Source organism: Polypterus senegalus, chromosome 2, assembly GCF_016835505.1.
Source record: "Polypterus senegalus isolate Bchr_013 chromosome 2, ASM1683550v1, whole genome shotgun sequence".
Classification (NCBI taxonomy): domain Eukaryota; kingdom Metazoa; phylum Chordata; class Cladistia; order Polypteriformes; family Polypteridae; genus Polypterus; species Polypterus senegalus.
The window spans coordinates 61,327,640-61,396,938 of NC_053155.1; the positions used below are offsets into that span (position 1 = coordinate 61,327,640).

At 38.3% G+C, this 69,299-nt stretch overlaps 1 protein-coding gene across 1 annotated transcript; it reads right to left on the reverse strand.

Annotated features, from left to right (window-relative positions):
• Positions 1–387: 387 nt before the first annotated feature.
• On the reverse strand, positions 388–46,050 carry casq2 (calsequestrin 2). The gene is made up of 11 exons (XM_039743820.1): positions 45,604–46,050; positions 31,778–31,862; positions 30,462–30,562; positions 24,221–24,332; positions 22,673–22,746; positions 20,202–20,332; positions 10,872–10,917; positions 8,472–8,526; positions 4,911–5,011; positions 4,741–4,815; positions 388–1,690 (listed from the first exon to the last, which is right to left on the reverse strand). Exons 1-11 carry the CDS (start codon positions 45,838–45,840, stop codon positions 1,442–1,444), a joined length of 1,266 nt encoding a protein of 421 aa, XP_039599754.1. The 5' UTR covers positions 45,841–46,050; the 3' UTR covers positions 388–1,441.
• Between the last annotated feature and the right edge of the window lie 23,249 nt (positions 46,051–69,299).

The following is a 69,299-nucleotide window of genomic DNA, read 5'->3' on the forward strand; positions in this document are numbered from 1 at the left end:
ACAGTGCATATACAAAAGAGTCAGTTATATTGTCTAGTTTGAGGAACTGAAATTTTACCCAACACTCCCACTTATCTTGTTGGCGGTGGTCCTCAATGAAGATCTACACAGCTTCTCTTAGCTCTTCCAACCTCTAGACATACAGCACGTGTAGGCCGGGCTCCAGTATTCCTGGTATGGTTTATTTTATTCGGTTTATTCTTATTTGCGTGAGTCTATTTTTGGATTGCAGTTTATCTTGCTCCTCCTTTAACATCAGTATCCTTGTATGTGAAATATGAAGTGCTCAACATTTGCAGTGACATAACTCTAAGGATCACTGGGACACACAAGTCCATTTTCTAGGTGTCAAGTGAACTGCAATTAAGAAAGTCAACGGAATCTTGGTGCTGTTTAAATAAAATAACTACTAGGTCTTTTTATTACAGCATTTACGGTCATTCACAAGAAGAGCCATTTGAATGACTAAAAACAAGCATTTAAAGAAAAGATTGAACTTCAACACAAGCCAAATGACTGAAAGGGAAGACAACACAAGAATAAGAGGTACACTTTTTAACACAATAGTACAGTTATTCTCAGGTAGCTATTTATTCGATGACGGTAAGATTGTATGATTGTAAATAAAATGTATAATTATTAAATCATCTGTCGTTAGAACATATAGACAAGTAACTGAATGAAAAAAAAAAAAACTCCAAAAAAGAGAAGTAAACATTTAACATGGGCACACTGAAAAATACTCATTAGAATAAATCCAATTTGCAGACTAAAATGAGCAAAACCTCACTTGGCAAAGGTAAATAGACTGGAAAGAAATGCACCAATTCAATTGAGAAATAACACATCACAGTAACCGCTGGACCTAAATTAAGTGTATAAAACTTCAAGAAACTGTATGGTAAAAATTCTAGAAGTCTGTCTTAAGGCATATGCATCTGATATTTATTATTTTTACAATTTATACCGTCCCGATATTTCTTTAACATTTACATTGACAAATAATGATTTTCTAGAGTGCGGCATAACTGTGAATTATTGTGTGAAAATAAATTAAATAGAATAAAAACATACAATAATTTTTCCCACACCTTATCACCTTTCTGTATAGTTTCTTGCTGGTAAATATTATAGTCTTTAAATTATGCTACAATATATTTAATCCGGGTGTAAACATACCGAATATCAGTTTCAGCAATCATGCCTGCTTGTTAGTCTTTGGATGAGCCGATAATTGTTTTGTTTCACTCACTTTTTGAGCAGCAGGAGTCATAGATGATAAAGTACAAAAATGTACAAAGTAAATTTATAACTATAAAAACTATCAGGATAAAATATTTTTAAAAACTTCATGCCAGTGGCAGAAGAATCTTATGTTGTAGCAGCAGGATTTGTTGTAAAGGATAAGTTTTGCTGTTTGTATAATAGCACTTTTTTTTAATTAGTCATCATCATCCTCATCATCGTCGTCATCATCATCATCGTCTTCATCGTCATCGTCGTCATCATCATCACCATTATCTTCGTCGTCATTATTATAATCCTCATCTTCATCATTGTTGTTGTCATTTTCATCATCGTCATCTTCTGTATTTACCTTGCCAGACAAGACATCTTCAATCCAGTCTTCCAGGTCCTGAGCTGTGGGTAAATTGTCATCATCTGCAAGATCCATCCATACGCTATCCGCCTGCAAAACATGTTCAGATAATTTAAGTAAATCTTTGAAGGGCTCAAATTTTTATGATGCAAGCCTAATTTAAATACATTAACTAATTTGGGTGTTAATAAACACATTATCAAAATGTGTGCCCTAAAGTCAGTATCACATTACGCAACTTCTAGTCACAGTATGTCTCGGTCTTGCTGACTGCGATTGCTGATCTCATCGTCCCACCATGTCAGTTTAAGCAACTAAAAAATCGCTGGCCATGTTAATTTATGTGACTGTATGAGGAACTTCCAACACCGCACAGTTATGCTTGCCCCTTTTTTGTGTCAGCCAAAAATGCGCTTTTCGATGGGGCCAGTGTGGTATGAAGGGCTAATGGCTATGGCAAGTTCAGCCACAATCTCTACCATTTTTGTCCTTTTTTCCATTCCGTCGTTGTACATTAAACGTGAGACATCTGTGATGTGTAGGTTACACGCTGCTGACATCACACCTTCTTGCATTCGGAAATTGATTGTCATGCCCAGAATGGACTAGTGCAAATGGGGACACATAATAACAAGAGTTGGCTTTGTGCTTTTATTCTCCAAACATAATCAAGGTGCAAAGAGTGCTTCAATAATACGTAATCCATAAAACAGTGTTCAAATAAAGGTTAACAAATCCAAATAAATTATCCATTAGTAATGGTAAAAAAAGCTAAAAGTATGGTCCATGAAAACTCAAACAAAGGTTGAAGATAGTCTCATTATTGACTATAGACTCTCGTCTCTGTTGGCAATCCAGTGTCCCCACAATTGCCTACCTCTGTACTCTAGTGTTCTAAAAACCTCAAGGCTTTTGGTCACCTTTCCCCCATGGCTATGAATGCTCACCTCAGGCAGCGATCCAGCATCCTCAGTCCTCTTTCAAGGCCCTGGTCACCAGCACTTGCCTCTTCTGCAATCTCTGCTTATTCCACCTACTTGCTGACTGTTCGGCTCGGCAATCCCGCATCAGAGGAGCTGTCTCAGGGACCAGCCTTCAGGAGCTCAACAATCAGTTCCTGTTTTACCCTTTTTTTTTTCTTCCTCCTCCTTTGTCTTTCTCAGGCTCCTTTATACACCTTGAGGATGCAGCCAATCTACATAATGACCTATGGAGTGTCACAAAATACAGTCCTGTCTGCTGTTCTCTTCACTCTGTACACCTCTGACTACAAATATAACACCAGGTCAGGTCACTTGTAGAAATTCTCAGATGAATCTGCACTTACGGGGTGTATTGACAAAGAGCATGAGACAAAGGAGAGGATTTAGGTGGAGAACTCTTGGTGCAAAGAGAATCGTTTGCACCTTAACATCAGTAATACCAAGGAACTGCTTATTGACTCTTACTGCAGCAAAGAGCCTCTGTGTCCTGTCACTATTCAGAAAGTTGATGTAGATGTGGTCCACTGCTACAAGTTAGGGGTCCACAATAATGACAGATTGGTCTGGTCTCAGAACACAGAAGAACTTTATACTATTGAGAGGTAAGAGCAGGCTATTTTTCCTTAGAAGATGGCATTACTTTAATGTGGGAAGTGACAACCTTCACATCTTCTATAACTCTGTAATGGTCAGTGTGATTAGTCTACAGTGTGGTGTGCTGGGGTGGTAACATCACTTCAGGAGAGCCCCATCAAATCAACAAGCTAGTTAAAAAGCCAAACTCAGTTATAAAATGCACTCTGGACTCCAAGGAGGTTGTAGCTAAGGAGAGATTTACAACAAAACTGAGTACCATTATGAACAATGCTGAACATCCTCTCTCTGACACACTAAAACTGAAGACTTTCAGCCAACTGACCATTCAGAAGAAGTGTGTCAAGAAACACCGTGGGGGCTCCTTTATACCAACAGCAATATATCTGCATAATGCCTCACTGGGACTGTGACAGTCAAGTCAGAAGTTTTCTTTCTTTTTAATTTTCTTCTTTGTTCAGGCCAAAGTGTCTTTGTATATTTATTTATTTATTTGCTTACTTATCTACCTCTTTATATATTTAAAGAGCTTTTATAAAAAGTCAAATTTCCCCCTGGGACAAATACAGTTTTATCTATCTGCATATTACTAGCAATCAAATTGCCTCCTATGTGAATACCCCGCGGCTTCCCGCCTATGCTACGGTTCGTGCTCCCACCCACTCAGTCTGAGTGCATTGTTTTAGTTCTAAAAGTTATGCATAGCCATGGACCCCAAACTCACTTCACCACAACATCAGACAGACATTAAACAGCAGTAAAATACACATCTCTGCTGGGAGACACAGCAAACCTTCTTGCGACGGCATGTATGGATGTGCCATCCTGGAGGAGCTGGACTGCCTATGCATCCTGAATCGGCTGCAGGTACCACCTCATGCTTCCAGTAGTGACAAGGACACTAGCAAAACTACAGAAGAATCAGTCAGGAAGGATAAAGAGGGAGTAATTGTCTGTGGCCTCTACCAGCAAAAAAAATTCCCTTTTTGGGGGTTGACTTGCTGTTGCCTCTCCAGTGCACCTGCTGTCACTTTCATTTGCACCAAAGGAGGTGAAGTTGCTTCACAATCGCTTATTCTTCCTAAATGGCCAGACTGATATCTTTGAAGCTTAACTGACTTGGTGTTGATTACAGGTTCCCTTAATTTATTTGAGCAGTGTATAATACTTGCAAATGCATATTGCATATATTGTATATACATACAGTATGTTGTAGGTTATGTACATTTTTTATTTATTTATCTTATATAAACTTGAAATGTTCACTTGAGCAAACAGATGCAGTATCAAATCAGACCATTTCGGAAAGAGAGATAGCAGATACGTTTAACGACAAGGGGCCAGCACGGACTAGGATTAATTGATGAAGTTTTTAAGTTTATGTAAAAGAAAAATTTAAATAATAAGAAAATTAGTTTCTCTCGTGGTTTCCACAAAAATTTTGAATTACTATTTGAATGAATTACGATTTAATTCATATTTCCATCTCACAAAAATGTCTTGAAATGATATCATCTAGTGAAAGACAAGTAGAAAAGAATTTGAAATGTCAGTACTACTTACATCAGTAACGTTGACCACACCGATTTGTGGTTTGTAAAGATCAATTTTGAAGGTTTTCTCCCAGTATGGAATTAACTGAAAGCACAGGACAAAAGTAGAAAAAATATATATCATCAGAGTAAGTCTGACAGTAACAATAAGATAATGAAAATGGTACTGTGGATTCTTACCAAAGGAAAGTCATCTGGGTCGATCAACACAATGCTGAGGTTAGGGTTATTGGTATTATCTCGGGCAACATCCTTAAGGATCTCCAGAAATTCAAAGCCATCTAAAACAGAAATGAATAATGCAGTAGTAGCCAGTAAGATACTCACCACCACCACCCACCTTTCTTGTTACCGTCTACTTTAACGGGTAACCCATTTAAATGTCTCTATTTACTACAGTTGATAGATCCTCCAAAATTACCTGCAAATCGTATATACGTAAAGACAAACACGGGTGTTAGGACACACTAAATAGAATGCTCTTTTGTAAAAGAAACAAAAGTTAATTCTTATTATAATATTTTACCACCTTTTAATGTCAAAACAAGTAACAGCTAAAGATGATTTCATGTTACAACACTTCTAGTCAAAGGGGATGTCGAACTTCACAATTGTAGCTGTCAGATAACATGATCAGCAGTCACAGGAGATGTCAAATTAGACAGCATGTCGACTTTCTGGCACAGTTTAACATTTCCAAAGTATCGTCAGTTCACCCCTTTTTCTGACAGTCAGTGACATGCTGCCTATGGATAGATTTACTGATAAAGTGAGTTCAGCCTCGATCTCTTCCTTTTTTTCCCCATTCTGCTGTGGCACATGTCAGGTCCAGGTATGTCTGTCGTGTTGCTTATTCCTGGTAGCTGCATTATGTGTGTATATTGGTTGTCAGCTCTCATGCACAAAAAGCCCACCCCTACGACTTAAGGGGAAATTAAACCTGTTTGGACTGAGTTCATGCGCATATCAAACTACATGACTTAAGATCACGAGAGCGCATCCCCACTGTCTCTGACTCACAAAGATTATGTACCGTATATAATCGCGGATACGTTCTCCCACAGATAAGCCAGGACTTGATTTTACTGTATAATTTCTGGTATTTTTTAATGTCAGTCGTATAAGTTGAATGCAGAAAACTCACGCTATTGGTACAAGGGATTATGATATGCTAACGCCGACCTGAGAGAATAACCATAGAGCACACGGCCTTTTTTTCTATGTGGGTGCTGCAATGCGCTGTATCAGCGTGTACTCCTAACCTCTCTCTCTCTCTCTATTGTGCCTACATGACCACACGATAATACCCTCACTATTCCGAAGCAACGTTTGCACTGATTTGTGTTTTTTGTATCTTACACCCTCATACACCTTTATCATAAGAGCATCCCTTATCTACGATGGAGCGTTTGATCAGAAGAAAATATGAAGCTGGTTTTAAATTAAACGTCGTTGAAGTAGTGAATGAAATTGGCAACTGCACTGCTGCAACTAAATTTGATGCGTCTGAGAAACTGATGCAAGACTGGAGGAGGCAAAAAATTAAGTATCGCATTTTTGAATAGGCATATAAGTCAAGGTCTGATTTTATAACCAATGCAGTCTACAACTGAAAATCACTGGAGATCTTGTGCAGTATGATAAGGCCTTAAAGAAACTGCTGCAGAAGCAAGCTATTGTGCATATTACAGTAAGGTGAAACACTTACTGAATATTTTCTAGATAAACCATTTGCATTGTATTGGTGTCAATGCTGTCGTAAGTAAGACCACATTATGGTTATTTATGAAATATTTTTCTCCATTATGCTTAATGTAAATTTAGTAAGAGCAAACCTAATATTGGAAGCCTGTCCAGCTCTTGACCCAGCTCTTGAGGAGTGCCTTCTGCCATTTGATTCCTACCATCTTCAGTATTACTGATGGAGCATGGTTGGCAGAAACAGCCGTGTCTCTTAATCAGCCATCTAATAAAGGTGGCAAGTGGCAGGGTTTAATGTGGGTCATGCCATCGAGTTTTGTTTAATTGTTCTTTGTGTTTTTTGGGGTTTTTTGGCCTAGTGTTATCTTATATTTCTTAATTATATTGTTGTTAATTACCTTATTTTAGTTCTTTCTTTTTATGCAGATTTATGTTCTGTCTGTTGTTGACTGATTGTTTTTGATGGCAGGTTGGGTGAAGGCCCTAATTACAGAACAGGCCCCAGGGGCTGTCAGTAGTCATCTGTGCTACTTAGAGATCGTACAAGCCAGTCAAGCCATCGGTGGTGGGACGTCAACCCCCTCCATTAATTTTGCTTCTGTGTGTCTTTGCGTTGAAGTTTGGTGTTGTCTTTGAAAGTCTTTTGACCATTTGAGGCTCTCATTTGGGACTTTTTGAATTTTGGTTCTGTTCTGTAGGTTAGGATTTTGTATCAGTTTATTTTTTTGATATTGTATTTTGAATTTTTTTCATCAGTGCTTTTATTTATTAAACTTTCTGCCATTTTCTAGGAGCTTTGTTATTTTTGTTCTTCTCATTTCCTTATATCTTGATATTTTATTTCTTTTGTACTTTTGCTTGTTTTTGATTTTTTTCTTTTAATGTTATTTAATATTAATGTATTCTTCTCTTGTTGTCCTGTTTAATTTTAAAGCTGAATTTATAGCATCTTGTTTTTCATTTAATGTTTTTTAACTTTCTAGAGTAGCCAGGGTTTTCCTGCACAGTTTCTCTATCTTTGTTGGTGTCCGTTCATAAGTAAGGGCAGTGCCACAATTACAGTCTCCATTTAAACTCTTGTACTCAGTTCAATTGGAATTGCACAGTGAGGCTAGAAAATAAATAAATGTGTTTTTTTCTACTTTCAAAGCAGTCGAAGAGAGATGGCTGTGGCCTTGTAAGGGGCACTCAAAAGCTGACTGTCATTCCTGCACTCTTCAGTTACCTTAGAGCCTTCCATTGTTGGTTGTGAGGGCATCTGCCTAAAGTTAAACATTACTTTTTATTTTATTTTAAGATTTCTTCATTTTTGTACTACTTTAAGTTTTTAAAAGTCTTTAAAAAATGTCTACTACTACTGAAGTTGGACAGAATAAAACACACCAAGAGGTAAACACCAGTATTTGAATCACATACTTTATGCCTCTTAGTCTCATGGCATATAAATACATGTGAATGAAAATCAGTTTAGGGTACTTATATGTTGAAATCTGCCAAAATCCTGGGTGGGTGCTATGAATCTCTCTGTATATTAATCCATCCGTCTATTCTGAAACTCATCCAGTCATGGGGGCCCACAGACTACGCCAGCAGTGTTTGGCACAAGGCAGGAGCCATGCCAGGGTGAGACAGCAGCCTACTGCAGGGCCTACTCAGTCACACATAATCACATGCGGACAAGTTAGAGACCCCAGTCAAAGTAACCCGCACATTTTTGGGATGTGGAAAGAGATTCAGAGTGCAAAAAAAAAAAATCCCACACACAGGGGTCAGCAGCATGAACCTCCGTGTCTCATTCCTTCATTCTACTGTTTCTAGTATGTATGAATAGAAAGGGTTCGTTTTTGTGTTTCAATGGCAAGAATAGTTCCCTTTTCAAAAAGTGTAATCACAGCAGATTTCTCTCATTAAAAACCAATAAGCATGTTTTAGACCTTTTTCTGTTGTGGCTTAGATGATCATTTGAGTATTGTCTGCATGACACACATGGCCCCGGGCAACACATGCCTGCTTACACAGAGCCCTCGCATCTTATCTCACCTGGGTCCTCCTCTTCTGCAAAGGCAACAATGTGTATTCCTTCCATGTCATCTTCCTGTGAAGCACATGAAAAATGAAAACTAAGAGCACAAGAAGACAAAGCAAGTGTGATTACGAAGGTGAAGCCAAGCACATATTCAGAAGTGGGAGTTAGTATTGTGGTGAAAGAAAACTACTGGGACCAGGGACCACCAGATTTTGCTTATTGAGGTCATAGCAGAAGGTTTGATGTAAGGAAGACAAAGGTAGTTATACTCACTGATCTTGGTCCTGGAGAGTGGCGATGTGTTGGATGTAAATTAATAAATTTTAGTAAGAATTTCACTGTGCCCAGTACAGGTGACAATAGTGACATTAACCACCTAGGGGCCTACACAGTATGTGAAGGTTGGGTTGATTGGCAGCTCTAAACTCACCTGGCATGAGTGACTGTATGTGTGTGTGTATGTATGCGTGTATAGTATGTCATGTTCTAGGTCTCCATCCACAGTTGATTTCTGTCTTGCTAAGGTTGGCTCAGACCATCTTTGACCAGGCATTGGAATACGTGAGGTTAAGAAACAAATCAATTGATTCAATTTTACTTTTAAAGCAGTTGGAGAGAGAGATGGCTGTGTCCTTGTGAGGGACACTCAAAAGATGACTCCAAACCCAAATTTATTTGTCCTCGGGGGGGAAATTTGTCTTTTTACAGAGGCTCATTAGGTAGGTAGATAGATAGATAGATAGATAGATAGATAGATAGATAGATAGATAGATAGATAGATAGATAGACACTATGGACACTGCTGCTTACTCCTCCTACCTTCCTCCTTTTCTCCCTTTTTCTCCAGTCAATTGTACTTTTGCCACCACCAGACCTTCCAACTCCAAGCACCACAGGCCCATCATGCCCTAGTGTCCTGGATTTACTATAGTACCTAAGAGTTACTTGCTGAAGGCAGGACTGGTGCCACCATTAAGGCAAATTAGGCATTTGCCTAAGGCACAGATCATAAGTCAGTTGGGGTGGTTGGTTGGAGACTCAGCTGCATGGGTTAACTACCAAACGGTTGGTGCACTAATAAGCTTGGCCAAGGGTGCAAAATAATCTAATATCTACCCTAGCTATAGGTCTTCATACATAATATCAGCCCATATTGTCCCTATTCTTTGTGCATTATGGTCACTGGGCCATGGCTAACTTTATAGCCTGTGCTATGGCAGTTCAATTGCAATTGTTGTCCCTGCTAGGCCTTCTTTTATACTGTTTAATAAAGTGCTTTAAGAAGGTCCTTTAAAGTAACAGCTTAACAGCATTTTCAGAATAAAGAATGAGTTTAGACTGTAGGTCATCAGTCTCCTTTCTGAAGGACTGCACTGGTTGTAAGCGTTTGTCCCAACCATCTCCAAGGCTCGTTCTCATCTGTGATTGCACTTCAGCTTTCGTTAGCTTCTCTTTGGCTAATTAGATCCAAAATATTCCCCATAGTATGTGCCTGACATTTCCTGAGAGATATGGACGGCAAAGGCCTAGTTTAATACAAGGCTGGGTTTAAAACAGCCATTTAGGTCTAATTAAGTGATAATCTAGCCATCCATTTATCAGTTTCCTGCAGCCATTGTATCAATTAAAAGACCAGAGAGAAGTAGGATAATGTCTCAACAGTAATGGTGACAAGGCTACGAAAACCTCGGGATGGGATGTCAGCTTGTCTCACACTCATGCCAATAGCTACAGTACATTTGCCACCTGCTGGTCAATTTAATGTTTCACCAATTAACAGTGTAGCAGTGGACTTTGGGTTTAAAGCCACAAGAATTTGCAGTCCTGCGCCACTGACCCCGAGGACTCTAGGTTAGGAGGTATTTATGTTACACGTGTTTAAGCTTGTTCTGTTTCAGAAATTCTATCATCACAGAGTCTGATCCAACTGGCAACTTTAGTGGACCAAGATGGTCTACCACAAGAGGGCTCATATAGTCCAGGATCATGTAAGTATACCATATAAAGTATGTACAGTATATCAAGCTTCACGTCCCTGATTGACTAACTTTAGGGGATGAACAGAAACCTTTGGTTATTTGCAGAAAAACTAAGGAAAAGTATTTTACTATTGAATCAATCAAAAATCCATTAAGCTCAGAAAAACACAACTTTACCAGAAAGGTATTTAATTTTGAAAAGTCAGAGTAAATAAAAATGATGTTTCTCATTTAACAGTTGGAAAGTTGATCTTAGTCAACTTAGACAGATTTTTTGGTGCCTCCAACAGCACCATTGTTTGAATCCCACATGTAAACTTTTTTAATTTTGATATTATATTTGTTTCGTATAGAATAATATATGCAGCAGAATAATTATCAACACTGTGTAAGTGATAAAAAAAAAATCAAAAACTGAAAAGTATACTTTCTTACCCAAGTCTCAAACATGTCTTCCGGCCTCAACTTTCTTAAAGTAGCTCTGAAAAAAATACATTAGAAAATTAGGAATGGCAGAAAAACAGGCTGTTCACACTTAATAATTCTTCATTGTGACTAGGGTCCTGGCATGCTGTGCCAACTTGCCTTACCCACTTTAGTCACCTCCATAAACTTCATTCATTGGTTTGTTTTGCACAACTGCCATGACCCTATTTGTAACTACAGTCACAGTCACATTTGCAATGATGCAACTTACAGACGTCCATCAACTGAATGCCATTCTTTGCAATTAGAAGTCTCAAGAAAATGCTTTATGAGCACAGGCAGAACCCACCAATAGCACAAATGAGGCACCCCAGTTAAGATTCTAACTAAGGGCTATGAGACAGACACAACAAGTCCCTCCAAACATTATGGAGTCTGCTTGGTCTATCATGACTTGCTGTTTAGCAGCAGGATTAGGCAGCTTTAAGAAGAGTATGCTATTTGAAATGATTGTAAATCCACTATAAAGGGTATGACAGTCCACCTTCACTTGTTACCTTTTTAGTAATCAAGGCAGAAGACAGAATTAAAAGGTTATTGATTCGTTAAGGCTCAGTGGTCTTAATCTAAGTTTCATAGTATTCTGGCAGAGAATAAAATACCACGGTTACATACAATTTCACCAGGCAGATTTTAAACAGATGTGCTAAAGTCTTAAAGAAATAAACTTGAGTGAGCTTGTGGATGTGCAGGTGACTTCAGAGCAATCACATACATTTGCAAGTACAGTTCATCAATGCAGAAGCATTTTAGTATAAGTAAAAAAATTATTTTTATGGAGTGCATTTTCCATCAAGACACTATACCTATGTGCTGTTTAAGTAAAGATCTATTCAACAATTGTTTCCTAATATTTTATACAATCAGAATGCAGACGGTGCAGAACACAGAATAAATAAGAGTTGAGGACTGAACTGTTGGACCCGTGGATTAAACTGGAAGATGAACATTACTAGAGAAACTGTGCTCTTAAAGGTCCTCTAAGAAAAGTAAGTACACTGCTATCCTTACAGATTATGAGCACAGGAGATTAACAGTTCAAGGGAAAATCTGAAATTACAAAAGGCAGTTAGACAAGAATATGGCCAAAATGTAAAAAGTCATCCAAAGAGCTTATTTCAGTCTTTTAGCTGTAAGAAAACAGTCAAAGAAGTGGTGATGCATATTAAAATTAGGAGGATCATTTAGAAATAAAATATATTCATCCATTTCTTGGAAGAAATAAGTAGATAGGACTGGCGAGCTTTGTTGGGCTGAATGGCCTGTTCTCGTCTAGAGTGTTCTAATGGTCTATTACTGCAACCGCTTAATCCAATTCAGGGTTTTAGAGCTTCTGTCTCACAGCTCCAGAGCCCAGGATTCAAATCCTAACCAATGCCTGGATTTATGACGCATCTCAGAACTACTCCTAGGAATTGCACTAAACATCTGACTAGGATAAGAATTTGTCCTATCTTAGAGCAAGATATGAGTTGTAATGAAATATCCTAAACCCACATCCAGCAATGAATAGGAGTTCATGTTTGAGAATGAATGACGTAACAACCTTACGTCACCCTGAGCTGCAAAATGGCAGTCATGATGTTTTATAGTTTTATGATTCTAATGCTAAGGTTTCACCACAAAGATAATAATAATAATAATAATAATAATAATATTCAAAGAAGTTGGAGAAGAAGAAGGAAAACACAATAAGTTAGGATATTGTGCTAAAATGCACGTAATTTCTGCCACTTAGCAACAACATCAAGAAAAATACTATAATCAGCAACGAGATGGAAAAACACACACACAACAAATGAGAGTAAAGCCCAATAATTGGCATGCTTATTTAACAGAGATCAATCCACATTCTTTAAAAATGTTTCACTTCCCACTGTTAGGGCCATAGGAAGTGCCTCGTAAAGTAACAGTCACTGAATAGCCATGGCTATAAGTCATGTTCACTTTTCCAGTGTGACCTCCCCTTATCTTCTCCTGAGAGAAGAGTCTTTGCCTGCCATCTTGAACCTTCTTGTAAAGTGTAACATGAAAGCTCCAGAGGTTTGTGGAATGCAGAGCTCTGCGTACTTGTGTGAAATTTCACTGTCAATCACCCATCTAGCCCTACCTACTGTATCTTCAAGGTAATTTGCTGACTGCTACAGTACAGTTTGCATCCATGACCACCTGTGTGTTAATACTGTGTTATTGCTTGTAATTCACATATGCATGCATCCACACTTGGGGCAGTGCTCTTTATGTGCATGCTAATTTGTATGAATGCAGCTTGTTTTAACATTATTACCTTATGTGGAATGGTGGGGACATCTATAAATCTATGCACTACCTGGGGTCGTCTTAAAGTATGGGCACAATGGGCACTGACCAGGGGCTCCAGGAGCTTAGGGGATCATGATGTATCTGTTGCCTATGAATGCTTCTGTTTTGCTGTTAAAACAGGGGCCCCAGTGCACTACATTTCCCGGGGGCCTATGATGCTGTTAAAACAGCACTACCTCACACATTATTAGGGCATTTAAAGTTTGGAGCAAAATTTGAGAAAAACCTGGTTGTGACATGCCCAAAGCAATGCTATATTTTCCCTCTGACCTAAAAACATAACGTTACCAACACTTTCATTTCGGCTGACAGCACATGGCTTCTCCTCGTGTATGAAGAAATCATGTAACATACAAGATTTGTTACAAATACTATTCCATCACTATGGAATCAATATCTTTTTATGAAATCACTGTTGTACATAAACATTCTGCCTTTCCCGGGATGTACATGCCGACTCCTACCTGAGTGCCATCTTCTGGCAGTTCCTAGTGAGTTAGGACAGCTCTCCTAAATACTAGTTGAAGCTGGGAGTAGTTTTCTTAAATTAGGAAAATTGCTAAAATGGTATTTGTCCTACTTCTAATAGTAGGAACAACAATGAGCCATTCTGAAATTTTTAAGCCAGTTGGGACCATATTCCTATTCTGAGACACTTGATAAATTTGGGCACAGGTTATTGTTCTCACTGTGTCTATGTGGTCTTTTGTTAAGGTATTGCTCTTTTCCTCCAACACTAGAGAGGACAGACGAGCTGATTGGTAATTCTAAATTGGATCAGTGCAAGTGAGCTGACACCAATTCTAAGGGTATGCTCCTGCCTTGCACCCATTGCTTCTAGGATATGCTCAGGCCCCTATGGCTTTGATATTAGATTATGTCTGAGAGAAAGCCGAAAGAACAATAACTACACAGTGGGGAGTCAGAACTGAAAAACTACATTTTACGAGAAAGACTCATCAGCTTAACCAGATGGCTTAGACAAGTGATTAACTTCACATTTTTCTTTCTTTCTTTCTTTCTTTCTTTCTTTCTTTCTTTCTTTAATGTTCTTAACTTGCCTTTTAATGATTGTGTATGTATTTATGGTAATAATGGAAATAAGTATAATCAAGATGAATATATGATTGGTAATTGCCGAAAGAAGAAAGTGAAGTCAAACAAACAATGTGACATGATCAAAACATTTCATGGACTGGTAAAAAGCCAGGGTGTTTTTAGAATATAAATTCTACAGAATGACTGAAAATGTGAATCAAGTGTTGTTTTTTTGGGGTGAGTTGGGATTTTCTTTGTTTGCTTTATGTTTGTTATTGTTTTGCTATTGTTGAGTATTGATTAATAAAGTTCAATTCAAAATTCAAAAAAATGATTGCTTTCCTTCTAATTTATTAAATGTAATTATTAAATGTAATACAATTTTTTGATTGTATAAAAAACTAGGGGGCTTCGCTTCGCTCACCAACCCCCGTGTTTGGTTTTCTGGATACACACTTTTAAGATTTTTTTTCTTTGAATTATTGCTATTTCATTAGTTTCACTTTTATTTCAGAACTTCGTTAAAAACAATATTTGGAGTACCAACATGCTGAATCGTTTAAATGAGGTCAGTGAAACGTGTTTAATGACTTTGTACCATAATTCAGGGTAAGTTTCTCTTTTTGAAATTTCAGCACAGACAAAATGATCGATGTCATCAGCAGTTAATAATTGTTTTTGCAAAGTAACCAATAAATGCATGTGAGGTAAACCACGTTTTTGAAATTCTCTTACTTAAACTTCAAAACTTTACAATATTTACATACTTCTGACATATCACCTATGTCCATATATTTGATCTCTATTTGCCTTTTCATTATTTCTCCGAGTAATAATTTCTCTATTTGTGCTGTGATGTTTATTTTCTTTTTTTTGACACTGTCGTTTTTTTCTGCTGTCATATTCTGTATCTTGCTCTGCATGTGAATTGCGCCATCGTTTTTTTTGAGCCTTTCGAATTCAACTGCTTTCATAATCTCTTACCTGCTCTGCATGTGTATAGCGCCAACATTTTTGAATGTCTTTATGAAGTTCTACTTTGTCTTTTAATTCTGAGCCCGATTGGATATGCTTTTTTTTTAATTCCACTTGTTCCGGGCTGATTACCTTATTTTCTGATTTTGCACCTAGATTATTCTTTTTTGCATTTTTTTTCTCTCCAATGCCTTTGAGTCTCTTTTCTTCACGCTGCTCTTTCTTCTTCGCTTAGTCATCGACGTTTCATTGATAACATATTGTCCTTATACACTTTATATGCACTGAGAGCCCTGGATCGTGTGCTCAAAGCCTTGACACAACTGAGTGTTTTGCTGCCCGTGGTCTTATTTGATATTGGTTGTAAGTAAGGCGTCTCTTGCAAGAATCTCATGTTCTACGTCCCCGCGAGATGGTCCTGGGTCAACCTCTTGGCACAAAGTCTCATGTTTAAGGTCCCCACGAGACGCTCCGTGGCCAATCTCTTTCGTCTTGCTGGTCTTTTAAGTATCTTCCGTGATCTTCACGTGAAGATCACGTCTCGTCTCTCTAGATTTTCTCTCCCAGGATTTTTTTTTATAACAGAGAGATAAAGATTAACAGTTTGATAGGTTACTTAGCATATCGAATAAGTCAAGGCATCTTAAGTTATCTTATATGTTTGTGCAAACTTAGTCTCCATATTACAAATTAGACATATAAGCACAAGAGAAAGTTCCTGGAAGAGCAACGAGGCTGATTTCAGTGGTGTGAGCTATGAACAAAGATTAAAGGAATTGTATCTTTTCCATTGTATTATACAACAAAAGTAAAGCAGGTCACTTTAATATTAAAGCAGCTGAATGTTTTTAGTTTAAGGAATTGTAGTTGTAGAAGAGGAATTAGCAACATGGGGACAGAGATGGAGGCTGTTTAATAGTAAATTTTGCACATGTTAAGCGAGTATTCTTTCATAGGTCCTGTATATGAAGCAAGTGACCTGGTAGTTTAGCTGGAAACTACCACTATGAGACATTCAAATCTTAAGTCAAACATATTTTTGGAAATATTTGGTAAACAGAAAACAATGAGCTACTTATATCTTTATAGCTATAATCTAACTGAGGTGTTGCCTAACATTATTCCCTAGCAATGTACTTTTAAACATTCGAGTTCGAGCACAAAGGTCAAAGGTGATGAGTATTTTATATGCAGATGTTACAGTACAGTATCAGTTTCTCATTCTGAGTACTGACTTTGTTTTTTCATCCAGACGTCACTTTGAAACACAAACTCTCCTGTGTCCACAATCACAGCTGTTGGTTTCAGCAGCAAAAGAGCAGAAAAGCTTAAACACAGTGCGTGTCTCTTTGAAATGACTTTGGAAAATTCATCCACTGAGCTGCACCACAGAGAAAATAGAATGATAAAATACCACATTCCTAACTAATTCAAAGTGACATTAACAAGTTCTAGCATTTGGCAGGAACAACAACAGATAAATCAGAGAATGCAAATGCCAAACAAAAACCACATCCTCACCCATTTGGTGCATTCTCTTTCAACATCTAGCATAATCATGCAAGACCAGTAAATAACATCAAATGTTGAGTTTATAAACGCTACAGGAGAAATCCTAAAGTACAGTATGACATTTTACTGCCTCATTCAGACTAGAGTGTATGCAAAGTCCCCACCAAACAGAATTAATTATCAGGTTTTACACAATGACATGGGAATGCAGGATATAAGGTGTGGGCAGCTTGAGCTTACTGCCTCTTACATCCTGGTGACAGGATTCAAATCCCAACCTTGTCACTGTCTGTGTAAGTTTGCACATTCTTCCCTTATGCCTCATCACCCCAAAGTTCCACACACAGGTAGTCACCCCGGGTACAGATTTGGACATACTCTTGGATGTGTTTTTCCACCAGGTGGTGGCATGTGTTGTATCCTAACACTATCTGTCCAGACAACAAAAGAAAGGTCACAAAAAATGAAAAGGTATAGTTAATGGGAGAGAGAAAGTCAAATGGGCAGAGGTCTAAACTAAAATAAACCAAAACAATCTTGAAACCAATATGCAAACCAAAACTCCTGCAAAAATGGTATAACTACTGGAAATTTTGAAATACTAACTACCACAATCCAGAAACTTGGACAGGGTGGGGACTACTGTAATAAGTTATGTTTGGGATTTCTTTTTTTTCCCAGGCTCTAGAATGAGTGATTCTGAGGTTTCAAAGCTCAGAGATAGGAGAAATATTCTCGTTTTCCTTTCATAATAAGTTTAGAATAAGGTTTGTATGTGTTAAGATGTTGTTTTTGTATTTAATATGGCACTATTTTGTTTTTTAGTGGATACTGACATTTTATAGCCTATTTGTTAGAATGCAAGTGACATTACTGTTGAAACACTTTAAAAGCCTGCTCTGCCGATCATGCAATATTCATGATTGTAGATACTGTATGTGAGAAAACAAACATTAGAATCTTTGTTTATGATCTAGTGTTTGACAATTTGCAAAATATCTTTGACTTTGATTTTGGTTAGCACTTTGGAGTTTCATAATTTGACTTCTTGTCTTCCTGGTATTTGACTTACACTCATTATTTTGTATTCTGTTAAACACACAACATTTGGCTTGTTCAGCCGCTGGCTTGCTGGGAGGATTATATCTCCCAAATGGCCTGGGAACGTCTTAGGATCCCACAATATGCATTGGCAAGTGTGGATGGGAAAAGGGACGTATGGGCCTCATTGCTAAGACTGTTGCCTTCGCAAACCTGGTTTCAGACAAACTGTGGAAAATGAATGAATGAATGAATGAATGAATCTCTGACATTACAAAGATGGCCAGAAGATGAAACCTGAGATGTTTTTCAGGACTTCAGAAATTTTTCTTATTGACATTTATGTCCGTTTTCTACATTTTTTAATACGAGACTTCTAAATATTTGATTTCTTTTGTTATGAATCATTGTTTTAACAAGAAATTCATTATTATTTGCTTTGGATTTGTCACAACTCCATTTTGTTTGTCTTATGGGCACAGCTATGTTTTGGACCTGTTGCCATGATGTGACAGCTGGTTGTGACGAGACGTGTCCCAGAAGTCATGTCATGTGAAATCATCATTACAGTCATACTGTAAATAAGCAGTTCTGCATTGGGACACTTCATCCAGGCTTGTGAGTACATTCTCAAGAGTTAACCATTTACAGCAAACACATTTGCAACTTACTGACTTAACATTTTGGTTTACATTCTGGATTTGATGAAAGATTGACTCGATTTATTGGTTTTTACTTAGGCATTTTTCTGATTTATGCTTCATCTCCTGAGCTGTCATTCTCTTGCAGTACACAACCTAGCACTGTTGCTGAAAACAAACAGCTCAAAATGGTGTCATGAAAAATAAAAAATATAATGGTATCATTTATAAACAGAAATTTTAAAAGGCAGGAAATTAGCACAGTGTTATATTTCAGTCAGGATTTGTCATCCCAAGACGTTCAGATTCTTGTGTTAGTTTTATTTCTGTTAATGTTGTGTTGAATGTGTGCATTAGTCTTTGTTTTTGATTTTAACTATGTATATAGACTGCATGTGTTATGTTCCAAGTGTTTTATGGGTGATCTCCCAATGGGCCATCTGCCAATCATCACCAGTATCTGCCCTCTGCCCTTTAAATCCAGAGGGTCTCCCACAGATCCTGGTGATTCATTTTGAGTGTATCTATGAGTGGTGAGTTTATTTGTGTCTTTTTTTTTTACTTTGTGATTTCAGGATATTTTGAAGTTGTGTTTTGTTTTATGAATTTGCTTTGGATATTCTATTAGGACTTTGTTTGCCTTGGATTGCTTTTGCTGGAAACTCCTTTGTGCTCTTTGGCGCTTCAAAGTGTAATAGAGCATTTTATGAAAATAAACTTTGTGTTTTATGAAGACCCTGTGTTTGCCCTTACATCTAGTCGTTAAATTGAACTGTAAATCCCTTTACGTGGGCCATTTTAGAAGTGTTTTTTAGGACTTATATGGAACAGAATAAAATTTTTTATCTTCAGAAATACTGAAATTCATAACACTGTCATTTTTCATTCACCAGTTCTGCGGTAGACATTGAACAATTTGCTTATGTTTTGTAGTTAGACCTGGGGCCTCATGTATAAATGGAGCGTATGCACAAAAATGTTGTGTATGCTCGTTTCCACACTCACATCGCGATGTATAAAACCTAAACTTTGCATAAAGCCACAAACATTTTCACGCCAGGTCAATGCCTTGCATAGACAAGTTCTCTACTCGGTTTTGCAAACTGGCAGCACTCAGCGTCAAAGCAGTGCTACTCTTCCTGTGTGATTTCCCTTTATTTTTTAGATTCACATCCCTGACGCAGCTTTATCAAATGCATTGAAATTAACCGCATATCGTTTATTAGTTTAAGGCATCTGATTGTAATTAACCCATAACCATATAATGGTGCACAGAATGGCCAAACTATTCCAAATACCATCACTGCTTTAGCGTTGTCACTGTCAGTGCACCACTCAGACCCATTTAACCCATTGTATCTGAGTGTTGAATCACAACTATACAGCAGCTGATTTGGATTATCACGATACACCATCTAGCACATGCTACCTCAGCCATGCACATAGTTTATTTGAACTTCTCCCAAACAGTACAGTAAATGCTTCAGAGCCTTTCCTGTAGGGACCTCACACTTCAAAAACAGTTTCATCCTAAATGCTCTAAACGCACTCAATCAGTCCATCAAGTGCTCCTGGTAGAACTGTTTGTTACTTAATGTTGCTTTAAAACTACAGATGATTTACTGTGAGGTGTAATACAACAATGACTTCTTTCTTTTGATTTCTTCCTCATTTAACATTCTCAGCCAAAGAGGTCAGTGTACTACAGCTTCGCTTCATGTTAAAGATGGGAAAGAAGACTGTACTGTACCTTTTGTGCTCATTTACAAATTCCACAATATCATTTTCAGTGAGTGGCTTTCCAGGAATTGTGACAGGTTCTGCCATAAAAGGCTCGTAAAAGTCCACCTCGTTTATTTTTAACGTCAGCTTCTTTGCAACCTGTGGCAGAAAAAACAAAGTTACATTGTGGCTGGAGAGAGTTTTATTGGACTAGATGAGATGATCTTGATGGAAGAATCACTCCAGCAGCAATAATGTTGTGACACTTTAGATCTTATCATATAATGGATTAATGTTGTAAATAGCAGAGATTTAGGGAAATGCAGTAGATAAATTATGTAAACGCTGTTTGATATGTAATAGCAGTAGACACAAATACCTTACTGAAAAAGATGGTTCAAGACACTTAGTCAATAGAATGGGCAAATCTTTGAGACCTGCAATATTATTAAAATGCTAGAGCAATGAATTAATTTTCATTATTAAATATATTTTCTCTCTTTATTTAGAACAAAATGTCCATCAGATCCTCGAATATGTTGGCAGTTCCTAAATAAACTGACCACTATATAAGGAACACTTAGAGGCAACATACTCTCCTAGAAATTAATTTCTTTAGAACGTTTATACACAATAGCAGAAAAACTAATAAAAAAAAATAGCATTAAGTACTTCAATATCCAAAAAAAAGATAATTCCTGTGAATAAATCATACGTAACCAAAACGAATTTCTAACACTTCCATGGCTCATTGGTGTACTTCTTCACCACTTTTTACTTAAGTCCATATTAGGGAATGCCAAAACTGGAAATGATCAGGTCCAACATATGTCATCATTTTCTTGTGAGTAGTAGGGCAAGATGATGTATTGACACTGATAATACAGGATTAGATAAATATATGAACAAAAAGCCTTCTGAAATGAACCTCTTCTTTTTTAACATGAAAAAGAGAAGGCCTCAGAGAGCAGTCTGTGTCTTAGCCATGAGCCTTTTGCAAACTAAAAGCACAAACATCATATCTCTCTCCTACCCAACACCTGTAAACTCACTGGAGTTGAGGCATGTGGAGTTTCAATGATAAGGAGGTTCTGTGGGATTCCTGCCTACATAAAAAGTCAGCATCTAAAGCATACTAACATAATATAACAAATAAGGCCTGATGTGAAATCAGTCTAACCACCATTATCTGGATGAATGAATGTTGGCCAAATACCCCCAATCTACTTTTCACCACTTTCTGTGGTCCCAGTCACCTTCTTCACCAGTTATTTTCTGTATTTTACCCCATATGTCCAAACCACTTCGGCCTGTTTTTGTCCATCTAACCAAGCACAGCTATCTGAAGGACCCGACTAATGACTTTGTCTTATCTGAGCAGTCCCTTCCCTCTTATCTGTACTCCCTTTTTTGTGCCTGTACACTTTGTCTTTAAAACAGTTTTGTATGGTTGTTTGATTTGCTGATGTTACTCATTCTAACTTCAGAATTAATCTGGTTGGTGTAATGCTATCAAAACTTTTGGTAAGTCTAATCACCCATGTTATCAGTTTTGTTTTTGTCCACAAGTTTAAAAAGACTGTCTGACAGCAGATAAATCTTGCCTATCATTTTGACTCAGATTTTTGGATTATTATTGCACTTTCATGTAAAGTGTTACCTTCGAACAGCATAATAATGAAATAGTTAGCTCTGCTATTTCATAGCTCAAGCAAAATGTGTTTTGATTCCTAGCCTGATCACTGTTTGTGCGACATCGGCAGACAAACATCCTCCACATTCTTCTTCATCCAAAAGACGCATGTGTGTTAATGTGGAAAGAGTATGCTTGTTTGTTTGAATGCGTCCAATATGGACGGTTGTCCTGTTTTGTACTGTCTTGAGCCAGACTCTTCCAGTGAAGATCTCCCGGCAGTCTTGTATTAATTGAATAAATGGATGTGGCAGACACACATGCCCAAGGAGCATCTTACAAGCTCTAAAACAATAGGAAATACAGGGAAAGAGAACAGTGCAGCACCAGAGCTATTAGCCTTTCCTTTTCCACTCTTAGAACAGAGAAAGAGATTTGCAGTGAACCATGATGTCACTTCCGCCCCAGCACTGTCAGTCCACCCCTTGCGCTCCAGCCGATATTTAAATCTAATGGAGGCCTGATATCAGCATTAATTTGCAAGCAAGCATCCAAGTGTGTCACTTTGGATCTCTTGAAAGTGTTTCGTCCAAGTTGAGGAAGCCCGTGCCAAGACCTTAGGGTCTTATTGTTTTCTCTGTATTTCAATCTGCTTGATTTTTTTGTTGTTGGCATTAAATGGGCCTCCGACACAAACCCCAACCCTTTATATGTTTCTTTAGTTACTGTTTTGACAGATGGAAAAACAGATAGCCTCCTTGCATAATCCTATCACAAAGTTAGCAATGGTATACAGTACCTCCCTCAATAACAGTAAGACTGAACAATTAGAATAGAATAGATGAAGAATGTGAACAAATACTTACAACTTTATCAAATGTGGCAAAGAATTTTACGTAGGGTTGAAAATGCTCAGCTGCCTCTTCAAATGCCTTATAGTCTGTAAGTGAAAAGGAAACAGCATCATTGACAGAAATCTAGATGTATTTAGCTTGCTCACATATTCATTATGCTTAGGAAAAAAAAATCACTCAAAATTATATTCACAAAATTAAATATATAGTTTTTACTTGCATCCCATCTACTGCTTCCCATACACGTTGCAACTCTCCCATAAACCTAAATGAGAAAAGCTGTACAGGAATGTGCACAGAGATAGTTCTTCATCACATCCTCTTTTCACTTCTTATTTTAGAGTTTTATAAAGCATGTACTGTAATGTCTTAAAATATTAACAGAAAAATCCAAAGCTGCATATTTGCATACTTTTAAACTGAAATGAAGCAGATCTTCAGTCAAAGTAAACCACTAAAAATGTTTGAATGTTCACATCTATGCAAGTGACATTCAGTTTGATCTTTTATTCTGAGTCTGAGCCACTAATGTCTTCTAGATCTTATTGCTGCTGAAGTAACACAAATAAATCCAAGATTGATGGATAGTTTCTTTTCATAGAGCCTTTCAATAGTGAACACCATTCCACAGCACTTGACCAGTAATGTACAATACAAACGTTTTTAGGCTGCTAGACTGAAGGACTAGTCAAAGAGTCCAAGTTGCTCTTCTCTGCAGCACAACTTGCTCTCTTTTTCCATGTGTTGATGATTCTGTCTGTGAAGAATTATCTCATAGTATTTGTGACAAATTTACCATGAAACCACTTCCACCTATGTCACCATTTTCTTCTTGGAAAAGTGATTTTAAAGCAAGAGCAGGTATTCATCCTTCCAGATCATTTTCAGCATGTCTACTGTATCACCTCAGGTCTCTATTTCCTTAAGATTAAAAAAGATTCAATTTATGCACTGCTGTCCTGGAATCATTCTAGTAGCTCTTGTATTCAATAGCATGGTTATGTCTTTTTTCCCTGCTTTTCTTCTTCAAAAATTACTCCAGAAGAAGCTTCAAAAGTCTACATGTATCATTTTCAGATTTCAAAGTGACACAGCTTTCTGTAGACCCCAACATCATCTTGTCTGCTTAAGGACAGAGTCGAGACCACTAAGGCTCTGAAGACTTTCTCATGAGGACCATTTTTTAATTCTGATCCTTCCCATTTGTATTATTCTTCTGTATATGATGGGACTGTTACCTGATGTGTCTGATGCTGCTTGGATAGATTGTGGTCCTCCAAGACACTAACTGGATTAAGTGGGTGTGAGAATATTACGTCATGTTATGTTATGTTATTTCTTAACTTTTATGTTAACTTGCATTAGACATTATTTGCCACATAGCGCATCCACCAATACCTGAGTTTTGTCCAGTTTTTTCTGGTGGGATTCTACTTACTGTAGGCCTCTAGCTATCTCACAACCTTGGCCTGGATTAGAAGGTTAGAAACATGGAAGGATGGATGGATGGATCTATAAGCAAAAATGGTAAAAGTAATCATACTTCTGACTGGTACTCACGTTCTGACTCTTCATTCTTAAAATATCCAATTAGCTTGATCTCTTCTTCGATGTTCTCAAAGGCCCGGAGTTCATTTGGAGTGTTGATGTGATCTACTGGTTCTTCCAGCAGCTGGTGAAAAATGCAAACATACATAAACAAAAGAACGAATGCAAGCAGCTTGTTTATTATTATCTAAACTCTCTATTGGATAAACAATCTCTGAAAGAAGCTGAAGATCAAGAATAAGAGCTGTGGCCTAACCTTCAATGTCACGATACAGTACATCAGTACAGTTTATCACATATACAGTATGTACTTTTTCACCAAGAGGGTCCCTACTGAAACTGCAATATATTAGGAGACCTAGACAGTCATCAGAACGGAGCATATTTAAAGTGGCTACCAAAAGTTGAAGAATGAATTTATGTGATGTAATGCAATTCATCTTTAACTCGAATCTTTTAAAAAAACAAGACTATAACATGTGACAAAAGATCATAAAATGGTTAGTAGTGCAAGATAATTTAAATATAAAAAAATAAAAAAGATAAAAGGCCTTTGAGACTGCATACACCTTGGCATCAAGCATGGAAATAATAAATATGTGGCAAACATTAGGAGATTGTATTACAAACGAGTGCATTCATTCATTTTCCAGACCTAATTAATCTAATAGACATCCACAGGACAATTTAGTGCCAATCAGTCTAACTTATGTCCTTATAGGATATTGAAGAAAACTGAAAAATATTTTTTATAACCATTAACATTTCCTTAACACTTCAACATCCAAACATTAACATACTAAATGCATGTCCAGAGATAGAGAGAGGACTATAGTAGTCCTGCAGCTCGTAATATTTTTGCCTTGTACAGTATTTACAGGGTTAATAAATATTACCAAATTAAGAGAAAATGGGACAGGCACAACTGGGCAGAAGCAGACCTCAGAACATTACCAGCAGGGTTATCGGGTTCTGGCCAGTGAATGAGTTCAGATGTGGCAATAAATTGGTGGCTGGTGGAGTGCACAATGTGCCAGACAAAAAAAAAATCAAAGACCATAACCGCTGTTTGTTTCTGGGAGCCTTGCAGGTATGGCGTTTTAAGGCTGACAAACTATACAGTATACACAGTAGGTGTACAGATACTGCATTTTGAACAGACAAAGTGGGTACACGAACAGGAGGAGATATCAATGATGGCATTTTTATGATCATCTTCAGATTAAATTTATTTTTTTGTTCCTACTTGTTATGAATCCGGCATTTTGAAAATTTATTATGGGTGTAATAACTTTTTCTTGTAAAATACTTACATGCATCCAGGGTCTTTGGTGTCAAAGAACAATTCAGGATGGTCATTTCTAGAATTCACAGTCTCTAGATATAAATATATTTTATTTTTGCATCTAGTTTTGGAGAACTGCAACACCATTTTATTTTTTTAATCTGTACTGCCATTTTGTGAGGTGTGATGTCAAGATAAAGCTAACCTTCTTCGCTTGGGGGTATTGATTTGAAAGTTGTCACAGCTGATGTCATAGACGCGAAGTTTTAATACCAGAGTGACAGGTTGATTATCATCTGTCATTCAGCTAAAGACAAACAGCTTTGTACATGTTTCTGTTTTTAATTGTGGTTGTTACAAAACTTTAGTAATTCTTTTTGACTACATATTCTGGTTCTCATTTTGGCTTTGGTGACAGAATTAACATCTTTTGGTATATGACCAGTTTCTGACTATTGCCTAAAATTAATCTTCTGGTTTAATATTTGTTTCATTTTTCTCTCAGCCGCACTATTGGATATTTTTTCCATATTTGGTTTCCTTAAAATTAATTCTTTTTGTTTACACTTTCTTGATGTTTGTGTTATTTTTTTGACTTTCCAATTGCAGAGTGCATATTACACATGCATCAATTAATGATATACAGTATTAGATAACGTCTAATTTCAGACCGAGAGGTTGCTAGAATTATCCATCTTTACTTTATTTAAAGACAAAAGCTCTCTCAATCTAACAGTATCAATATGAATTATTTTGTTTAGGACATCTGTTATTAGTTCTCTCTGGTTTGCTCGATTGATTAAACCAAATTTGAGAATTTGCTTTCTTATTTCTGTTACCTGAGATTTAAAAATAAAACAGCAAATGATACAATCTTGCACATTAAAGATGTTCTCATTGGTCATAAACCTTGATGGTGGAAAATTCATATTAAGGCCCATGTAGGTAGAAAATTTCTACTGTTCGACAAGAGTACCTTTAAATATTGACTTGACAGCATGATTCCTTTAGGACAGCACATTAATGCGTATATACGGAGTGACTGACATGACCATCTTTGTTCAGGACAACAGTTGAATCAAACCAAGAACTGTTGAGGAAATGCAGCCTTTATCATCCTTTCTGTTCTTATGCTTTGTTCATTCCTCCCTTACGTTTTATTAACATACTTTATGCCTTATTTTTGTAAGCAAAGTGGCCTTGTGGTAAAGGTATGGGATTGTAGGGTGCAGCTGCTGACTTCTGGGTGATCTTGTTTTAATTAGTTAATCGGTCATTGTTAATAATGAAGATATTTGGAATTATTATACTATGTTTTTGTGCTTTTTAGTTCACTTTGCATAAAACCATCAGAAGAAATAACCAGTAATTTGATAGTACATTTTTAGTTTGTTTGGCCATTATGTTTTGGGTCAAGGTAGTATCCGCATATTATCGTGTTAGTGTTTTGTTATTTTATCTTTACCGCACACCGATTAATTGATGACTCCAACTCGAACAGATAACCACAATTAAAGTTTTCATATCAGAGACTACAAAGGACCACACACAGTGGACCACCAAAGATTACTCAAATTTTTAAGGCCAGCAGCCTGATAACTCAGGAGGTAGGTGGGCAGATAGAGTTGGAAATATGAGAGGAGTGAGACTCGGAGTGTCCTTGGAACGACTGCCAAAATAAAAAGCAATTTCCCAGAAAGTAGGACCCAGTGGAAAATATCAAAAGCTACTTAACAGCTGGTTTCCTCCCTGAAACGTTCTTTTAATTTGTATTCCTTTACAGTCCTGTATTGACAACGAAATTCAGCTGCACAAATGAAAGTTGTTCATAACATAGAAACAATAAAGTTTGGACACTTTTAATGTAACTAACATTAAAGTTTTGATATTAGCCATCTGTCCAGTCATCTATTTTCCAACCTGTGTAGGACTTCAGGAACTGGTGTACATCCCATCAATACAGTGTATAATGCTGGAATAAACTTTGGACAGAAGTCAGAATGCTGTAGAGCACGCTAACGGCCATTCATTACTGAGCCAAATTAATTCCATCCATTAAATAACCTAATAAATGCATTTTTAGCACATGGGATAAAAAACAGACTATCTAGAGAACAAGCCAGGTCGATACCGGGCGTTTGTTCAGACTTCGCACAGGCAGTTCCTTTGCTAAGCCCTGTAATATCCACTTGTATAGTTTGTTTCAGGATTTTTTTATATAAACTATTGCAGCTTCCCAGCAGGACTGTAACACAACATCAGTGTGGCCAACACAATGTTAGCATCAGGACTTGGGAGAGAGGATAGGAGAGAACTGAATGCCTGAGACCTGCTGGCCATGCAAATGGAAGTCACTAACAGAAGCTGTGGTCAGGGCTGTGGTTCCATGTAACCAAGGGGGCTTACAGGAAGGTCCAGAGGAAAAGACTTTCCGACTCAGTATTTAAAAAAGTATCACTGGAAGCAAGGAGGTAAAAAAGGGAAAATGAACGATGATGAACATTGCAGAGTAAACTCCACATGCTGTGGGTCCTGAGAAAACTAAGTGGAAGCTTCATTATTTAGTTATGGCATGCATTGGGTCCAAACAAATACACCAGAGTCGACTTAGTTAGGGTACTCTTCAAGGCCTCAGCAATGGAAAGGTATTATTAAGGTCATAAATAGTTCCATATGTTATTACTCCTGATTATTTTTCAGTTGCATTGCTTCCCTTTTCTAAGTTAAACCTGGCAAATAAAAACACCTTTTATTAATTGTATTTGTTGTCGTCTGTGTCCTTCTTCACTCTCCACCCACATGTCAGGTCACTAAAATATGATGAAATCACACATGATAGCAAATCCTTTCTTTCAATTACAGTGGTACCTCAGTATACGTCTGCTTTGGAATAAGTCCAACTTGGTATACGTCCTGTTTGGAAGCGAAAAATTTTGCTTGGTATACGACCTTTGTTTGGAATACGACTCGCGTGCTACCCTTGTTTACCTCTCGAGACAAAGCCACGACTGCCCACGAGTGTTAGTGCGCCAGTTGCTAGCATTCAGTGAACAACCCGCGCTATAACTCTCTGTGAATTTTCATGTGTGTGGTATAGCGGGTCCACAGCTCCTGTCAAAGTCCAGTTTTAAAATAAATAATCACCGCGTTCGCGGCTTGGTGAGGGGGCGTGGTGACTCTACAAGTGGTTAGTATTGGGCTAAAGCGGTTCTCAGGGCGATTCACGATGTGGGCGTTTCCCACCTAAGTGCACAGGTGAGAGACCATCCGAATTCATGATTGTTCCAGGGGCTGCTGATTTCAGCTGCTATGCCCTCTTGATAAACAGAAGCGCAAGTCGGCTAGAAGGGGAGGAAAAAAAAGAAAGGAAGGAAGGACGGATGGATGGAGAAAGGAGGAGAGAGAGGGTGAGCGCAAGTACAGAGGCAGGCTCATGTTGCAGCTGAACAGGGAGCCTGGGTGTTGGGCCGACACCTGGGGAATAGTAGTAGTGGTTACTCCCGCTAAGTGATCATGGAGCGGGATTGACCGGAAGGAGGTCACTGTGGATCCCAAGTCGCTGTCAGGACGAGCCTACCAGAGCCAGGGATCGGAGAGGTGAACTGAACAGCTAAAGTAGGCAGAGTGAAGGTCAGCTACAAGTAGGGCGACTCCCCTGTTGAGAAGCCCAGAGGGGGGAAGCAGGGGGGCCGCCAGGTAAAAAGGCACAGGGATTCTTGTTGTGTGTTTTTTTTTTTTAAAGAATGCTTCCTGCTGTATTTTAACCTTGATGTTTTTAAGAAGACTTTTTTCTATTGTTTTTAAACTCCATGTTTCACTTCTAATTTTATGGATTTATTTATTGGAACTTTGGACACTGCACTTTAATTTGAACATCTTGTTTTGTTGATTGTTTTAATAAAAGCACTTTGCACTTTTTCACCGTCCCCTTGCTTTGTTGTTACTGATGAGCTTAGCAGTGAGGCACATTACCGACGGTGTAGGGTTCAAGGGCTCTCGGACAGCAGATAGGAGCATACAGCAAAATCGCAACGTCACAACGTGATTTTGTGTTTTTTCACGTAAATTTGAATAGATTTTTGAAAAGTATGAAGGTCGCATGCGTATCAAGACATGGCTGCTGCATACCGTATGCCGAGAACGACGGTATCTACGATTGTGAAAAACAAAGACGTTATTAAAAAGTAAAGTGAGGTTAAATTGTCATTTATTTCATCTAATTGCTTTTGTATTTATGTATTTTAGTATTAAGCAGTGTTTAAATTTTATACAACCCCATCAATGTATAATATGCCAAAATCAATAGGATTTTTTTTCATGGGAACGGATTAATCATTTTTCCATTATTTCTTATGGAAAAAATTTGTTTGGTATACGTCCTATCTGGTATAAGTCCAAGGTCCTGGAATGGATTAAGGACGTATACTGAGGTACAACTGTATTTTTATTTTATTTTTGCAATTACACAAAACAAAAACTAACAACGTGGAATAAGAGTGACAGGGAAAGGGTAGAGACAAGGAGAAGGAGTGAAGCTGCTAAAGGCAAAACTGGATGAAACAGTAGGATCCAGTTGCTATTATACTACACATGTATAGCTTTAAAAGCAGTGTTTCTTATCCATCCCAATTGCCTCCTTCGTGTCTGGATTGCTCCTCTTCTATTTGTTGCTACTAGCAAAATGCTGGGTGAGCCCTGTTGCTCATCATGTTGACCATGACAACTCTAAAAGGAGATCTCCTGTACTTTGAGATCACCAGTAGAATCTCTGCTAAAGTGCAATGAATTGGTTCTGGTAGCCCATGGTGGTCCACCACTTGATTCATGTTTGTGTTTCTTTTATTTTGAAAGTTACACTCATGTAGTACTGGAAGTCCTGAATAATTTCTAATCTCAGTACATCATCCCTGTGCACCATACAACTCCAGTTAATCATAACTAAATTATTTCTAGTTTTTACATACTTACATCTAAAAGAAATTCAACCAAAACATCAGCAGAGAGCTCTCCGTCAAATTCAATGACATTGTCTTCCTTGAATACATACACACTTCCTTCCTCCTCCAGACCTAGAAAAGAAGATGACGACCAGAGTGAGCAGCTTTAACTCATGAGGTGCTATTTAACAGCAGGTTAAATAATTCATTTTATTATATCAGATCATTGGTGTAAAGCTCAAGTTGTTTTTTGACAATGTTAGCTACAAAGTAAAATGTGTATTGCACTGGGACAGTGAAGGGCTGTAATGGCAAAGGGGAATATGGGGAATGTGGGGCATATAATATTGTAAGAAAAAACGATAATCAAAAACAGGCCTCTCCTTACTGTCTGGCATGGTATTGAAGTGGTTCAGAATTTAAGACAGGCAGGCCTCAAGAAACTGCATCAAAGCAGGATCAATTTTTATTGAAAAACTTGATGACAATACCCACCACTGGGAGAACAATAAAAATGTAGTCACATTGTTTCATATTCACATCACTTGAGCATTCTATGATTTTTATATTTCATTACTTGTATGATATGCTTCTTAACCACAAAATGATGAAGTCACATTCACGTATGCCCACTCTTGTTAGTGTGACAGACTGTGGCTCCCTGTTACTCTCCTCAGAAAAAAAATAGAATGAAAACCAATGGACAAAAACATGCGGAATTAAAACTCTTATAAGAAAAACATAGATTACAGTTATAAAACATTATTTGTTTTACTAACTTCAAACCTACTGTAATCACTAACAAGAAAAGCACGAATAATAAGGGAGGAATTTGTAAAATGCACCTTCCAAGATGTTAAGCATTAGACTGGAAAGGCTAATACCCCATGGGGAAGACAAATACAGAAATATAAGTATTTTTCAAGTCATTTTCCATTTGGATTATAACAGAGTTTTCTTTATCCCCTTTTTGTCATTCAGCTTATCACATCTCTTTGAAGTTTGTAGATGCTGCTGGTGGACCCAGGATTAATCAAGTCAGTATTACTCATGCTTTTCAGATTATCTAACTAGTCCTGTAGCAGTTCCAGACCTGCAATATGGGATAAATAAAATTTTTCTAAGACCGTCCAATCGTATGAAAAGAAGAAGTAGGGTTTTGCTTTTCTTAACTTAATTGCTTAGAATAAATAATGAATATATAAGTAAGACCTTGGGGTCTGAATGACTTTAAAAAAGAGCAATCGGCCAAGACAGACCTCTGGGTCATCACATAGTTTTCTAATAAAGACATTTACTTATAGGGTTTACGGGTCTGTGCTAAAACCATTTCTTTTCTCACCTTACCGAGTTTTTTGGCCACTTTAGCATCTTTTCTTGAATCCACCATTCCAATTCCAATTCCTTTGTTCTCCAGGACCTGGGCAGCAAGCTTTAGAGAAAGTGTTAAAAAAAAATTTCAGTAAAGCAACCATATTATTTACTTTATTTATTGTGTATGTGCAGTACAATTACACATACATTATGATGATTTTGTCTATAGCTGTCCCACAATTTTGCAAGAGATTCAAGAGAATTAATCAGTGGCTTTAAAACAACAATAATGGCAGTGACTAACTTGCCAAACAATATATGAGGTGCATAAATGTGAAAAGTTCTAAGTGAAAGAAACGTAAATGTGAAAATTCTAATAAGATAAAAAGAATTGGTTATCCTCTGGATATTTTTTAGAACATTAGAACAGGCCATTCAGCCCAACAAAGCTCACCAGTCTTATTCACTTAATCCTTCCAAAATAACATCAAGTCCAGTTTTGAAAGTCCCAAACGTCTTACTGTCTACAACACCATTTGGTAGCTTATTCCAAGTGTCTATCATTCTTTGTGTAAAGAAAAACTTCCTAATGTGTACGCAAAATTTACCTTTAACAAGTTTCCAACTGTGTCCCCGTGTTCTTGATGAACTCATTTTAAAATAACAGTCTCGATTCACTGTACTAATTCCCTTAATCATTTTAAACACTTCAAACGTGTCACCTCTTAATCTTCTTTTGCTTAAACTGTAAAGGCCCAGCTCTTTTAATCTTTCCTCATAATTCAACCCCTGTAGACCTGGAATCAGCCCAGTCGCTCTTCTCTGGACCTTTTCTAGTGCTGTTATGTCCTTTTTGTAGCCTGGAGACCAAAACTGCACACAGTACTCCAAATGAGGCCTCACCAGTGCATTATAAAGGTTGAGCATAATCTCCTTGGACTTGTACTGCACAGATCGTGCTATATAACCTAACATTCTGTTAGCCTTCATAATGGCTTCTGAACACTGTCAGGAAGTTAATAGCGTAGAGTTCACTATGACTCCTAAATCCTTCTCATGAGGGGTACTTTCCATTTTCTAACCTCCCAACTTATATTCAAACCTAACATTTTTACTTCCTACATGTAATACTTTACATTTACTGACATTAAAGTTCATCTTCACAAATCTGTCCAAGCCTGTATGCTGTCCAAGTCCTTCTGCAAAGATTCAACAGATTTGAGATTATCTGCCAATACTCCTACTCATACTTGGTATCAGCTGCAAACTTAATCAGCTTGTTACTTAGATTATTATCCAAATCATTTATATATATTGTGGCGAGTTGCTGGGGCTACGACCCGGCCGGGATGCCTGGAAGAACCGGAAGCTGGCATGTGCGTCCTCCAGGCCCCGAGGGGGCAACCGCCCTGGAACTGAGGAGGACTACAGGAGAGGAACAAGGAGGCATATACCTATTGGAACCTGTGGCCACCACCAGGGGGTGCCCCGAGTCTCAGAGGGCCCGGGATTGATTTACTTCCACCACACCCGGGAAGATGGAGGAGAATCCCTCCAGGGATGCCCAGAGTGCTTCAGAGTGCTCTTCTGCCACACCAGGAAGTGGTGTCAAAGGGAGTACCTGGAGCACATCTGGGTGAAAATAAAAGGGCCCACCTTCCTACAGTCTGGGAGCTAGAGTTGGGAGTGGGAGCAGGACAAGGCTCCCATAGAGAGAGGAAAGGCGGTCCAAGGAACAGAGTGACAAGGGACAGAGTGAGAAAGGCCCAGTATTAAGGTGATTTGGGCAAGAAGGCCCAGTGAACTGTACGGGACCGAGTTGTGTGTTTATGATGGAGGACAAAATAAAAGACCTTTTTATAAAGATGCTGTGTCTGTTTGATGGTGTCCGGGCATGTATCACAATATATATATACAAAAGTATGTATATATATATATATATATATATATATATATATATATATATATATATATATATATATATATATATATATATATATATATATATATATGTGGCGGGAAGATGGGGATCCTGGAAGGACTGGGAGAGGCACAATACCTCCCTCGGACCACGAGAGGGCAGCCACCCTGGTCTGCATTGGGGCCACGGGATCAGAGCTTACAAGCTCAACCCAGAGTTGGGGCCCATGGTCACTGCCATGGGGCGCCAGGAGGATTGTGGATCCCTGGATTGAAACACTTCTGCCACATTCACAAGTGTCACCGGAAGATCATTGCGAAGCAAATGGAGTACTTCCGGGGCATTTTAAAAGGGGCCGCCTCACTCCATTAGTCAAGCCGGAGTCAAGAGGAAGAGGACGGAGCTTGCGTGTGTAGGAATGAGGGAGTCAGAAAGAGAAGAAGTTAGAGACAGAAGGGACTGAGACTGGCTATTTTAAAGCATTGTGTGGTGTTGTACATTGAAGAATACAATTAAATGTGTGTGTTTTGGATATTTGGTGTCTGTGTTCAGGGGATGAACTTTCACTATATATAAATTTATATATATATATATATATATATATATATATATATATATATATATATATATATATATACAGTATATATGTGTGTGTGTGTGTGTAAATTGTGGTCCTACCACTGACTGTATTCTTATTTCTACATTTTTCCTTAATATTTTGGTTTGTTTTTTCTTTTCTTTTTCATTTTTGAAGATTGTTTATTGGACACTTATGATTTAGTCCATTTTAAAACGATCAATTCTTACAGTATATATTTTTAATATATGTTTTTACTTGGTTGCTGTTCTATCTAGGCCGTCACTGACTATTCAAAATGCTGTCTTATATATGTACTGGAGTTCATTTTGATTTATCTGGATAGAATAATTTCTCTTGTGCAGATTAGTTCTTTGTGTTTCCTACTTCCTTTACATACATATTTGTTGCTTCTTATGATTTACAGTATATATAGTATATGCAGTATAATTGTGTGTATAATTATTGTTTTTTTATTCATTTTTAGTTTTCTGATGAATTTACCTTTTTTAATAATGTAAATAAATGTAATAAAAAGAAAAATAATTTGCCCTTGCATGTGTTGGCTATTTTTTTCATAACATAAAACTTTAGTTTTGCTTTGATCCATGATCACATTTTGGATTTTTTTTAGCCTGCTCCTATGACATAGATAGATAGATAGATAGATAGATAGATAGATAGATAGATAGATAGATAGATAGATAGATAGATAGATAGATAGATAGATAGATAGATAGATAGAGTCACACATGTGCATCAGAGGATCTCCTCGGAGGCTCAGTCAGGGTACATAATAACCCATCAGAACGAGAGGGGTACTGCTGCCAGCGATGTCTCCTTCTTTTCACACAGCGCTGAGAAGCTGCTCAAGGAATACACTTAACTCCGCCCCTTCCAGTACAGTCGCAATAAATAATAATTCTTTACCCTGGGTGTCCCAGAAGGAGACATCATTTATTGGCCAGAGTAACTCACCAGACAGAGCTTGACTAGAAGCAACAAAGCCTCATTCATTTTCCTGACAAGCCCACTAAGAGGCAAATGCTTACGTGTATCTTTGTTGTTTTTCTTTAATTTTCTTGTCTGTCTTCAGACAACAAACAGAACGATGCAGCTGGTGCCCTAAAATTTCCTTGCAGTTTCTGAAGCTGTCATTATCACATTGGCCCCAATAAATAGAGAGATAGATAGATAGATAGATAATTTAGCTTTATAACTTCAGACATTAAATCAGATATCGACTTCCTCCTTCTTGAACTGTGTGAAAACAAATAGGATAACCAAGTGGATTGATGATCGGATGGAGATTCACTTTCAAAAGTCCAATATATTTGTTAAAATAACTGGGTAATTAATGCATTTTCTGATATTTCTGTTGTATCACCAATAAAAAGTTAATGGAAAACATTATGAATGAGGTAAAAGTTAATGTGTTTTAAAGCCCTAATTGTTTATTGTGGCCAAACTGCAATAGCTCTAGTTACTCATAATCAAATCCTAATTATGTGGTGTTTGAAAGTTCTCAAATACATCTTCTGTCTTTTTGCCTGGTTCTTTGGTTTTCTTTCACATGTGTAGATTAGTTTAGCTGATGACTATAAATTGAGACTATGGGATTAGTGCGTAATGTATGTTGGTGATCATAAAAATGTAATGAATGGTGTTTTATGCTAGAATATGAAATCTCATGTGGCCACAGAAACTGGAAAAAAAATCATGATAAGTTAAAAATTATCTTTGTGAACCTAAAGAAACACAGTAGACAATGAGAAGTAACAAGTCCATATATAAGATTATGGTTACCACATAAGGTTACTCACTGTTGAGTGAAACACAAAAGAATCATAGCCTAGTCATGGCACTAGTGAATTCATGCCATTTCTATTTCTTTTTCCAATGTATCACAAAGAATATATTTGAAAATACTTTCATTTAATTGCTGCAGCCTCTGTATCTGTACCATAGCCATGGCATGTCAATGTTCTGTTTGCATCGCTGTGCCAATAAATATAGTAGCTGCTGGAACAACAGTGAAAATATTGATTCAGGATTAACAATGCAGCAGGGCCAATCGCTCAGGCTTAGTGAATATGAGGTAGACACTGCATCAAAGCCTTTTTTTAGATGCTACAATACAATGTTGAAATTTAGACAGAATAAAATCTAATAAAACCAAAAAATTTTAATATGTTTACTTTTTAAAGTATTAATAAAAACAATGGACTGGTGTCCTTAACTGAGTTGATTTATGTCTTACAGCCAAATGCTGCTGATATAGGCTTTGACCAGCTGCAGTCCTCTCTGACTATTTTTACAAACATGATGTTAACTTTGACATAGATTTTAAAGGAGATTGTTCTTTTCATAACTCAGCTGGCTTGATTAAAAAATAAAAATTCATATAGTTTAATATGTGCTACTTAATTGTCTTAGTCATTGTAATAATATGGAGACCAAAAACAACCACATTGTTAAAAATAATTGCTAACAGGCCCTAACAATAGCCTGAAGAATTCATGGTCCAGCTCACTATGGCTCGCTTTCCCCATCTACTGTATATCAATATATTCTGCATGAGTATCTACCTGACATATACTAGTGTTTGAAAGATTGGAATCACTCAAAAATGTTTTGATAGAAACTGATCCCTCTTTTTTCAAGGAACTATTACATTAATTTAAAAATATATCCAAGACTTCAAGGGCCCAGTTTCAGCAGCTTATTTTTCAGTGTCTTAATGGTAGACTCTCTTAGTTCATTGTTAATTAATCACATTTAAATGTTGTAGAGAAACTGTTGTAATTGTATTAGCACAGCTGAAACGTATTATTGTCTTCAATAAAGCAAGTAAACTGTGTCATCTGGGCTGAAAGGTACTGGGCTTTTCTAAAGTTCCATTCTGTGTTCAAAAATGGCCAAAACAAAACACAGCCATATTGTTTGGCTTGCAACTTCTGACAGACTCCATAATTAGTAGATGAAACATAAGTCAATAACATTTTTCATAACCAGACAATTGCTCTTATCTTTAATCTAAATTCTAAAAGAAGAAACCAAAAATCCAAGTCATAAAATAAGTAGCAACCATCTTTAAGAAAATAAACCTAATCAACAAAAGCATACTAGCTAACAGGGATGTATTAGAATTTATCCTAAACACAAACAGAGATGAATCTGTTCTGCTACCTAGCAACCCAACATTTCAAGACAGCAATGCCCAGATCAATATAGTTAGCTATTATTCAAATAAAAATAAGAAGCAAATTTTGTGTATAGTAAAAACCCCCAAACCAGGAGAAAATATAGTAGAAGAAATAAAAGAAGCAAAATAAAAACAGCAAAAATGATAATGTAAGTATACCATAAAACATTGCTTGGCAATTTGTTAATGGTATCTTGATAAAAAATACAGATTTCTACCAAAAACATTACACATTTTTGGTGATTCCAAACTTCTGAATGCTAGTGTAACTTTAAACAATACTCTACATAAAAAAACTAAATTGGGTACAAACCAGACGAAAAAAGTGTCAAAATACAATATGCAAAAAACACAAGTTATGAAGGTTCAGCTGTAAATCTATACTCCAGGAAAATGGCCTGAAAGTTAGAGGGTTTACATGCTCTTCAATAACCCAATTATCCATAGAAACTTCATTTCTAAATTGCCACATAGACCCTTATTCTGATTAGGGAAATCAGTTTATTGGCCTATGATAAACCTGATTAAGAGATGTAAATTTCTCCATGAATGACCCAATTATGTGGCCATGTAAACCCTTAACCAGGTTACTTTTCAGGATTTTGTAGTCTGTTACTCTCTGTCAGCATGCACATGTATTTATTTCACAAACTCTTTCAGCAGCCCCGGGTAGCAGCGTCCACAGAATACATTTCAAGAGGCAATTATTCCTTCATCTGGCTGAAATAATCTGTCTCAATATTTCAGAAATTGCTACATTTCTGTTGATGAGTGGAACTTACAGTGCAAAACTCAGCAACACAATCTTGACTGCAGTAGGGTAATAACATAATAAACATAATGTGAGTTACGTAGTCCAAATACTTTTTAAAGTAATGGGTAACTTAATTGAGGTAAAAATATTGTACACGTAGCAGGTCCTTTGCAGGGCTCAATTGAACAGCCAAGCAGAAAAGAGTGTTCTAAAATCAAATCTGTAACAGAAACCTTTAAATAAAATGTGACTTTGACCATACATATTTATAACATGTAGGTGAATTAATAAATGCATCATGCTTATTTTGTGATTGATGGTGGCCAATGATAATGTTTAACTCTTTTTTGCACAGTTTAATGATGTTGGGGTGTTTTGACAAAGGAGAATTCCAGAAGATTACTTGGCCATTTAAATGCAGATTACAGTGTATTAAGTAATGAGATTTCTACCTTAACCTAATTATGTGTGTGTATGTAAAGGCATTGATTGATACTCTGATTTTTATAACATTATCAGAAATAATAGGGTGAGGTACTGTGTTAGCTATTATGAATGAAATGAGAACTGCAGTAAAATGTGCCAATAAAAGGTGTCATTTTGTTTCACTTCTCCTAACATTATCAGAGAAAATCAGAGTCTGATCCCATGTCTCCACGTGTTTTGAGCTGTTGTCAAACTCACCCATGACCATCTTGTGTCCTAGAAAGCAATGGAGTGTCACAATTCTGTTAAAACACACAGCACCACATTCTGAAACACAGTCTGTTTAAGTTAAGTTTGGATAAGAGAGTGCTGCAGCATTTTAGGATGCAAGCCCTGGAAATTGCACCACTCCATCACAGGTCTAAAACCAACCAATGGTAAATGAAGAACAAAATACAAATCACACAGCAGTAAGAAACCCTAATGCCAACTGAGCACAGAGTCTGTTAAATACATTTTAGTGTCTTGAATTAAACAATGACCTGCTATTGAGGTTATTTGTAATGTTGCACCCAAATAAAGCAATGCATTCAAAATGAATTCATGAGGGTCTTTTTATCCAAACACCTCTCCACAATCCAGTCCAGGGCCTGATGATGGAGGAGAAGGAGCTCAACAAAATGAAGTTGTGAATTGAGCCTGTTAAATTATTATTTGTATTATGTGGCCGACTGGTCTCGTGATTTCAGATTTTTTTGTTATTGCTGTTGGATTTGCCCAGTACACAGTTGGCAAGTGGTTGCTTGTCTCATCAAGCTACGAATGTAACATCTTATTGGGAAACTATGCATTTGGCTAATGTCCTAACTGGACTGGCGTGCTAATATGAAAGCTGATTTACCACACTCAGCTCCTATTTATGGGATGCTTTTAGCATGTAATTTAAGGAAGTAATGAAACCCTCTAAAGCTCCCCTTCTCATTATTTAAAACTATCTCCGCTATCATCTTGACAAACAAAGAATAGCACCCCATAAACCAGTGTGGACAAACAGGAGCAACAAGGTAAGAGGTGTCATATGTAAATGACTAGAAAATACACATTTGGCAGAATTTTGGGATACCTACAGAACTAAAAGGAAGCCATTTCAATTTTTTCAAAGCAGCCACATATAGAGAACATAGGAACACTCTGGCAACCTTGTTGATTACCTTATTGGTACCAGCCAGTGGCTTAAAAACTGTGAATTTGCAAAAGATGAAAATATGACTTTCTGGGGTACAATTAGACTGTGTGTACAACAAGCAAATTCCCTGCATGCAGCTGTGCATACAAGAACATAAGAAATGTTTGGACAATAAGATGCCATTCAGCGCAACAAAGCTCACTATTAACTTTAAGCAAATACAAGGTTTACACATCGTATAAATATTATCTACAACATGGATGAGCAACCTCAGTCCTCAGTGGCAGCAGATTTTTGTTCCTGCCCAGTTCCTTAATGAGAAGTCATTTATCGCTGATGACACACATATTGCTTAAATGCTTCATTTTAGTTGTCTCACTTGTTAAGATTTTAAACCCTTAATTGCTTGTTTTAGTCTTAAACAGTTTCATTCATTGTTTTTAATTGCTTCTTATTAGCAATAAGACAGATGCAAAAGACAAATGAACCACCAGTTCTCCATCTATCTTGTTTCCATTTACACCTATGTGTATTCTTCATGAACTATCTGCTTAAATTACTTTAATTTTGGTGTTTCTGCTGCTGTATGCATCTAAATTTCCCCTGGGATTAATAATGTGTATCTAATCTAATGTAATAAAATATATAGAAGAGAAACTGAAGAGAAAAAAGTGAAGGACAGAGAGTTATTCTTCCATTTTGGGCTTTATTTGGATGATATCCTTGGAAATGAAAAAATCTACAGAGTAAGAATGACTTGACATTGCAGAGTTAAAACACTAACAAGGTAAGACATTAAATAAGATGTTATTGGCCAGGATTGGTTTCTAACTAATCCACTGAATTGGAACAAAAACCCACAGCCACAGCGGCCCTTCAGGACTGAGGTTGTTCACCCCTCATTTACAACATTATTTGGTAACATTTCCCATAGATCTACTAGTATTAATGTGAAGAAGTACTTTCTAACGTTGGTGTTGAATAAGCCCTCTCTGTGCCCGTGTGCTATCTGAACTCATTCATTAGAAACAGCATGAAATCTCTTAAAACAGGGGTGTCAAACTATCTGCCTGTTTAACTGCAAGTAACTGAAGTAGCTTTGTGCCCTCTGCTGTCTGGTATCATTGAAGACCACTTGTTCCTTTAAGGCAGGGGTGTCAACCTCAGGTCCTGGGGGGCCACGGTAGCTGCAGGTTTTTGTTCCACTCACTTTCCCTTTTAGTAACAAGATGCTACTGCTAATTAAACAACTGGATTCATTCTAATGGATTTGCTTGTTAAGACTCAGATGTTTTAATTGTTTTGTTTTTTTTATTAACTAGCAGTTAAACAAAAATAAGATGCAAAGTGAGCCAACACGTGCGAAACCACAAAATTCAGTCACTTTCTTAATTAGTAGCCAATTCTTGTTGTTAGTGAACCAATTTTTTAATTTCATTGCTTGTTGCTGTTCATATTCTGCCACTCATGACATTCTCAAAAGTGTTGATTTTCATTTTTCTGAGGGTACCACCAAAATGTTTTGCGCAGATGCAAATTATATCCGGTTAGCTTATCGTGTCATTTCTTTGTGTATCATTATTGTTTGATTGCTGATTAAGGGTTTTGAGTCTTAAAAAGCAAGCCAGTGTGGCGGACAGTCCATGCCCAGTCGGGATGCTCCTTTGCTGTATATTCAGGGGGAGCAGCCCTGGACTGTGCAATACCTCCCACTGGATGCTAGATGGCTGCCTCCTGGGCTGGAGCAGTGCCTCGCTTTCCCGCAGAGCTCTATGGGAATTGGAGTTGGGTGCAGCCCTGTTGGGTCCCGCAGGCGCTGCCAGGGGGTGCTGCAGCTGGGACTCCTGAGCACGTATGGGCTGAATATTCGCCATACCCGGAAGTGTAGCTGGAACTCGGCAGTCAACCACCTGGAGCACCGGGTGGAATATACAAGGGGCCAGCAACCACCACTCAATGGCCAGAGTCGGGAGGAAGAGGACGAAGTTTGGAGGAGGAGTGTTGGTGCAAAAGAAGAGTGTGTTTTGGGTGTTTTTGGGTGTACTTGAGACTGTGTTGTGACTGTGGGGGTCACGGGGAAGACATGCCCCACAGGTGAAGAAAAATAAAGAGTTTCTTTGTTTTTACAAGTGCCTCATGTGTGAGTCTGTGTCGGGTCTGGTGCCTATATAGCGCCTTTTACACCAGTTACACTTAAGGTACAAGAAGTGTGCATCATTATTAATAATAATTGACAAGCAAAGCGGCTGTAATGAAAACCTGTAGCCACTGCATCCCCCCAGGATCTGGGTTTGACATCCCTGCCCAAGGCCTAGAGGGACCAGTGGCCTTCTATTGATAACAGACAACAGGTGCAGTTAAACAGGCAGTTAGTTTCTCCAGAAGTCACTAGAGGTTACCCTGGACTACTGACCCTGGATTTGTGTAGGAAGCCCCCAGACCTGGGACAGATTCTGAGTTCTGCTTGAAGGTGAATTCCTAATGCTGTTTAAAAGTAACTGCCTGCCAGGAGGTTTTAGAGTTGTAAGGTAAGTTGTGCTAAGACAGAGATGAATGAGGAGATTTGTGAAACACAGGAAGGTGGGAAAGTGCAGAAGACACCCCCCAGACAGACAAGGGAACAGCCAAACAGTATGGTCCAGTGAGGCGGTAGGATTTCTTTAGTGCTCTGTTTATTTCGATAATTAGTATCCTGCCTTTGTTCATTCCTTTGTAATTTTTGACTTAAATAAACAACTTTATTTTTGTTCTTCTTGAGTTATTGTTGTATGTAACAATTGGTGCACCCTTTGAATTCTGACAAATGGCAATTTAACAAAAAAAAAGCTAGGAAAAACAACATGGCATGCTGATGGAATAAATTGGAAATTATTTTATCATTTGTCAGGGTTTATATTTTGCTCTTTAGAATGCTAATATTCAGTGAATGAAGCCCCAAGATATATAAGCTCTTCATGATGTCAGGGAACAGAAAGCCTGGACGGCATTCAGGCATCAACAAATGGCAGAGACTCAACCATGTGAGCTAAGAATAAAGAGATCAGCTTTCTTCTCCTTATAGGCACAAAGAAATGAAACAAAATCCTATTTTTGTCCACTGCAGGGTTCTTTGCAGCTGAAGAAAATCAGGAAAAAATTGCCACTTTAATTTCCATGGCTGAAAAAGAAATTAAATTCAAAAATATGCATTTGCTTCTGAGTGGTTATATGAAATATTGAATATGTAATTCTGACAAGTAGCACATAGGCATGTTATATTTATTTTAAAAGGTAAATAACATCTGAATAATAGACATGTGCACTAGATTTGGTATAGACGTTTAATGACTGTCATACATAATTTGGTTCTGTCTGCTGATTATTCCACTTTCAGAAGAGGCAAGAAGGTAGGATGAAATATCCATCTATTTATTCACTTCACCCACATTTTCCATTACAATAAATGCCTCATCTTGGAAGCTTCAGGCACAGTGCTTGATGGCGCAGTTAATCTAACACACAGAACTATGGGATGTAGCAGGAAAGTGAAATTCCACATCGATGTGAAGTAAATTTACAAATGTTACATTGGATGGGCCAAGGATTGAACCCAAGTCCACTCAGCAGTGAGGCAACAATGGTAAGAAAAGAGCACAGGTATCAAGAGATAGAGAGATGCAGGACTTTTTGCTATGCTAGGTAATTTCAAAGGCAGTGAATACTGTTATAATATCAGTGGTGTATGGTATGGTTATTTTTGTATGTCTTTTACCCTGTTTTCTACTGTTGTCCTAATTAAACAATGTTGTTGTGTGTTGTATCGTTTGTGTGTGTGTACACAAATTAAAGGTGGTGGGCTATCTGCTCGGCACCTTAAAATAATCCTAAAATCGGTAGATATTGTCTAGCAGCCCCTTGGTTTCCCAATCTAGGTTTCCGACCCTGTGCCTGGCTGTTGTCTTTAAGGAGTCTGCATGTTTTTTCCAGGCAGTGCAGATTTTCCACTGGGTGTTTCAGGTTTTCACCCACAACCCCAAAGGCGAGTATGTAACTGGATTGGCAATCCCAAATTGGTCCTTTTTGGGTGTGTTTGTGAGTGGGCACTGTGATGGACTGATGTTATGCCCAAGGCTGCTCCCTGCCTTTTACCCATTTTTGCCAGGAAAGGTTCCGACCCTCTGTAACCCCGAATTTGACTAAGTGGGTTTGAAAATGTTATGTAGATGTAGGTATTTTGAAAATAAACTGAGGAACTGCCTCTATCAGTTTACTGCATACACAAAAGAAGACCTCATATACTGCAAGTTAAGGATCTGTACATAAACATGAGAACATCCATCGGTCTTTGCATTTCTTATCCCTGTAGCACTACATGCAAGACAGGAACCAACCCATAATGTGATGCAGCCCATGTCAGGCACTCTACAGCACTAACCCACACCAGTTCATACTGGGGTACAGGTTATTCTCCTGATTCGTCCAGATCAGACTCACTGGAAGCTACAACCTGCCCTGACAGCATTGAGTGTAAGCAGGAAACAGTCCTGTCCAGGGTGTCAGTCTACTGTAGGAGCAACTCATGTGCATACCCACACTCCAAGTCACAAATATTTATTGTTTTATACGATACCATTCTCAAACCCAGTTACTCCTAATTCAGGTAGCGAAAGTCTACCCTGGTAGCACTTGACATAGAGGAAGATACAATCCTGGACAGGCCACTAGTCCATTGAATGGTCCTCTCAAGCAAACACAATCTCATGGCCAATTTGGAACCAGGAGCTTACCTAATCTTGAGAGGAAAACTGGTGTAGCCAGTGGAAATCCACCCAGACATGGGGAGAAAGTGCATACTCTATACTGACAGTGACTGGAGGAGGTGGGATATGGTTCTGTGAGGTGGCAGTGCTACCCACTGTGCCACCATGCCACCCATTATATACTATATTGTGTGTATATACATACTTTATGCATATATACACACACACACACATACTGTATATACAGGGGTGGGCAAAAATAGGTTTACAGTTGTAAGTATGCGAGGCCGGCATTTTGAGCACTTGTGACATTCTTTTGAATTGCTAAAGTTATTGAGTTAATAAAGCTATTGTAATAATCATACTCTGCATCTCCTTTTCCATATGAACAACTGTAAACTTACTTTTGACCACCCTGTATATATTGCTATTTATATATATACATGGTCATTTGTTTCATTTACTGTTAAATGTCCGATTTTCTTTGCTTCGTATCATCTTCTTATTTACGTCGTCTTATCTCCTACTATCAAGTGGCCTAAGCCAGTCAAAGTTATGGTTCTTTACCAGTAGTGCAGTGATGCACCTTGGATATCAATGGAAGCCCCTGAGATAAGTGACAATAAGTAGCCACGTGCATTTATTTAATCTTTGAAATCCTACTGGGCACAACATGACAAAAAAATGATAAATACTGGTCATCTATAGCAAAGTATCAAGTAAGCTGAGCATTGGAATTCAGTGTGAAGTCTGTTGTAAGTTAGCAACATCTTCTTCTCAATCTAAAACTTGAATTCTCATGCGATGGCAGCCAGCTCTTAAAATTTGAATAAATACACATAATGAATGTTTAGAATAAACCCATTTCATCATATTGATTATTTTCATCACATGAAGAAAAAGAAAAATGAACACAGAAATAAGAGTGCTCAGTATACCCTCCTCCTCCTCTCCATCCTTGGGGACAATGCAAAGGATGAGCTGACCAGGCCACCCTCCTCATTTTTCCTCACCCTGACCTGCAACTCGCCAGCCCTTTTTTGCTCCTTACCTCCAACACCAGCTCCGTCATCTGAAACTGCTTCTGCCGCTCCTTGTTGGAAGGTGGGGGCTCGTGGTACAGAAGGCAAAGCATGTCATACTTTTTGAAGGCTTTTCTGTAATTCTGCATATCAATGTCAATCACACGGTCCTTCCCATCAAAACTAGGAAACTGCAGCCCTTTCTCTGCATCGCAAAACGACGCCAGATAGAGGCAAGCCAGAACGAAGCAGATGACTTTCATCATCTTGAGACTTTTGAGGTCCGAAGTGCTGGATTGGAGCAGTAATGGTGGGACTCACAAGGTGGATGTGTGTCCCTCTTTGCTTATTTTATTATTTAAGTTGGCTTCTCTTTGGGCTCCAGTGGCTTGAAGGAGAACGCCGGCTTACTCCTCTAGCAATCTGCCCAAGACAAAGAGAAAGACAAAAAAGAAATGCAGTGTAAGGCTGAACTCTGGATACCTTACATAGCTACGCCCTCTCCCCTGCCATTTCAAAACCATTTTTAGGAAGCAGTTGTTTCAGGCTAAAAATAAACCCAAGCAATAAAAGGAGGACAGATATGACACCATTAGGGATTTGCCTGGGCCCTTTATCAGCTAAGCTGATGGACTGTGGGCATGAAGGAAAAAAAGGAAATTAATTGACTAATTTATTAGATGCAAGCATGCTTGGGAATATGTACTTCTGCGGCACCTGACACATTTTTGATTGTCCGCCCACTTTTATTTTGCCCTGCAGCACAGAGACAACTGGACTTTGAGACTATTAAGATGTTTCTGGAGAGCATCTGCTAATGCATGAATGCCACAGCGGGACAGCCTGTTTTAAACAACTCTGCACCATAACTTAATCTTTAGTGAAGCGGTTTGGTACATTAGAAAGAAACAAATTAAAGAAAAATGTGTTGATGTTGTTCACTATTACTCTTCTAAATCTGTTCAGAGCAGCCAAGGGGGCAACTGTGCTCTGCAGATTAAGAGCCAATGCTGCCATCATTTACCCGACTCTGGGTGTTTTTGACAGAAGGCAGGCAGGCTGAATTTTCCAGCTTGCTTGCTACTATCTTTACAGTATGTATGGAGTTGTGGGAATCTGGAACAAACTACCAAGATATGTAGTGGAAGTAGAAACCTTGAGAATCTTAGAGAAACATTTTGAAATTCTGGGACAGATTAGCTTTTAACTAAACAAATGAGGTTGACAGAGTGAATGGTTTCCCTTCTTTTCACAAATTTCTTATGCTCTTAACTGTGTTTTTTGTGTTAGATGAAGGCAAAAGACCCACACCAGCTACTGTCCATCAGATAAATGTGGTTTGAGCAGAGGTTGCATGCAGCCTGGACTTGGTGCTAAAGACTCTTCACACTGAAAGAAGTGCACCCATTTTAACACACAACATGTCATATGCACATCCATCCATCCATTTTAAAACCTTCTTATCCAGTTTAGGGATCATGTTCACTCACACTGGGTCAATTAATATGTGCAAAACTTCACAATCAGTAATCAGGCTAGCATTTGAACCCATGGCTCAAGAGCTATGAGGTAGCAGTGGTGACCACTGTGCAATTACACTGGACTATAAAACAGGGAAAAAACCCAGCCATGCATATATTGTACATGTCACACGCCCTTACATACTGTATCAGCAGAGGCTGCATGGAGGACAAAAGCATACGAGGAGATCGGTCAGTCAGTCGTAACGAAGCACCTCAGTATTACACCTACAACATGTGTTTCTATAGCACACTTTTATATTAAATATGTAGCTCAGAGTAATTTACAAGGAGTTAAGAAAAAAATGACAAAGAATAAATGACGTTAAATACCCAAAAAAACATGTTTTGTATAAAAATATAATATATTTGAAAGCAGCAATAAAATCAAGTGCAGCACACAATAACTAAAATGCATGATAAATTAATAAACACAAAAGGTAAAAATAAAAAGGCCTTACATTGGAGTATTCAACCATCATTTTTACTGAATCCACATAATCCAGTTTAATAGTCGTGAGGGGCTAGAGTCGGGACTGGAAAGACTGGGTACAAGGCAGGGTGGGTTGCCCAGTCCATTGCAGAATGCGGTTAAGTACACTCACTCACACTTTAAAGAAGCCAGTCTACATAAAATGCACAATTTTGGAATGAAATTAGATTAGCGGTAGCTAGCAAAGGTGACTGGGATACCAGGAAAACAGGTGATTACTGGGCAGGGAGTGAAAACCAGTCTGTTGGAGTTGTGAAGTGGCAGTGCTAACCACTGAGCCACCCTGCAGTAACAGTAGGATGGAACAGGTCACATCACTTTGGAAAGTACAAACAAAGCAGATCAAAAATTACATAAACTCTATTATAGTTTTAAAAACATGGATTTTCCCCCTCAGGGGGAGCTCAAGGAAGAAAGTTCCAGATACTGCTACATATTATAAGGCCTGTGCCAGAAGAGTTCAGGCATCTTGCATGTTGTAATGCCTACATGTAGGATCACAAAGAGCTATAATTTAAGTGCACCATACTAATGTCAGACCTCAGTCAGCCATTGTCCAACTCGCTATATCCTAACTACAGGGTCACGAAGGTCTGCCGGAGCCAATCCCAGCCAACACAGTGCGCAAGGTAGGAAACAAACTCTGGCCCACCGCAGGGTGCACACACCCACACACCAAGCACACACTAGGGACAATTTAGGATCGCCAATGCACCTAACCTGCATGTCTTTGGACTGTGGGAGGAAACTGGAGCACCTGAAGGAAACCCACACAGACACGGGGAGAACATGCAAACTCCACACAGGGAGGACCCGGGAAGAGAACCTGGGTCTCCTAACTGCGAGGCAGTAGCGCTACCACTGCGCCACCATGCCGCCCAACGTCAAAACTCCCTCCAGTAATCTGTAGGTGCAGCGATAACAATATCAGCATTCTCTTAAGTGTACACAAACTGGACATGCTTACAAAAGTGACAGCACGTGCTCCACTGTCCCTCGGAGGCAGCTTTCCAGTAGGAAAAGGTAAAATTCTTGACTGCACTGTTGCATGATGCCCTGTTAATTGTGCTGGTGGCATGCGCCTCAATAGTGGTGCAGATTGGGATAAAGCAACAAAATGACACAATAAAACACAATTATATGGTATTACAAAGAGTAATGCAAACTAGACAGGTAGATGGTCATACAGGAAACAGAAGAAGGGGAACAAGGCAAAGTACCAAAAGGCCTTAGGCAAAAACAAAGGCCAAAAGCTGGCAAAAAAGTCAAATTGTTAAAGATCTCAAAATTTGTAGAGAACCTGACAAACATTTTCTCAAAGGCAGGAAGAGCAAGGATTTGAGCAAAGAGCTTCAATCAAGCCCTTTCAACCTATTGGGTTCGGTGGCCACCGTCGGAATCATGGTCTGCAGCACCTCCACCACATCCGAAAGTGTTGCAGTATGAAAGAGGCCGCCTCACTCCATTTCAGGGAGCCGAGGTCGGGTGGCAGAGGACAGAGCTTGCGGGAGAGGAGTGGAGGCGGCAAAGGAAAAGAGAAGAAAGTAAAAGAAAGGACTGTGAGTTTGGGCTGTTTGGTGCACTGTGCTCTGTGCAGGAAGAACTGTAAAACTAAAAGCGTGTGTTTTTGGACCTCTGAGTCTGCATGTCTGTGTTCAGAACTATTTAGCTTTTTACAGAAGCTCTTTAAATTAAATGAATACATAAACACACACACACACACACACACTTTGGTCTGAACACAAATGAGAATGTCTAGAAAGCAAGAAAATTGTAAAGAAAGAAAACCTCTAACTTGGCTGTCACAGTCCCAGTGAGGCATCATGAAGACATATTGCTGTTGGTATAAAGGAGCCCCCATAGTGTTTCTTGACCTACGTCTGCTGAGTAATTCATCGGCTGAAAGTTCTCAGTGTTAAGTGTGATTATGTCCTATTGCTGTAACAAGGAATCCATCTATCTAACCAAATATTTAGGAATGCACTCCACTTTTTAGGCCCCAGAGAGGCTTAGTCTATCTGCCAGAATGTGGTACCAGCATTGGCTGGGGCGCCACACTCAAGTATCTGCAGTCACACATACTGAGCCAGTTTAGAGTCAAAAGTAAATCTAGTATGCAATATATTTTGATTATTGTAAGCTGTGATAAAAAGATAACAAAAATAACACTTTCTATGATTTAATAGACGCTCATTTAGGACAGAGTGTCAGCCTGCAGTTATTCACAGCCCACAAGACAGGACACAATAGGGACCAGAGAAATACCGTGCACATACGGAAAAAGTTGCAACTGCCACACATTGACCAAAGATGGATTCAACCTCTAATTCCTGCACTGCCATTCCTCTCATGCTTAGCCTACAACCTAAGACAGTCACCTATTGCTTTAATCCAGGCTTATTTAGCATCAGGCAACCGACAAGTGGTCTGCAGGGAAAAGAGCGTCATTTCAAAAAGAGTACACGTGTACTGTATGTTTGACAGGGCTTGTGTTTTATCCATGCTAACAGAAATGGCATCAGGGCCAGATGTCTATTGTTTGGTATTCTGACTTCTAAAAATACCCTGATTGTTAACAATAGATTCTGTTTTCCAACCGGAATAAACTGCTGAACAGTGGCAGGCATGCACACTGCAGACATTTCGGTATGCTTTCACTTCATAAACAGGGCTTTGTGAAAGAGTAACAAGTTCCCCCTGGAATGAATTCCTGTTACGGTACAGCACAGCCAATTAAAAAGTTATCTAGAACCAATATAAAACAAAAAAAACTTTAAACAGTACATCTATTGAGCACTAAGAAAATCACCAGTAGGTGGCAGATTTGAAAAGAAAATGTGAATAAAACACACAGTATATGTGTCCTGTAGCGCTTTACACTGTACACTTGCAACTTTTAAGGTAGTTTGGATCACAGCATCAACTGAAAATGAATTAACAAAATCTCCCCTGCCTTTGAGTTGCTCAGCTAAAATACTAATATAAAACATGTTCAATGAAATATACAAAAAAAGGAAATTATAACGACTAGGTTATTATTGTTATTCAAGGTTACTTAAAGCATCCAAGATACAATTATTTACACTTCTTTTGTTTTTCTAATGGGAGCACAGATAGGTGAAGTGATCTGCTCCTGGTCACACAGTGTCAGTAGTGGAATCAGAATGCCCTGCTTCAGAGTTTGAAGTCCAAAGCCTTCGCCATCACTCCTGTGCCCAACTCACAAACTGTAAAAGGATTAATATTTAAGCTGGCAGCCAACAAATGCACACACTGCACCTGAAAGGATGTTGGCCTCAGTCCCACTGCTAGTCACATTACTAGAGGGGGTCAAAGTGCTCATGGCAAATATTTCTAGAGAACATCACAAACAAAGCAGACTCTTAAAGAGAAAGTGCAGACTTTCTATTGTTCTACAAAGCTGATGCAGTTTATGAAAGTAACTAAAAAAAGATATTTTATGATTACATTAGAGCTTTCAGGAATACAAGATGCAGAATCTAAAATATGATTAAAGCAAAGTGTTGAATCTATTGCAATAAGATTTCAATTACATGTAACAAAGTAAATTTAATTTCTCTTATATTCTGATTTTATATAAATGTACTTTGCTCTGATCTCGGATAATTCTGCTTATTTTGCAGCTCTTTGAGTTGAATTAAACAGGTTCAAAAATGGATGAACAGATAAATGTGCAATAAATATAGCCCAATGTGGACCACAGAGGGAGGTGCATTTACACCATTCCTGAACCTAAATGACCAACAAAGAGGTCAAAATTTTAAACACACAAAAACGGATACACTATAAGACAAGGATAGGGTGATCAGGAAAATCTCTCTATTATAAAAAAAAAATCCTGGAGAGAAACAGTAGGGTGATGAGACGTGATCTTCACGGTAAGATCACAGAAGACACTTAAAAGACTTAAAAGACATGAGACTTTGTGCCAAGAGATTGACCCAGGACCGTCTTGCGATGACATAGAACATTAGAGTCTTGCAAGACACGCCCTACTTACAACCAAATAAGAGCACAGGCAGCAACACACTCAGTCGTGTTTTGGCTTTGAGCACACACAGATCCAGGACTCTCAGCGCATATAAAGTGTATAAGGACAATATGTTATAAATGAAACGTAGATGACAAAGCGAAGAAGAAAGCAGCACGGAGAAAAGAGACTCAAAAATGTTGGAGAGCCAAAAAAGAAAAAGAATAATCTAGGTGCAAATTCAGAAAATAAGGAAAGTAATTATCAACCCGGAACAAGTAGAATTGAAAAAACAGCACGTCCAATCCGGACATTGGCGCTTGCAGAGCAGGTTAGAGATTATGAAAGCAGTGGAATTTGAAAGGCTCAAAATAAAAACGTTGGCACAATACACATGTTGAGAAAGTTAAAGAATATGAAAGTAGGAAAATTAGAAAATATAACAAAAAGAAAGTAAAGATCGCAGTAGCACAAACAAATGGAAATTATTACTCGAAAAGGTAAAATAATGACCACGGACCAGGTGTCAATGAAACAAAAGCAGGATAAAGCAAGGTCAGAAATAAAAGACAAAGACCAGAAAACAAAGTAAAACGTCATAAGGAGGTTAAAAAACAAGGAGGCCAAATACATGCAGAGCAGGTTAGAGATAATGAAAACTGGAATTCAAAAGACTCAAAAAAAACGTAGCCGCGAAACACATGCAGAGCAAGATCCAGAATATGAAAGCAGAAACAAAACGACAGTGTCAAAAAAAGAAAGTAAACATCGCATTAGCGCAAAAAAGAGAAATTATTACTCGGAGAAATAATGAAAAGGTGAATAGAGATCGAATATATGGACATAGGTGATATGTCAGAAGTAGGTAATATTGTAAGGCTTTGAAGTTTAAGTCAAGAGAATTTCAAAAACGGGTTTACCTCACATGCATTTATTGGTTACTTTGCAAAAAAAATTATTAACTGCTGATGATGTTGATCGTTTTGTCTGTGCTGAAATTCTAAACAGAGAAACCTATCCTGAATTATGGTACAAAGTCTTTAAACACATGTCTTACTGACCTCATTAAAAAGATTCAGCACATCGGGACTCGAAAGATTTCAAATATTGTTTTTACAGAAGTTCTGAAATAAAAGTGAAACTAATGAAATAGCAACAATTCAAAGAAAAAAAAAAGTGTGTATCTGGAAAAACAAAAAAAGGGGTTGGCAAGTGAAAAACAATAATGACCTAGTGCTCCATTGTGGGCTGCCTGACCCACTTTGCGATCAAGTACTCCAAGACACTCCCTGCTTATATTCCTTCATGTAACTCACCCTTACTCATTTTCCACACAGTGGTCTCTATACTTTCCACCATTTGAGTCTTCACCCTTCTTAACTCATCACCTGACTCCACATTCACCTGCAGAAGGGGCTTTTAAACCCTGGCCAGCAACTATTTCTGGACACACCACGGGAATCACTCTTGACATCCCTGGTACATACAGAAGTTCTGAGACTGTAAATCTAGAACTCTCCCCAGCATCCTCATGTACTCTAGTGCTTATGTGCCTTTACCGCCTTAGAGCTTCAGAAAGGCTGTCCTCCCCAAAATTGTTGAGGAGCCCATAAACACCGTAAAATGATCCCACTGTGTCTTTCCTCTACTGGGCAGGGGGACACCCAGTATTTCAGTGAAGGTCCTCCACTGCTTTCATTTAAGTAGCTCTGTGACTAGTAAGGCCTGGAGTTCACCTGGTAGCACTCCTTAGCGGCTATAAACCATCTTCCTGTCCATTCCTTTCACACCTACCTTTGAATTTTGGAAGATGACTCCCACTTCATCTTTATTAGGTGTGATTTGATGTGTTCTTTTGGACTCCCAGACATCATTGGAGTCATATTGGCTGGTACTATGGGGGCTTTAAATGTTAGATTATCCAATATCTGATCAGGTCAGACTTTGTGTTAGACAGTTCAACTACTAAGAAAACAATTTAGATTTTCCACATTTCACATTACAACTTGGAAGAATACCTTCTACCACTACTGTGGCTGAACATTACATCATTTATTCTGTGCAGAGTTTTCCATTGGGATCACATCCCGTATAAGCACACTAGTGTAGTTTCCTTTGTCTTAACTGTATTGGTAGACAGGTATTTTTCTCAGACTGTTAATGTAGTGTTTCATCTTTGAATTCATTACTGAGTAATAGATATGAAACTGTCAGTTTTTTAGGTAGTTTGACTAACTGACAGGCATATTCAGCTGTTTTTGTTGGGGATGGCTCTCTACTCTCATCCCACATTATAATAAGCTCCTGTACATTGGTCGTCATCAGCGTATCTTATTAAAGTACCTGAACAAAATATGTTCTGACAAACATATTGATGTCATGAATGAACAATGACCTCAGATATTCAGTGGTATTCATATTCATATCAAATGGAATTAATGTGTGCAGAGCAAGGCACTCCACACCATAATACCTACAGTATACCAACACCAGCCTGCATTGTTGATATGCAATGGAAGTAATCCATGGACTTAAGGGATTTCTGTCATATTCTGCTCCTTCAGTTTTCATAGATCAGATTCACAAGAGCAAATGATTTTTTCTTCAGTGTCTTTGATTTGCATTCCTTAGTCCACCATTATTATTCTACTTTCTTGTTTCTGACCAACAAGAGGAATATTTAGGTAGGTAGGTAGTCAGCTGCCATACCTCATCGTTTGAGACAGCAACCTGAGACTTATCATGAAAACCATGCAACTTACCAAAATCAAGCTTTGTCTATGCCATTTTATATTACTTTTTGTTACACAGTGACCCCCCCTTCCAGGCTCTCTTGAGATATGTAATACCACCCCAAAGCTATTGGGAAGGTGGTGGGATGGGGTGGGGGTGCTCTCACTAACCTTGTCACCTGTTTCTGCCTCCATTAGTTTGAGAAAACACCCACTGAGGGTACACTGACTCTGCGTCTTCTGAGGAAATTCCTATAATGCTGTGCTTCCCCAGAGTGAGATATCTGAATTTGACCCGAGCTAACCAGAAAGACAAAGTCCCAGGAAAAACAAGGACCTGCTCTGATTAGTGACGATTATTTTAAGAGAAAGCCCTTTTCTGTTTGCAGTGCCATTGCACATTATTTTATATGCTGTTTAAAAGAATGAAATGGGTCAGCCCAGTAGGTGACCCAGAATTTCTTACTTAAACCAGGATTTAATATTGTTTAACCACATATTATAGTCCTACAGGGAGATGTAGCTTATCCCAGCAAGTTAGGAATCAATCCTAGACAGGATATTAGTCCATTGAAGGGCACAGTCATGAGCATGCTTACACACACAATTTAGAGGTGCCATCTAATATCACGGCTATACTTTTGGAGCTAGCAGCCATATCGTCTGCAATTCAGAGCATAAAATCAATGTGAAGCTAAGCATGTTTAGGCCCAGCTCATCTTCAGATGGGAGACTACCTAGAAAAAGTTTGGGTTGCTGCTGGAAGAGGTGCAAGTAAGGCCAGTTGGGGGCACATACCCTGTGCTCTGTGTTTGGATACCAAAGCTCCAGTGCAGTGACAAGACCAGTTTTACATCACTGTGTCCCCATCTTTTGGATGAGACCTAAAACAGAGGTCCTGACTCTCTGTTATCATACAAGATCCATTAAGCATCTCTCAAAAATATGCAGTAGGATGTCCAGGATAAACTGCTCATCACAGATATTTTTTATTCTGCCACTTAATTATCCCTCGTCTCTAGTTGGCTAATTATCCCTTTCACCTCTTCACCCTCTAATAGCGAATGTGTGATACAAAAATGGCTGCCATCACATTATCTATGCTAAATGCTTTATGTGTCTCAAAAAGTGCTATATACTGTAAATGTAAGTATCTAAGTATGCAGCTAAACCAAATTATCCAGGCTAAACACAGGGAGAACGTGTGAACTGTACGCATCTGACGTCTGTTAAGGAATCAAACCATGGCAGCCAGAGCTGTCAGGCAGCTGCACTAACCATTATATCACTGTGATGCTACTGTTTTGTGGTTAAAAGTACATCATAGATGGCTGTGGAAGTCACTATATCTGAATAGGTATATGTCAGAGGGGGACATTTTTTTGAATTCCTGGGTAATGCCCATTACTGATTGTGTCATGGCTGTCTGCAGGATGTTGGTATTTGCTGTCTTGCAAAGGAGTCACCGCTTTGAAGTTTTGGCTGGTGTAGTATACAAACAATACCAAGTTGTGATAACAGACCTGCTCTTTCCTTGGAGGATGTTTGTATTTACCTGACTTGGAGATTACATGTCTGACAATATTGGTTTCTAATCAGCATGTCTGTACTCATTCGTGGTTGCTAACAATACATTTTGTTAACTTGTGTTTTCATTAATTGTTAAACCCAGGAAATTTAGATGTGCCATTGTTTAAACTAATTGTCCGGGATTGACAATGGCAGTGACTGAAGGTAATTTAAATTTCTGGGCAGGAGAAGGCAGAGGAGCGACGTTCCACTGAGAACCCTGCCTAGATACTCGCATAGAGCACAGGGGCCTACTGGGAGACTGGGGTACTTGGCTGGTGTGACGTGAGGGACACAGACGGTAACAATTACCCCGAGGGAGGAAGAGACAGCTCCACAAGAAGACAGTTGTGGGTCCAGCGAGAGAGGGAAGCTGCATGAAAGGACCAAGCAAAGCGGGCGGACGAGAAGTGAGGTGTGCCTAGGTCTCAGCAACACAAGGAGCCCAGAGTGGAGAAAAAGAACGACGAGGAGACACTGAAAGGGATTCCACGATTTGACAAAACTTCTGTTGGGAAACGAGTGTCCGGAGTGCATCAGTGGACAGTTGGACGATTAATTGTTGGGGTAAGAGTGCGCAAACTGGACTCTGCACCTCTAAAGGTTGTATACTCCAATTATTGTTTTTAAAGTACTTTTAAAGTTTGGACTGTGTTTTCCTTCTAAAAAAAAAAAGGAAATTCGTTCCTGATATTTTCAGATTTTGTTATCTTCGTTTATCTGTTAAATGTACTTTATATTGTCTTGTGTAATAGAAGTTAGTGTTGCTTTTCCTGAAATTATTCTTGTGTCTTTCATTGTGTGTTTTCTCACCACCCAATTTAAATAAACCTGTGTGCTATTATCGGTAAATTTCAAGAGTTCCCAGTCTCTTAATAAAACTGGGTGGCGTAGTCGGATATTTTAACGGTGTCTAGGTTAGATTACCTGTAAGTGTGACCAGGCACCTATTACATATGTGTTGATGCCACGTGCACCTGACACTATTAATGTTTTAAACGTTACTCATTTTCTTATTAATTTAGAGCTAAAGATGTACTTTGTCACACAGTGACTACTTTTGCAGTTACTATGCATTTTTCACAAAACCAGTGGTTGTCTCATTGAAAGCTGTAGATTAAAAAAAGGAAGCAAACTTTATTTTATATATTAGTTTTCTACATGGAACACAATCCCAAAGCATTTTACAATTCCAAAGATGAAGTACATTTTGACTTATTTTTTATATTTGGAGCAGAAATGGTTCAAGTGGCTTACTCAGGGTCACCCACTGTGTGACTTTACATAGGTTTTTAGGATACTGACTGCATTATTAAAAACGTAATTTGCATGTATGTATGTATAATTATCTTGTAAAATATTAAGCATTCATCCATGCTTTCATTTTCTAACCTGCTTATCGAGTTCAGAATCTAGAGAAGCAAATGCCTTTCCTGGCAGTTTTGCACATATGGCAGGAACAGGTGGACGTAGTAGAATTCCTTCAGAGAGCACACTCACATTCAGTCATACAAGGTCAATTTAGAGTTGCCAATTAACATAAGATTCACATTATGGTGATGTGGGGAGAAAGCCAAAGTACTCAGAGAAAAACCCTTATGAAAGTGAGAAGAATGTGCAAACTCCACACAGTCTCTGCCCAGACCTGGGATGCAAGCCAAGGCTGCAGAGATGTGAAGCCAGCAGAGCTAACCACTGGTCCACCCTATTCACACCAAAGTGTATGTTATTAAGTAAGTTACATTTTCCTATTCAATTCTGCTTGTGTAATCTTTCATACAATATATCTCTCTCCATGCCAGTCTAATGGCCATTCTCCAAGTCCACTCAGGAGCAAAATATCTTTTATGGCTGGTGACCTTGTATTAACTCCAGGTCACAGGGGTAAACATATCACACAATATAATGAATACCTGTATTACTTATTTATTTTTAAAAAAATTTAATATATCACTACAGTATACTCACAATAATTAAGCCAGCAGCCATACCACATGCACTTCAGAACAGATAATCCATCTGAAGTTAAGCATGTTTGGACCCCACCAGAACTTGGATGTCAGACCATCTAGAAAAAGCTTGGGCTGCTGCAGGAGGTGGTGCTGGAGAGGCCAACAGAACAAGGGGAGATTATCCTGTGATCTGTGTGTGGATCCCACTGCTTCAGTGCAGTGACTAAGTCACTGTGCTGTAAAAAATAACGCTGTCCTGCAAATGAGAAATGAGTGTGGGTTGGAGGCAGGATTGGCACTCCAGCCACTGTAAAATCCTCACAGTGTTCCAGTGTGGTGCTGAGGTGTTACCCATTGCACTTGGGTCCCAATACAGTTGGTGTGGTGGGTGTGGCAACATGCTATTACCACATGCTCCCAACCGCCGAGTCTCTGTGGTCATCAATCGTAAAGAGCAGGGTGTATCCCACTGTCCTGACTAAATTACTCTCCATGGTCTGGTCATTCTGGCCACCTAATCATCCTTCGTCAGCTATTGGCTAATTATCACTCTCAGCTCTTAACCAACTAATAAGTTAATTTGTCGTGAGTATGCCCATGCAAAATGGCTGCCTTCATATCATCCAGTTGGATGCTGTCATTTCTGGGGGGGTCGTGTGTCTACCTGGGGGGTTGCCAACAAGGATCCCGAGCTGTTTCATCGTGTGGTGGATGCGGCAACACGCCGTAAAAGCGTGCATGCTCCCCAACCTGACCTGACCTGATGCTGCACATGTAAAGCACATGACTAGTGAGAAAAGCACCATACAAATGTAAAGAATTATTAGTTTTATTATTTATAATAAGGTATTTAACAAATGTGATGTGCTTGCGCATTGTTCAGGGATTGTCCTTGCCTTCACTTAGGGAATCCATCCCCGGGAATCCCAGGCTCCCGGGGATGACACAGTGCACAGGCATCTCACATGTGAACGGTTTTAGAATGACCGACACTTATTTTTAATAAAACTACTGCAATGTGTTGACACCAATAAAAGACTAATCTTATCTACAAGCAGTTCATGCTGTCATATAAGTACATGTATCTAGTTCAGGTGTCCACACTTTTTCAACTTGCGAGCTACTTTTATGACCAGGTCAAAATGATCAACCTACATTAAAAATGCAATATTATATATATATATATATTGCATAGTTTTACTGTCAAATAATGCAAAGTGACACGTTTCGCCCTTTACGTTGCGCCACGGCGTGTGGTTCGTTTATTTGACAGCATGTAGATCGGGGTAATTACATTAATGGCATTTGTAGTCTGAATCACAATCTGATTGTATGGGTGCATGTGCGATGACCAGTGTGTTAGAAGGAAAGAGATCTCAGAATGGCTGCCCTGTATGTCAATTAAGTGGCAAATGCCATAGGGAGGACATATGATAGACTAACGTTTAAATTTTTTGTTTTTTTTAATACAACACGATCTACCTGATTAGATACTGATACACTTGTTCCAAACAACACCCGTGCTTGCCGTTGCTCTGAAACACCGCCATTTCAGCTTTTACTGATGCATCCAGTTTCTTGTCATCATTCTGTGTTGGCAAGTTTCTTGGCACAGATAATGTAGATGCAACAGACTGATGCATTGCAATTTCAAGTTGCTGTTCAAAGCTGTTGTCTGACAGAAGTCAATGAAGTCTGCCCCGTCCCGGCATTCATGAGTTGCCGAGAGCAGACTCCTCCCAGTCCACTATACTCAGTATTAGAAGGGGTCGAGAGACTGACGACTGCTGCTGGTTGACTGAATCAATCTGCAAAACACTATACCGTGGGCCAAAAAACTGTGCCACTTAATTATTTTCAACTATAACTCTGTTATTTCTTGATCGATTTTTATACTTTTACACACTATATATGCGAGCTTGGCCGTTCCCAGTTTCCCGAGAATTACAGCAGTTTCATTCCTGATGATTACTGGGATAGGCTCCAGCTTCCCCATGACCCTGCCCTGGATAAGGTTATGAAGATGGATGGATAAATGGATGTAAAAGATTGAACATAATGTTTACTTATTAATGAACACTATGCTGCACACACATGGTACTGTCAAATAAGTGCAAAATAAATACTAATGATGAAGGATGAGTATGCCATTCAGTGTAGGTTGCAGCTTCGCACCTTATACCATTGAGAAGGTTCACAATCCCTAAGGCTCTATGAATGAAAAACATGGATTCCGGAAACAAATTGATAAATACAGTCACTCTTCCTTAATATACAGAAGAAAAGTAGAGAATTTTCTAATTGTTGTATTTAAACCCAAGCAGAAAATTAATATTACGTAAAAGTCATCAATGACCCATTAAATGGAAATCTTTCACATCTGTGCTTGTCTGAAGTTCTGCCTTCAGTGCTTTAAAGACCACCTATTGGGCTACAAGATCTCTGTTGAATTGTCAGACCATGGCAGCTGGTTGATGCTGCCCCCGAGTATACTCATCTGCTGATTCAGCTTTGCTGTTTGACCCCGTGAACACTAGGGATCTGTCCATAAGGCTGCATTTGGTTTGTTGCCACTAATAAACGTGCACACAAGGCATGTGGTCCTTTAAAGAAACTTATAAATAAAACAGGTCAAATGGATGCTGACCTTTTTAGAGTATTTTGTTCCAAAGAAATATTTGCACTTTTTACTCATCGCAACAAACCATATACAGTAGTATACTTTTTTAAAAAAATACATTTTAATTTTATGTGGTTTGCAGAACATCCCAAAGGTAAATATGGAAAAAAAAACTACATTTATAAACAATATTGTAACAAGTTATATGCAGTCATCATTTTCTAAATCTGCTTAATTTGGTTAAGGAATATGAGGTGTTGCCTCTCTTAGTGGCACTTGGTGCAAGGCACGAAACAACCATGGACAAGATATCAGTCCATCGCAGAGTGACTCTCACATTCAGTCAATTAAATTAACAGGTGGGAGGCAAAAAGGAATTCCCGAAGAATAACCCAGACACATGGAGACAATGCTCTTGTTGGGATTTGATCAGGGCTGTCTTAACAGCATTATAGGCTCTCGGGCAAAGCAGTGCACTTGGGCCCCTACCTACAAAACCACTCAGCAAGTCACAGCATACATAGACCAGCATGGGGGCCCTATGCCCAGTGTGCCCATGTATTAAGACGGCCCTGGATTTGACTATAGCACTTTCAGGATATGGGTAACAGCTTCTTCCACCAAAATGAAAGAATAAAATTACAGTCAGGATTTGTTCAGTATGTCCTTCTAAAATAACATCTCCTCTGCTTAACCTTTAAGGTCTCCTCAGCAGTCAGAGCCACACACTCACAAGCAAGGTCTAACTTTAATGGTTTTAGTCTTCACTGCAAACCCTTGGTTTAAACCCCATGTTATTCAGTGCCAGGTTAGCTTTAATGTTAATAAATACCAGTGGATGTAATAAATGCATGCAAACACAAATGCAACACACAAACTATGCTAAGAAAGCCCCTAGATTGAAGTTGAACTAAGGGGACAAACTCTGTGAGGCAGTCATTTGCCATCATTCTGTCCTTAAAATACCAACGCTATACTTTACATTTTTTTAGAAATGTGACTTTGTAATAAAAATGTGGCTCCTGCACTTCAAAGGAAGGTGGCTAAAATAAATAAAGCTGTCCATGCAATGTAGCCTAGTGACTAAGATGTGGATTATAACCACAAGGTTGCTACTTTAAACTCCAGTGCTGAGTACCTGTACAATGCTTTACCACTTTTTGTTAGTAAATGGTTTGAATGCAGAAGTAACCATGCAACAACTGTAAAGCGAATCGGTATGGTGTTCACTAAGAAATGTTGCTATATAATGTCATAAGGGCTATCCCTCCAATGACTCAAAGTGTAAAAGCCTAATTTTAATACTTGCAAACATATGGAAATGCACTAGGAAATGCTAAGTTTTTTTGGGTTAAACTGTAGGTAAATAAGTAAATGCAAAAAAGTATTATTATTTGGACACATTCTTGCACTAGGAAATCAAAGTTTCTTTGGGTTAAACTTCAAGTAAATAAGCCAATGTAAAAAAGTATTATTATTAATATTTGGACGCATTCCTTGCTGAATGAACTTTATACAGCACAAATTTGAACATTTCATAGACGTTTTGCCAGTGCTTTTTCATTTCATTTCATAGCTAACAAAATAACATTATACAATACTCTGTCCAACTTTTATAACATGCACTTCTCTTACATTAGTAAAACATGTAATAAGAAAGTTTTTTGTTTTACAGTCAGCAGCCTTTCTTTCTTTGTTTCTTTGAGAAAGAAGAATCCCTTTGTTAACTATATCAAAAACAAACTGCATATAGTAGATAAAATATTTCTCTATCATTTTGAATATACATTTTCCAACCTTTAAACACAAATTGTATTATGCATTTCTGAAAGTAATAATAATTTTAAAATACTAACTGATGCTTTTTACAGATACACCAAAAGAAATAAACTGCAAACTGTAAATTAAAAACCAAATATAAAGGTTTTATATATCACAATAAAAAAGAATTGTCATTTTGTGCACAGATGCCTTTAAACAAGGTATTTTTTGACCATTCAGCTATTTCTCAAATTTTAAATGACGTTCTACCAAAACAATGCCAGATGGCTTAGTATCAATTATCCAGGCTTTTTCCAGATTGGTTGTTTGTGCTAGACATTTCCTCCCTTTGCGGTCTATGGTCTTAGTCATGGCATCATCCCCATTCGCCTCCATCACGTCACACATATTTATGCATTTATACTTTGCCTTTCATTCCAAGTACCCAAACCATCTCAGCCAGCTTCTCCTCACCTCCACTTCAGTTCTCCTTTTTAACTTAGCACTCATCCTCAGTTAAAGTCCTCACTTGCACTTGATCATTCTCATCTTAGTCCTTTCCAGTTTTACTTTACGTTTCACCTTTATTGTTACATCACAATTCCCTGCACCATACAAACTCTCCATTTGAAGTCAGAATGACTGACAACTCTGAGCACCCTCTCTTAAAACTGCCTTTCTATCACAAAGCATTTATAATTGCCTTAGTTTCAATGATGCTGAAGAAACCAGCTTCACAGTTTACCTTTCCTTTGGAGGTTTCTCATTGCTTCTCAGACACTGGCAACTAACGCATGTGCAATGACTCTCTTCATTGAGTTTGTTCTTCACAGCTTACTGAGAGGCAGCTTGAGGACACACATACTAAAGGAGGCAGTGTTTTTTGTTCTTTCAGCTATAAAGATGCAGTCTTCTTTCAATATTTCATCCATACATATGCCGTAACCCTTTCAATGCACTTATCATAAACTATTTTTTCTCAGATATGGATTTATTTTTAAACAAAATACATTAATAATCTGTTACATTCCTTCACTGTTTCTTGCCATATTAATGGATCCAGCATCCATTTTTTTCTTTGTTACAGTTCTGACACCAAGCTGCATCTTGCCAGATCTAATGTGGTATGTCCCTTATAAATAAAATTCAGTATTATAACAGCTGAGACTGTGTATTTGGAAATCTATAATAAAAAGATGTTGTTTCTTGATTAATTCAGTCTTGTCTTTTGAAGCTTTTATTAAAATGCAAAAAAATCCTTTCAACAATGGCTGCATCAAGTATTTTTAATCCTTTATAGACATTAGAATCATTTATAGATGCAGAAAACTATATACATGCATGAATTACTAAATCTCTTGTACTTCCATTAAAACACATTAAAAAAGAAATCCTTACATCCACTTCTTCATTTTAGAATGCACCCTTTTAAAATATTGGTTTTCAGAAAAAGATAAAATATTTATATTTTTAATTCTCGTTACAAAGCCCTATAGTGTTAGTTCTCTGGAAACCTCCCATAGCTGTTCTATTGCTCAATTCAACTTTACAATCTGTGAAATTCTAAGATTTTAATAGATGTATTCATTTGTGCATATTAGGAAACTGCCTGTGGGAATTTCTCAGATCACAGTAATGTATGAGGGTTGGGATCCTGAACAGTATCCAAAAAGCCAGCCACTATAGATATCTGACGTTTTTCATATTTGTTAAGAAAGAAAAAATGTTAAATGTGAAACCACAACAAAGCTTCAATACCACCAAAGTCTACTGTTCCCCTTTCTGCTTGAGTGACTGTGAAGTGGATGGCACACAGCCATGACTGATGCTATCTGGATTAAGTTCTCCTTGTCCTGGAAGAAGATGAGCCTTATTGCAGAATTCATCCTTTTGCCAGAAACTTCCAAAAACACAGCATAGAAAGCAACTAATCAAATAAAATGCTGGAAAACAATCAGGAAGTTGTGGGCTTTAATAAGTTAAACCAGAGTCCCTTATATTAGTACACCCACATATGTATTGGCCTTTCCTTTCGCTGTAAAATTTTGTGGGCTAAAACTGGAAATTCTCTAGTTTTGAGCTCACACATACACAGACGTGGAGATGTACTATCAATTATACTTGTTTTTCATTAGACAAATGTTAAGTAAAGGCAAAGTCATTCTCAAGATTAAGAATAAGTTAAAATCATGATGTCTGTTAAACCAAAACAGCCAATCAGAATCAAGCAAAGAATTAAAATCTAAGCCACGTCAAGGTCAAAACCAAACTATTTACAAGTAGAATTTAATCAGTTTTCCTAATTAGGATGTACCAACTGAAGGAAACAAAAAACCTGTTCTCACAAACTGACAGAATTTCTCTTTTCAAAAATACAAGGATGTGACAAGCAAGCTCACAGTCTCAGCTGGCCACCAGCTATCGTGTGGTGCTCATGACATCATGTATGAACAGGAATGACACCCATGACAAAACGACTAGTGATCTGCAGTGCACCAAGTAATATTAGAGTTAAGGTTTGCCCTCAAAGGTAAAAGGGAAAGGTTATGAGCCCTGAAAAAACTAAATGATATAACAAAATTACATTCTGTAGATAATAGTGATAGGACCAATAAAATAACACACAAAAAAGATTAACTAAGTTTTCAAAGATATAAAAAGAAAACCTCTTAAATAAAAAAATATGAAAAGTTAATGATTAATATAGTTACAAAAAGGGAGGAATTCTCAAAACCTACAAAACAAAAGCGCCTACAAGGAAAAAAAAAACCAAAACAAAAAAGATTATTCCAAATGGGGGAAAACCCTTGCACAAATGACATAAAGAAAAGAATATTCATAACAGTTAATTGTAGTTAAAGACTGCAAACTAAAGCAAAGTCTTAATAAACAATAATTAATCAGACGAGAATGTCAACTGGGAAAAACAAACACAAAACAACAACAAAACCACTTCAAAACATGGAAAAAACTATAAATAAATACTCTCAATATTTAAATAACCACAGGGTTTATTTTTAAATATCCACACAAAAGAGGGTGAAAATTTAACAGAAGGGAATCAAAGAGAAACTGTAAAACCCAGTGCCCTAGTGTCATGGTTTTTCTGGGACTTCTGTCCCTGATTATTATTTTCTAACACTTGTTTATCGTGTTATTTTTTGCAAATTGATTTTCTAATTTTGTTAAAGAAATGTTTGATATTTATCTCCTTTACTTATGTAATTGTTTTTTATTACATTTTCTATTTTCTTTTTACATTAATGTAATCTTTTCCCATTTTTGTATTTACTCTTCCTATTGTTTTCCTAAATTTCTCTTTTACATTGAGCCCAGGGAAGCGGGGCCACTCTGGAGCTGCATGTGAGTAGCCAGTTGAGCTGCAACCACAGGCCTCTTCTTAAAGGCTAAGGTTGATGAGGTATTAGCCTCTCCTTGGAGTTTGGGCCCCTTTTGAGCTACCCTGTGTGGATCTTTTGACCATTTTTATAGATAGATAGATAGATAGATAGATAGATAGATAGATAGATAGATAGATAGATAGATAGATGGTTTATTAATCCCAAGGGGAAATTCATATAATCCAGCAGCATCATACTGATACAAAAAACAAACAAAAAAAAACCCACAATATTAAATTAAATAGTAATAAAAATGCATGTAAAAACAGACAATAACTGAATAATGTTAACATTTACTCCCCCGGGTGGAATTGAAGAGTCGCATAGTGTAGGGGAGGAACGATCTCCTCATTCTGTCAGTGAATCAAGACAGTGACAAAAGTCTGTCACTGAAGCTACTCCTCTGCCTGGAGATGACACTGTTAAGTAGATGCAGTGGATTCTTCATGATTGACAGGAGTTTGCTTAGCGCCCGTCACTCTGCCACAGATGTTAAACTGTTCAGCTTTATCCCTACAATAGAGCCTGCCTTCTTAACAAGTTTGTCCAGGCGTGAGGCGTCCTTCATCTTTATGCTGCCTCCCCAGCACACCACCGCGTAGAAGAGGGCACTCGCCACAACCGTCTGCTAGAACATCTGCAGCATCTTATTGTAGATGTTAAAGGACGCCAACTTTCTAAGAAAGTTTAGTTGGCTCTGACCTTTCTTACACAGAGCATCAGTATTGGCAGTCCAGTCCAATTTGTCATCCAGCTACACTCCCAGATATTTATAGGTCTGCACCCTCTGCACACAGTCTCCTCTGATGATCACAGGGTCCATGAGGGGGCTGGGCCTCCTAAAATCCACCACCAGTTCCTTGGTCTTGCCGGTGTTCAGGTGTAAGTGGTTTGAGTCGCACCATTTAACAAAGTATTTGATTAGCTTCCTGTACTCCTCCTCCTGCCCACTCCTGATGTAGCCCACAATAATAACAGTGTCATTAGCGAACTTGGCAGGACTCCGAATCGTATTGGAAGTCTGATGTATATAGGCTGAACAGGACCGGAGAAAGTACAGTCCCCTGCGGCACTCCTGTGTTGCTGACCACAATGTCAGACCTGTAGTTCCCGAGACGCACATACTAAGGTCTGTCTGTAAGATAGTCTACGATCTGTGCCACCAGGCGTGAGTCTACTCCCATCTCAGTCAGCTTGTCCCTAAGGAGCAGAGGTTGGATGGTGTTGAAGGCACTAGAGAAGTCCAAAAACATAATTCTTACAGCACCACTGCCTCTGTCCAGGTGGGAGAGGGATCGGTGTAGCATATAGATGATGGCATCCTCCTTCCCCTGGTATGCAAACTGCAGAGGGTCAAGGGCATGGCGGACCTGTGGCCTCAGATGGTGAAGCAGCAGCCGCTCCATGGTCTTCATCACATGTGACGTCAGAGCAACAGGCCAGAAGTCATTCAGCTCACTAGGACGTGATACCTTTGGGACTGGGGTGATACAAGGTGTTTTCCAAAGCCTCGGGACTCTCCCCTGTTCCAGGCTCAGGTTAAAGATGCGCTGTAGAGGACTCCCCAGTTCCAATGCACAGGCCTTCAGCAGTCATGGCGATACACCATCTGGACCCGCTGCTTTCCTGGCACGGCATCTCCTCAGCTCTCTGCTCACCTGTGCTGCTGTAATTGTGGGTGGATGTCTCACCTATGCTGGTATCAGCAGAGGATGGTTGGAGGATGAAGTACTCCGAGGTGAGAGTGGGTTAGGGTGGTCAAACCTGTTAAAGAAGTTGTTCAATTGGTGTAATCCATGGTTTGTTGTTAGCATAGCAGCGTACTGTTCTTACTGGAACTACAATGTCCGTACAGAAGTTGATGTAATCAGTTGTGCAGTCAACAGCCTCTTCAATGTTCTCACTATGTGACCCCAGCAGTATATCCCAGTCTGTAGTTCCAAAGCAGTCTCTCAGAGCCTGCTCTGCCTCAGGGGACCTCTTCCTGAATGATTGTGTGGTTGTAGGTAGCGCCTTCACTCTTAGTTTGTAGTGAGGCTGAAGCAGAACCAGGTTATGATCTGCTTTCCCAAGCGGAGGCAGAGGGGTGGTGCTGTATGCGTCTTTAACGTTTGCATACAGTAGGTCAATAGTCCAATTTCCTCGGGTGTTACAGTCCACATACTGGAAGAAGGCAGGTAATGTTTTATCCAGCATTAAATGGCTAGTGTCCAGCGATTAGCACAAGAGCCTCAGGGTGCTGCGTTTGTAACTTAGCAACTGCGGAATGGATGCTGTCACTCGCTATCTCCGCATTCGCTCAAGGGGAGATGTAAACAATAACAACAATCACGTGTCCAAACTCTCTTGGCAAGTAATAAGGTTGCAAACCTATGGCCAACAGTTCAATGTCCCTGCAGCAAGTGGAGATTTTAACGTTTATATCTCCAGAGTTGCACCACCTTGTATTCACATAGAGAGCGAGTCCTCCTCCTTTCTGCTTCCCACAGGTTTTTGCGTCTCTGTCCGCTCTAACTGTGCTAAACCCAGGTAGCTCCACGTTAGCATCTGCGATGGTAGTTGTTAGCCAGTATATACTGTATTTTTCTGGCTTTTGACTTCTTGGTCTTGTTCTTGGATTTGATTCTTGACTCAGCTAATTTGGTTTAGCCTGTAATTGGATTTCCCTGGTTTTGTATTTAGCATCATTATTGTGTATTTTTGAATTATTTTGAATTTAGTAACTTGTCAAATTTTTTGGCTGTTTCATTAAAACAAATTGAACTTAAATGTAAAAGTTTTGTTTACTGGGGTCTGGCATTCTGCCCGATGGCTGAAAAAAGGATGAAAAGAATATTTAAAAGACCAGGAGATAAACCATTCTCAAAGCGAGAAACAGTTTAATACCAAAAGGACATTCATTCTATTTTCAAAGCCAAAACAGAAACCAAAAGTCAAAGTCAAACAGGAAAGATAGGAGATTTCAAAACCAGAATTCAAAAGTAAATGCACACAGAGCTCTTTGTTTACATCCATAATCACAGATAACGAATAATTTGCTATGCCAGTGCTTGATATGCCGAGCTCATGACGTCAGGCATGGTGATTCTGAAACAACACCCCGGCAACCAGGAGCATATAACCCAAAAATAATAACAAAATAAATAAATACCAATTTATAGACATATTAATAAATCATATTGAGAAGTCAGAAATGTTTCTGGGAATTTCAAAAATCCATAAACCATGTTATACTTTTTTATCGAAACTTGAGCTTACTTACAATAACTATTTGTTTTAAATGTACTTCTCATAACATCAGGCATTTTGGTGGCTCCCCTTTCACTTTGGAGATGTCAGGCCTTAGTATTCAGACCATTTTTGAGCTTTTAAGTCACATCACCTAGTGATTAGACTGGGTTGACAAAAACTTAAATAGGTGCTGTGTTGGCAGCCCACCTACAAATATAGGAGGCCCTGTCCCCTTGCTCTCAGCAAAAAAGATGGCAACAGGCCAACTAAAACAAAATAGCAATATGAGTAACAAAAAGGAAGACAATTTACGAAAATAATTAAATACTAAAAAAGAAATAAACGCAAATTTCATTAACAAAAATGAACAATTTACAAAGAAAAATAAAACAAATAAATAACAACCAAAAAAAGAGCACCAGCTAATTATCAGTGCACCAAAAATATCAAAACAA

Bases quoted from the DNA above. Each gene is read 5' to 3' on its own strand.
- casq2 (XM_039743820.1), bottom strand. From the start codon at position 45,840: ATGATGAAAGTCATCTGCTTCGTTCTGGCTTGCCTCTATCTGGCGTCG. The intron at 20,333-22,672 runs GTAAGTATTTGT...TTTCTGCCACAG, and splicing joins TTGCCACATTTGATAAAGTT to GTTGCAAAGAAGCTGACGTT. The intron at 8,527-10,871 runs GTAAGAAAGTAT...TGTGCTTCACAG, and splicing joins AAGACATGTTTGAGACTTGG to GAAGATGACATGGAAGGAAT.